Source organism: Monodon monoceros, unplaced genomic scaffold, assembly GCF_005190385.1.
Source record: "Monodon monoceros isolate NGI ecotype Baffin Bay Population unplaced genomic scaffold, NGI_Narwhal_1 Super_Scaffold_4, whole genome shotgun sequence".
In the NCBI taxonomy this organism is placed as follows: Eukaryota; Metazoa; Chordata; class Mammalia; order Artiodactyla; family Monodontidae; genus Monodon; species Monodon monoceros.
The window spans coordinates 74997034-75069122 of record NW_021703781.1 but is presented as its reverse complement, the minus strand read 5'-3'; the positions used below and the strand labels follow the sequence as shown (position 1 = coordinate 75069122).

Genomic DNA, 72089 nt, shown 5'->3' with positions numbered 1-72089 from the left:
TAAAATAAGGTTATTAGCATGGGCCCTAATACAATCTGACTGGTATCCTCATAAGAAGAGATTAGGGCACGCAGATGCATGCACACAGGAAAAACCATGTGAGGACACAGCAAGAAGGTGGCCGTCTGCAAGCCAAGGAGAGAGGCCTCAGAAGAAACCCGCACTGCCAGCATGTTGATCGTGGACTGGTAGCCTCCAGAACTGTGAGCAAACAGATTTCTGCTGTGGAGCCTGCAGTGCGTGGCATTTGGTCTGGGCGGGCCTAGGGGACCAAGACACCGTCAAAGCCTCCTCTCCGGCCCCTCTTGGTGCTGATCACTGAGGGCTCCTCCCCATCTAGCGCCCTCCCCGTCATCCTTCCAATAAATCTCTGCAAGTCTGGCCTGGTCCTGGGTCTGCTTCTGGTGTCTGGCACAACCTGGCTCAGGTGCTACCCACATTTTGGGGAGGTCGGGGAGCGAGGCAGTGCCTGGCACACAGTGGGTCCTCTATGTGGTCTGCCACATAGAGGGGATTCTGGTCCAGCAGGGCAGGGAGGGGGTCCACGATGTTCCTCTGCAGCCGGAGGGGAGCCCAGATCCTTCCTCTCTTGCTGAGGCAATGCCACCCAGGAAGGAGCAGGAAAGCCCTGATTCGGGGGGTTCTCCTTCCCTCAGCCCAGGACTTGCCCCAGCAGTAGGGCAAGGGCAGCAGTTCCAGATCGGGGAAGGGCCTCAGGGGAGTCTCTGAAACGTGGGCAAACCGGGGCCAGGGTGGTGGCTCTGTGATCCAGGTCACACGGGCCCCGACGGGTGCCTCAGCGGGCCCAGCCTTGGCCGACACAGGGACAGAAGCCACACCCCCAGCAGCACCTCCCGCCTGCCTTTGAGGTGGCCCTGCGGGGATGTTCTGCCCCCGCCAGGCTGCCTGAGCGGGGCCTCACCCCATCCGCCGGCTGTGACCCCGAAGCCTCGGGGGGCTGGTGCCCAAGCAGGAAGGCTCTGCCGTGGGTGAGCCACGATCAGCCTCAGCCGACTGCAGTGCTGGCTCAGGGCTTCTCCGAGCTGCCATTGGGAGAGAAAGGTGGAGAAGCAGAGGCCTCTCCCAGCGGGGGTCAGAGGCGCTGCTCTCAAGAGGGCGGGGCGGGCAGGAGGGGCGAGGTCTGAGGGGATTTAATGGAAGCGAGAAGGAAGGAGGACGGGACGAGGAATGAGCGAGGGCGGAAACGCTGGCAAATCGTCTGCTCTTTACAGGTTATAAAACGCTTTCCCACACATTCGCTTTTTGATCTCACAAGCACCCCATGAAGAAGGCAGATAATTATCCCTGTTTAGCAGGTGGGAAGCTGGGGCTCTGCGGCGAAAGGTTTGGCAGCCTGTGCGGATCACACGGCCTCACCTCAGCCTTCAGACCCGGGCCTCCGGCCTGTCCTGGCTCAGACCTGGCCTCTGTCACCCATACCCCGCCCCCCACCCCACGCTGGCTTTTCCCACCGCTGTGGGCTCGCCGGGAGCCCCTGGTCCCCACTGTCCACGTTCACCGGCCTTGCTTCAGAACCCTCGTGTTCTGGGCTGGCCCCAGCTTTACAGAGGAGCCCGGACACCGTGGGCGCTGAGGCAGCTCTGAGCAACAGCGATTTGCTCCCAGCATCCCGCAGCCCCTTCCGGGGGACTGCGGTTTCCAGGGCTGTGGCCCAACGTCTCACCCTGGCTATTCGTTCAGTCGTTCCTCTCGAGTTCTCACTGTGCACCAGGCATTTTGCTTGGCCCTCGGAACCTGTGGTGACCAAGGTCCTGCTGGACAGGATGAGGGAGCTGGGCCCGCCGCCCAGGACCCAGAGGCAGCACCACACAGCTGCCTCCCCCTGGTCAGCCTGCTCCAGACAGACTGTACCGTCGACCCTTGCACAACACGGGTTTGAACTGCAAGCACCCACTAAGAGGCAGATTTTTTCCAAGAGATATATTGGAAATTTTTCTGGAGATTTGTGACAATTTGAAAAGACTGACAAACAGCACCGCCTAGAAATATCCAAAAAAAAAAAAAAGAAAATATGTGGAATCTAGAAAAATGGTATATACTTTAATTGCCAAGCAGAAATAGAGACGCAGACATAGAGAACAAATGTATGGATACCAAGAGGGAAAGGGGTAGGGTGGGAGAAATTGGAAGATGGGGACTGACACATATACACTTTTTTTTATAATTAAAAAAATTTTTTTTTAATTTTTATTTTTTGGCTGGGTCTTCGTTGCTGCGTGCGGGCTTTCTCTAGTTGCGGCGAGCGGGGGCTACTCTTTGTTGCGGTGTGTGGGCTTCTCATCGCGGTGGCCTCTCTTGTTGTGCGGCGTGGGCTCTAGGCGCGTGGGCTTCAGTCGTTGCAGCGTGAGGGCTCAGTAGTTGTGTCTCCCGGGCTCTAGAGCGCAAGCTCGGTAGTTGTGGTGCACGGGCTTAGTTGCTTCACAGAATGTGGGATCTTCCCAGACCAGGACTCGAACTCGTGTCCCCTGCATTGGCAGGCAGATTCTTAACCACTGCGCCACCAGGGAAGTCCTATATACACTATTGATACTATGTATAAAATAGACAACTGATGGGAACATACTGTATAGCACAGGGAACTGGACTTAATGCACTGTAGTGTTCTAAATGGAGGGGATATATGTATATGTGTGGCTGATTCATTTTGCAGTGCAGTAGAAGCTAACACAACATTGTAAAGCAGCTATACTCCAATAAAAATAAATTTAAAAAAATAAAAGAAAAAGTTAGACATGTCATGAATGCATAAAATACATGTAGATACTAGTCTATCCTTACATAGGCATAAGGTAGGTGACATCTGATATAAGATTAATACTGTGTTAGTTTTCTTACTGCATTATAACTTGACTTTCCAAGAATTACCTTATCATGCAATATGCCTCTCTTGTAATTGGAGAAACTGTTTACCAGCCTATTGTCTCAGATAAGTAGTTTTTTAAAAATGTAACAATGTTTCCAGTAGTGTATTAGGAATAACACTGTAATACTGTATGCTGTAAAAATTTTGTAACAATTCATTCGTTAGTGTATAGTCTAGGCTACCGTGAAGCAATCATATTGCTGCATCTTCATTAGCAATGCAGGAATCCTTGTACCTCTAAATAAGTACGAATTTCTTTTTCACAGTATCTTTTCATTTTTGAGGTCTAGTATTAGTAACATGTATATCATCTACCGTGTTTTGTGTCATATAAGATGATATTTTGATGTAGGTACTGACAGATAATCCATCTGATAAACAGATGACATAAATTTACGGTGTCGATAAATACACTACAGTACTGCAAATGTATTTTCTCTTCCTCATGATTTTCTTAATATTCTCCTTTCTCTAGCTTACTTTATTGTAAGAATACAGTATGTAATATATGTAACATACAAAATATGTGTTAATCGGCTGTTTATGCTCTCAGTAAGATTTCAACAGCGTGCTATTAGTTAAGTTTGGGGGAGTTCAAAGTTATATGTGGATTTTCGACTGCAGGGGTGGGGGAAGGATCAGTGCCCCTAACCCCTGCATTTTTCTTTTCTTTTTTTCTTAATTAATTAATTTTATTTTTGTCTGCTTTGGGTCTTGGTTGCTGCGCATGGGCTTTCTTTGGTTGCGGCGAGCAGAGGCTACTCTTCGTTGTGGTTCGCGGGCTTCTCATTGCGGTGGCCTCTCTCGTTGTGGAGCATGGGCTCCAGGCGCGTGGGCTTCAGTAGTTGTGGCACGCCGGCTCGGTAGTTGTGGCTCACAGGCTCCAGAGTGCAGGCTCAGTAGTCGTGGCGCACGGGCTTAGTTGCTCCGCAGCACGTGGGATCTTCCCAGACCAGGGCTCGAACCCGTGTCCCCTGCCTTGGCAGGCGGATTCTTAACCACTGCACCACCAGGGAAGTCCCTAATTGATATAATTTTTTAACCAACTAATCATACCGCATTTGTTTCATTTGCTGGTATTCTTAAGGAAGTGTCCATAAAGTCCTGGGCTTTTATTTAGCAATTTTTAAAAGCTTCATTTATCAAAATGACACATGTTTGTTATAAAAAAATAAAGAAACATTCCAAGAAAACTGTGGAAATTATCCAAACTTCCATGCCCAGTGATAACCTCAATGATCATTTTGGCAAATATCTTTGGTTTGCACAAACCCAGTTATTTTTTAATTGATTTTATTATATCTTTAGTGAATTATTTTTTGAATTGGCTATATAGTCACAAGGTTCAAAATCAAATTTCAAAATATGCAAAAGGATATATGTGTAAAAACTGAAAAGTGCCTCTTCGCTAATAATCGATCTTGCTGCTTTTCTGTAAATATGCTTAGTTCTTTAGAAAGGTGGGACCATATTCCATGGTACAGAGCCTCCATAATTCACTTAATGCATCCCGGCTGAAGGACATTTTGTAGAAGCAGTTACCCTACTCTCACTCTGTGAAAGTACACAGCCCATGAGGAGCTCTCCAAAGCACACGACCGAGACCTTTGCTTTCAAACTTTCCCGAAAGGGAAGCTCTCCCTGTCCACTTTCAGTCCCCCTTTGCCTCATCAAGCCTGGCTTCGTGCATTTTAGTGAAATGCTATCTTTTGTAGGACCTTGATATCTGCTTTCGAACTTAGTACAATGTTTGAGAAATAAGTTGACAAGAAAGAAAAGTTCAGCTCTACACATTTCAAAGGTTTTTTTTTTCTCTCAGCGTCTTGCCTCCCCATGAGGTCAAGGCCCTTACAGTGTAAGTCCCAGTGAGCAGCCTCTCACTGGCCTTACAGACGGTAAGACACACACTTGGATCTTGCAAGCTCATGACAAATTGGATGGGGAAAAATCCAGTTGGGCCTGGGTGTGCCTGAAATTGTTCAGACATCTAGCACCTTAGTAATGATCTTTTCTGGAATGTTGGCTTCCCTGGTTCAAAAGAGCAATCACTGGCATGTTGTGTTGTGGTTTTGCCCTTTCTTTACCACCCCCTTCCCCGAAGCAGCAATCTTGTCTGTTTCCTTGACTAAATATTTCTTCCTGTCTTCCTCAAGGGCACATGTGTCCACACACATTTGTATTTGTGGGCCACTCCTATGCCCAGGCTGGATTGATTGGGGTTTGGAAAGATCCAATAAAAAAAAATAATGTGCACATCAAAGATTCCTTGAACTTTCTGGAGCTGATGGAAGAGCTGAAGGGGCCTTGGATAACAGATATGGCCTCCTGTGTGGCTGGCACAGGAGAGGTGCCCTCAAGCCCACGTGTAGGACCAAGGGCAGGGATAGAGCTGAGCAACAAGTGCCCGGCTGAGAGATAGGCAATGACAGCTACTCATCCATGTCTGCTGACACTGGTGATGTGCCCATGCTCCCATCACTCACGTTTTCCACCCACACAGCGGACGTTTTCCAGAACAATCTCTTCCAGAGTCACGGGAGAAGGACAGCTCATGGGTGATCCACCCATTTCAGAAGGAACCGGGTGTTCAGGGAATTAGTCATTGCACCCCTTCTAGGAAGGTAGTAAAACAGAAGTCAGGGGACACCTGGGCCTCGGGAGGGCCCAGCACGCTGCTTTGGGGAAGGCCGCTTCCCAGCTTGGATCACCTTGTATTCCTCGGGGCGGCCCCATGACTTGGATTGAACGACAGAGCGGTTAAGGCCACAGGCTTGGAGCCAAGCTGCCCGAGTCAGCTGCCTGACTCCACCCTCCACTTGGAAGTCCTATAGCCTAAATTCACGCCAGTTACCTAATCTCCTGGTTTCCTTAGCTGTACAGAGAGCTAATGATAGTAGCTGCCTCCTAGGCTGTCCTGAGGGTTAAATGAGAAAACCACGTGCAGCCGGTGTCCAACTCTCCATAAGGGCTTGACAGATGTTAGCAGTGGTTATCATCCCGAGGGCACCACCGGGGACTGGCCAGACCTGTCATCATCACAGTATGCCAGGCATAAGGGGGCAAGAGACCTCAGGTCAGGTGTGTGCTGTGCAGCCCGGGGCACTGCTGCTGTCCCTCCAGACGCAGAACGTCAGAGCCAGAGGGCCTTGGCGGTCAGCTGGCCAGGAGTTCAGAAGAGACTGAAGAATTTAAAAGGCCAACGGACCCAGAAGCTCTCCAGGTGCCCCTGATGGGTGGCCAGGCTTGTGGACAGCAAAGCTAGTTCAATCCCCTCCCTTCACAGCTGGGGGACTGGAGACTCAGGGTGGGGAAGTAGCCAGTCCAAGGTCCTGCAGCCAATCAGCGGCCAGGCTGGGGCTGTGATCTGGTCCTCAGAGCCCTCAGCTCTCTCCTTTCCCACAGGGGCTCCCTGCAGCCATGAGGCCACATGGGAAAACCAATCAGGAGGGCTTCCCTGGTGGCGCAGTGGTTGAGAGTCCACCTGCCGATGCAGGGGACGCAGGTTCGTGCCCTGGTCCGGGAGGATCCCACATGCCACGGAGCGGCTGGGCCCGTGGGCCGTGGCCGCTGGGCCTGCGCGTCCGGAGCCTGTGCTCTGCAGCGGGGGAGGCCACAACAGTGAGAGGCCCGCGTACTGCAAAAAAAAGAAAAAAAAAAACCAATCAGGTTGCCTCATGTTCTTTGAAGCATTTTTTCTTAACCCAAAAGAAAGATGAGTGCATTCCCTGCCAATATACTTAAACACTTTCCTTTCAAAGAAAGCAGACTCCATGATGTTCAGATGTACCTGAATCTGAGTGGGAGGCTTCATCTCACTAGTGGACAGAGGGTCCGCTGGTGGGTGGGCTGTGGAGAGACCTGTTTAATTTAGAGAACCCTTTCTCTGCAAATCAGGATGTGTACTCAGCTGTCCGTTTAAGAATTCACTCTTTTCAGAAGATAAATTTCAGTCTGTCGTTTTGAAAGGGAGCATCTGGGCATCAAATGACCACCATTATCTTTTAATGGCAGACATGTGTTAATGAATATGTAAACATCCAGAGGTGAGGCTGGGAAAGCTTGGCCGCCACTGGGCAGGATTTTGTAGAAACATTTTTTGTGTGAGGACCAGATGGTGTTTGGGCTTCCAGAGACTAAGGGTCATAGGAGCAGTCTTCACTCCTCTCTCCTCAGCCTCCGGTGGGCAGCCTCAGGGAGGGGGCTCATTATCCAACTTCTGTGCTCGTGGGCCTCCTTGGGAGGGGTGTTAAGGGGACACACGCAGGCCTCCGTGTTGGGATGATTCCCTCCCCCATGGCCTCAGCCAAGTGGACCTCACTTTCATCACCACGGAGCGTCGATGATGCCACCGGTGTGATGTGTAAAGTGTCCAGAGCCTGGCAGACAGTGGGCGTGCCGTGGGTGACAGTGACTATGGTCACCCAGGCCTGGACTCCACCCACCGGCCTGACCTGGTTTGGGCCGAGGTGCTGACTCACTGCCATGCTGTGCTGTAAAAAGGGAACGTAGGGCTTCCCTGGTGGCGCAGTGGTTGAGAGCCCGCCTGCCGATGCAGTGGACGCGGGTTCGTGTCCCGGTCCGGGAAGATCCCACATGCCGCGGAGCGGCTGGGCCCGTGAGCCGTGGCCGCTGAGCCTGTGCGTCCAGAGCCTGCGCTCCGCAACGGGAGAGGCCACAGCAGTGAGAGGCCCGCGTACCGCAAAAAAAAAAAAAAAGGGAATGTAGTCAGGCCACACCGCATTGTGCCCAGGGCAGGAAATGGAGCCTCTTTGCCGCCCTGTCATTACCAGCCCAGGAACTCCTCCCAGGCCTGGACCGAGGTGCCCTGGGGCCCCTCCTGCCTCAGTGGGCTCACAGATGGATGGCTGTGCAGACTGCTTGTTACAATCACCGGGTGAGCTCTTTAACTCTACCAGTGGCCCCAGTCCAGACCAGTTAGATGAGAGCCCCAGCAGTGGGGCCTGGGTGTTGGTACTGCTAACACTCCCCAGGGGATTATGAAGTGCAGCCAGGGTGGAGAACCGGTGATAGCACTGATAGTTTGACTCACAGGTCCAAGGCCAATGGTGCTCAGCTGTGAATTCGGCACAGCTGAGCCAACTAGCCCCATCTCTGCCATGGGGCCAAGTTACAGGCTGTTACACTAAGGCAGGACTTCAAAGCCCAGCCAGCAGGGCCTGCCCTGCGACCCTAGTCTGGACGAGGTGGGACACTTGCCCGGGTGTCTATTGAGGTCAGAGGTCGAGCATAGCCTGGGCTGTGATCCTGGTGGGGCTGCCTTGCACATGCCCACAGGCTGCCCGGAAAGGGTCGCGGTCCAACAGCACACCTACCGATGGTCTAGGAAGGGCAGCCCATTGGGGGATGGGCCCAGCCTCTTTCTGGCATCTGGGCCAGCCAGGCAGCAGCCTTACCCCTTCCAGATCCTTGGTGGTTTGTAAAATGCTAAGGACTGAGGTTCAGTGATTTGAACAATAACAATTTCATTACCATCTGTTTCTTGAGGACTGCTCCAGGTTAGTCCTACTTCACATGCCTTAGCCAAATTCTAATCCCCACAGCATCCCAGTGAGGAAGGGGGTATGGTCCCAGTTTCACAGATAAAGAAGAAAGTTTGGTAACTAGCTCAAGGTCTTACCAAGAGTAAGCTTGCTACCTGGAATTCACTCCCTCATCTGATGGGCCCAATTGCCCCTGATCCTTCCGCCAAACCACCCTGCCCCCCTGCTCCCAGGCGGGCCTGAGACTGCGGGGTAGGCAAGCCCATTGCCCAGGCTTGCATCTTGTCAGTACATGTCAAGCTGGGGTTCAGGCTCCTCACATTTCATTCTTTCAGCCGCCTGTAGCAAAGCTCGGTTTAAGAGACTGTCAGAGAATTGTGCTTCCAGCTATAAGGCATTAGCGTTTTCTCCACTGAGAACAACTAGAAAAACTGGGTAAAATTCTCTCTCTCTCTCTCCAGGTACATACGGCTTCATCAGACAATTCTTTCAAACAATTTAGGAAAAAGTAATTCCAGTCTTACACAAACTTTTCCAGAAAATAGAAATAAATGGAACGCTGCCCAACTCATCTTGTAAACTCAACATAGCCTTGATTTCAAAACCAGATAAGGACTTACAAGAAAGGAAAATTACAAGTGAATCTCCTGCATGAACGCTGATGCAAAAATCCCTTCGCAAACTATTAGCAAATTAAATCCAGGGATATATGAAAAGGATAATACCACACAAGAAAGTTTATTCTACAAATGATTGTTTTAGCATTCAAAAAACTCAATGTATTTTACTATCACATTTAATAAGGGGTAAAATCATATGCTTTTGATCAAATCCAATATTCATTCACAGTAATAAAAAGAAACTCAGAAAACTAGGAAAGAAGATTACAGAAAGGTAACAAAACTTCCTTAATCTGATAGAATATCTGCAAAAAAGCTTCTTACTAAATGTGAAATATTGAAAGCTTTCTCCCTGAGATCAGGAATGAGACAGGATGTGTCGTATCAACACTTCTATTTAACATTTATATGGAGGTACCAGCAAGGACAAAAGGTCAAAAGAGGAGTGGCAGGTATAAAGAATGGAAGGGAAGAAATAAGACTGTCATTATCCATAGGAAACATGATTGTATGCATAGAACATCAAAATAATCTGTAGTTAAACTCTTAGAATTAAATGATTTAGCACGATTGCTGAGTACAAGGTCAATAGCACCAAAAATTAATTGTATTTCAATATACTACTGACAAATCAGTAAAAAATGAAATTTATAACTATTAATATTTATAATATTATATGTGTGCTTGCACACACCTCCCACACACACACTTGCGCACACCCCCCACATTAAATGCCTTGGAATAAAACTAATGAAAGATATGAGAGATCTCTACACAAAACACAAGTCAGTATTGCAAGAAATTAATAAAGCCTTAAATAAATGGACAGATATATCTGGTTTATGGATTAGAAGACTCAATATTGTAAAGATGTCAATCCTTCCCAATTGATCTATGGAGTCAATGCAATTGAAATCCCAGGAAGATTATTTGGGGAATGTGGAAATTGACAAATTGATTCTAAAGTTTGTATGGAAACGCAAAGCGCCAAGAATGGCCAAGAACAAAGCTTGAAGATTTACACTGCCAGATATCAGTAGTTATTATACACTTACATTACAATAAATAGGTCACTGGAACAAAAGAATTCAGAAACAGACCTGCATTTGATTTATGACAAATGTGACAATGGGGTGCTATGGGGGAAAGGATTATCTTTAAGAACTGGTGCTGAGTCAACTGGATATTCATAGAGAAAAGACAAATTTTGACCCTTAGGTCATATAACATACAAAAATGTTGACCCTTATTTCACAACATATGCAAAAATCAAAATATGAAAAGTAAAACAATAAAGCTTCTAGAAAAAAACTCAGCAGAAAATTTTCACGACATTGTAACAGGTTAAGATTTCTTGAGAATTCCCTGGCAGTCCAGTGGTTAGGAATCTGCGCTTTCACTGCTGAGGCCCGGGTTCAATCCCTGGTGGGAGAACTAAGATCCCGCAAGTCATGTGACACAACCAAAAATGAAAAAAAATATTTCTTAAACCAAATGCAAAAAGCCTTAACCATAAAAGAAAACAATTGGTAAGTTATATTAGATGAAAATTTTAAATTTCTGCTCAGCAAAAAACACCTTTAAGAGAATAAAAAAAGATAAGCCATTGAACTGGGAAAAGAATATGTTTTGGGCTACATATATATGAGTATATGCATACATACAACACACACAGATATACACATACACACATATATAATTTTATTACTGTCTAGAATATATATGAACTCTTACAAACCAAAAAGAAAAAGGCAGGGACTTCCCCGGTGGCATAATTGGGTTTTTTTTGTTTTTTTAAATAATATTCTTTTTTCTTTAAACCCCACATTTGTTTATTTATTTATTTTTGGCTGTGTTGGGTCTTCGTTTCTGTGCGAGGGCTTTCTCTAGTTGTGGCAAGCGGGGACCACTCTTCATCGCGGTGCACGGGCCTCTCACTATCGTGGCCTCTCTTGTTGCAGAGCACAGGCTCCAGACGTGCAGGCTCAGTAGTTGTGGCTCACGGGCCTAGTTGCTCTGTGGCATGTGGGATCTTCCCAGACCAGGGCTCGAACCCATGTCCCCTGCATTAGCAGGCAAATTCTCAACCACTGCACCACCAGGGAAGCCCAGGTGGCATAATTGTTAAGAATCCACCTGCCAGTGGATTCTCCACAACAAGAGAAGCCACCGCAATGAGAAGCCCGTGCACCCCAATGAAGGGTAGCCCCTGTTCGCTGCAACTAGAGAAAGCCTATGCTCAGAAACGAAGACCCAACGCAGCCAAAAATAAATTTAAAAATCTATTTTAAAAAAGTGTTTCTGTATCTATTGGATGATCATGTATTTCAAGTATTCTTTTTAAAAAAAGAAAAAGGAAAAAGCAGACAACATAACAGAAAAATGAGCTAAAAAAAAACTTCACAAAAGAAGTTATTCAAATGGCCAATAAACACAGAGAAAGGTGCTCAACATCTCTAGTTTGCAGGCAAGCGGAACTTCAAACCACAGTGATTGCCACTCACACTAACCACAATGGCTAAAACATGTTACACTGACTATACCAGGTGCGGGTAAGGATGGAGCTCCTGAAACTCTTATATCCGGCTATTGGGAGTATGAATTGGGGTGACAACAATGGAAAAGTGTTGGCTGTATCTACCAAAGCTGAACAATTATACACTGTATGACCAGCAATGCACTCAGATATGTACCCAAAAGAAACATGGACGTAGGTTTACCAAAACACATGATGAGAATATTCCGACCTGCGTTATTTGCTGCCCCACTCCCAGAAAAGTCTCAAACACCCATCCACAGTTAGACAATAGCTGCCCTCAACAACATGGATGAATCTCACAAACATAATGTTGAGTGAAAAAAGCAGACACGTTTGTAAACAGACAAAATTCATTTGTGGTGAGTGTCTTAGCTTGGGCTGCTATAAAAGAATGCCATAGACTGGGGGATTTATAAACAACAGAAATGTATTCCTCACAGTTCTGGATCCTGACATCTGAGATCAGGGCTCTGCTGAGGATCCTCTTCCTGGTTTGCAAGATCTCTCCTGTCTGCTCATATAAAGACCCTAATTCCATCATGAGCGTTCCACCCTTATGACCTAATCTAATCCTAATGCCTCTTAAAGAGCCCACCTCCAAATACCATCTCACCGGGGATTAGTGTCTCAACATATGAGTTTTGAGAGGACACAAACATTCAGTCTACAACAATGAGAAGTCAGGGGAGTGGGAGTAATACGGAGAGGGGACATGAAGGGGTGTTCTAAGGCACATTTTCTTAATTGAGATAAAATTGACATATAACATTAGTTTCAGCTGTACATATCATGATTCGATATATGTATATGTATATTGGGAAATGATCACCACAATCTGAGTACTTCTTGACCTTTGTGCTGATTTCATAGGTACGTTTGCTTTGTCAAATATTCAACAATCTATGCATTTATGATTGTGTCCTTTTCTGTATATATGTTACGCTTTGATTAAAAATTTAGTTAAACAGGGCTTCCCCGGTGGCGCAGTGGTTGAGAGTCCGCCTGCCGATGCAGGGAACACGGGTTCGTGCCCCGGTCCGGGAGGATCCCACATGCCGTGGAGCGGCCGGGCCCGTGAGCCATGGCCAATGAGCCTGCACGCGTCTGGAGCCTGTGCTCCGCAACAGGAGAGGCCACAACAGTGAGAGGCCCGCGTACCGCAAAAAAAAAAAAAAAAAAAAATTTAGTCAAACAATAGAGAAGGGAAGGGGAAAGTGCGAGGGGAGTGTAGAATAGAAAAAGAGGGAGGGAGGGAGGGAGGAGAGAAGATGCCACATCCTCCCCAAGGAAATGGGGCTGACAGTTGGTCCCGCCAGGTCTCCAGGAGCCCAGAGCACAATTTCCCAGCATTGGCTGTGGCAAAGCGCGCTCAGGCTGGATTTGGTAGGGAACAGATGGCTAGAGAAAGGTGCCAGCGATCTTGCGCCATCCTCCTTCTCCTGAGGGCTTGGATGTCATGCAGCCTCAGTCATCTCTGTGCCCACTCTCCCTAGGTGGGTGGAGATTTGAGTGCCAAACTCTGGATGAAGAACAGGGATTAATTTGATCCTCCACCTGGGTACCTCTGAGCGGGCAGGCCTAGGGAATGGGGAGGCGGGGTGTGTGCGTGGCCTGTGATCTGGCTGACCTCCACCTTGGTTCCACTCTAACAGTCTGAGCTGGGGCAGGGGGGTGTGTGAGGATCAGGAAAGGGGTCGCTGAGATTGCAGCTGCCCAGGAGAGGTCTCCTGACCCCTGCCTGGCTCTGGCCAGGACACCACAAGGGGCATTGCCGGCTGAGCCAAAGACAGCCAAGCCTCCTGAGCTGGGTGCCAAACTCCACAGAGGCTCCAGAGTGAATGCTCCAGCCTGTTCTTTGTTTTCTTCTATCTGGGACATATGTTGCCCGAGATGATCCCTACTGGGCTGACGTTCTGAGTCTGCGATGGTCTGGAGCAGACCAGCTGAAGGAGAAGGCAGGAGGCCTGGGCTCTGGTTCTTTTACTGGCTTTGTGGCCGGGGGGCACATCACAAGGCTGCCCTTGCCTCGGTTCCCTCCACATAATGGGTGAGCATCCCGTGCCTCCCATTATGGTAGCCACTGATCACATGGCATGTGGCTATTTAAATCTAGATTCAAATTAGTTAAAATTGAATAAAATGAAAAACTCAGTTTTTCCACTGTGTTAGCCCACAACGTGGCTAGTGGCTACTGTATTGGACAATGCAGGTGTAGAACATTTTCATCATTACAGAAAGTTATAGGGGGCAGGGCTGGGCTAGACCAATCTGTGGTTTCATGACCTTTTTATTACCCAAAGACCACTGTAGTCAACAGATACACTGAGGAAGAGGCAACCAGAGCCCCCAAGGCTCTTCACATCTCACAGTGGCTCCCAGGCTCTTGCATGGGGCCCCATCTGTGGGAAAGCTCCCAGCACCAGTGTTTGCTGTTCTATTAGCTATAAAACTGTGTGCCTGGGATGAGGATGTAATTTGAGACAATAGTAGCCACAGGTTCTCAGTTTTGGCTTCTTTCCAGGCTTTGTTTTCAGGACTTCATGTACTCTATTTCACTTAATCCTCACAAAAACCCTATGAAAGGTATTACCATTCATCTCCACCTACAGATGAGGCTCAGAGGCGTTGAGTAACTTGCCCTAGGGCACACCATTAAGGAATTCAAACACCAGGAGATTCTGATTGCAAAGATGACCTCATAGCATTGTTTTAAGCTACTTTCCAGGCCTAGCAGATGTGGCCAGAAAGGCCCTGCGGTCACTGCTCCATGGAGGTGGGGGGGTCTCCATCACCTGCGGACAGGGAGCAAGTTCGTGCAGAAAGCCTCAGTGCTTCCCTGAGACAGCTGGTGCGCTGGGGGAGGGGGCTCAGGAGAGAAGCCTGGACTGAATGGATGGGGAATCCTTCCAGCTGGACCAGAGCTGATGGCCTGGACAGGTGGCGGGGGAGCGGGGAAGGGGCGTGGGTGGTGCAGAGATAGTGCCTCCGCTCTGAAAGGAACGAGAAAGTAGGGGTCACTCCTAAAGAGGAGCACGCGGCAGGTGAGGTGGTCCTGATTATTTGGAGGACCCTGACTGATGTGAGACATCTCATGGAGGCCAGGACTGCTCTATTCACTCTTCTCCCACCCCACCCCCAGTGGACTTCTCACTTTGGCTTTTCTTTAACCTGAGGTCACTCTTCATCCAGGCATGTTCGTTTCTTCTCATTTATACAGCCTACGAGTGAATACATTCAACCTAGAGTTTTACTAGCCCTGACTCGCCCAGGATGCAATCAGGTTTGCCGATTTTGCCCCCAGGAGGATCAGGCTGTTAAAGTAGGCTGGGAAAATCACGAGGGGTTTGTCGGGATGGTGATCCTACAAAATCACCAGCTCTTAAAATGCCATTTGGATCCTTGAGTTCAGTTTAGAGACTAGTGGTAGGGTGACCAGTCATCTTAAGGAGTTTCCACCATGTGAGAATTTCAGTGCTAAAACTGAGAAGTCCCTGGCACGCCAGGATGAGTCAGTCAATTAGTGGCTCCTCTCCAGGAAACTCACCTTCTCTTTCTAAATGCTGCTGGTCCCGTGGGACTTCAGCACCTGACGTCACTCTGAGAATTGTCAGTGATGGGAGCTTTGGCTTGGCATGCAGGCTGTACTGCCAGAAACGTCCATGCCATCAATGTACGTGAAAATGCTCACTTGGGAGCTTGGAACCTTTCAGTCAAAAATGAGCAGTTGTTGAAACAGGAGGGGAAGGGTGGAATCGCCAGCCACGGAGCAAGCCAACCGGCCAAGGCTCACGCCCACCCGGTCAGAACTGGAGGGACGATTCTGGGTCAAAAAGAGCCAAGGGCCAGAGTACTGTTTATTCTAGGGCAGCCGAGAGGCAGACACACTCCTCTTGGCCTCCTGCTGGGTCTCACGTGTTCAAAGCCACCTTCTTCAGGAAGTCACAAGCCTCACCCTTCTGCCTCCCCCAGGTAGCAGGAGACATGCTGTCACCTCCCATCTCACACTGGACAAAGTGGAATGGGGGATTCGACCTGGGCAAAGATCAGGATTTGGGTTGCAGCTTCCATTTATTTGTAATGCAAATAATACCCCAAGATATGTGCAATGGGCACCTGAAAGGATGATCGACATCACGTGTCACTAGGGAAGTGCAAGTCAAAACTGTAGTGGAGGGACTTCCCTTGTGGTGCAGTGCTTAACAATCCGCCTGCCAATGCAGGGGACACGGGTTCGAGCCCTGATCCGGGAAGATCCCACATGCCGCGGAGCAACTAAGCCCTTGCACCACAACTACTGAGCCTGCGGTCTAGAGCCCGTGCTCCACATCAAGAGGATCCACCACAAGGAGAAACTTGTGCACCGCAATGAAGAGTAGCCCTCGCTCACCACAACTAGAGAAACCCCACGTGAAACAACGAAGACCCAATGCAGCCAAAAATAAATAAATTAAAATAAATAAATAAAATTAATTTTTTTAAAAAGAGAAAAAGTTAATAGATTAAAAAAAAAGAAAAGACGTTGGAGGAAACTTAAACATATGTTACTAACTGAAAGAAGCCAGTCTGAAAACGCTACAAAGTGTATGATTCCAACTATGTGACATTCTGAAAAAGGTAAAACTATAGAGACAGTAGGGAGATCAGTGGACACATTACTGATTGCTCAGGCAGAGCACAGAGGGTTTTTAGGGCAGTGAAACTACTCTGTATGATACTGTAATAGTGGGTACATGTTGTTATACATTTATCAAAGCCCATAGGATGTACAACAGCAAGAGTAAACCCTAAGGTAAACTACGGGCTCCGGATGAAAATGATGTGTTAACATAGGTTTATCGATTGTAAGAAATGTACCACTTTGGGGGACTTCCCTGGTGGCACAGTGGTTAAGAATCAGCCTGCCAATGCAGGGGACACAGGTTCAAGCCCTGGTCCGGGAAGATCCCACATGCCACGGAGCAACTAAGCCGTGTGCCACAACTACTGAGCCTGCGCTCTGGAGCCCATGAGCCACAACTACTGAGCCCACGAGCCACAACTACTGAAGCGCACACACCTAGAGCTCGTGCTCCCCAACAAGAGAAGTCACCGCAATTAGAAGCCCGCACAACGCAACGAAGAGTAGCCCCCGCTCGCTGCAACTAGAGAAAGCCCATGTGCAGCAACGAAGACCCAACGCAGCCATAAATAAATAAATAAATGAAATTTAAAAAAAAAAGAAAGGTACCTCTTTGGTGTGAGATATTGATAGCGGGGGAGGTTATGCATGTATAGGAGCAGGGGTCCTGTGGAAACTGTATTTTCCACTCAGTTTTATTGTGAACCTAAAACTGCTCTCAAAAATAAAGTTTGTTAATTAAAAAATAAAATAAAATAAAACAACTACTGGACACCCACTGAGCAAACAAGCCATTTTCCTGTCTCCTAGGCTTTGTACATGCCACCCCTCCCCTCTTGTTGGCCTGGAAATCTCCTCTCCCATCTTTCAAACCTTGCCTGGATGTACTTCCTCCCAAAAGCCTTTCCTGACCCACCTTTGTGCTATTCCCATACTTTAAAGATGTGTTTATTATTTCACATATTGCCTTGTATTCTGATAATTGATTTCACAGCCATTGTCTCGTGTGCTCACCCTCAGGGCCTAGACTAATGCCCAATGCACTGGAGTCCCTCAGGGTTTGTCTGCGGGTGTCCTAAACCATGCTGCCTCTCCCTAGACACTTGGAAGATCTTCTGAAACCTCCCTCTGCACCCCCTCCCCATCCCAATTATTCACGGATTTATCCTTTACATTCCTACCAATAATTAACCAAGTGACTAACGTTTATTTACCACGCGGGTTTTGGGGGGCCTGTGATAGGTGCTTTTTGGAATTCTAGACCGGAAGCTCCTTGAAAGTTGTGTATCAGCAAGGGTTCTATAGTCGCAAGGAATAAAAACTAACCTTCTCTAACTTCGGCAAGACGTCAGGATTTCCTGGGAGGCTTCAGGGCCAGGCTGGGCAGGAACTAGGACATCTCCGGGGATCTCAGGAGAAGCAACACCTTGAGGCCTCTCTCCAGCTACAGCCACCAGGTGACTTAGCTCCAGCCACCTTCCAACTCTGCATGTCTCCTCCCAAGATTCAAATTTCTAGACTGGCCTAGCTTCGGTCACATGCCCATCACCATGACCGGGGTGACTGGGGGCTCAGGGTCCTCTGAGAGCCCTTCTAGAACCACATGGAAGGGGAGTTAGGGGCTCCCACTAACACAGAGAGCATGAATTGTGCACTTAACACATCCTGACAGCAGGTGCTCAAGTGTTCGTAATGAATGAATGTGTGAATGCAGGAACTTGCCTCCAAGGAGACACACCATCTTCCCAACCCATGCCAGGCTGGCCTAGGACTTTCTCCTTCCGAAGATAGCGCATGACCTCTCTCAGGACCTGCCCTGATGAGGAGAGCCCGGTGTGTTGGATCCACTGGGTTAGCGGGTCCACAGGGCCTGGAGGGGCAGCTCAGACCCAGACGCTTGCAGGCATGGCCAGGATAGGAAAGCCCAGACTTAGACACAAGATCAAGCCAGAGGAGGAGCCAGATTCTGTAATCCACCAGATTCTGTGCTCTATGAGAGTCCACTCTGTAGTGGAATACTGAGAACAAGTAGATTTAAGAACATTGACTTCACCTGAAATCTTCTAGGAAGATGGATTCATCAAAGCTTGGTGGTAATGGGACCTCAGAAGTTATCTACTGCCACCCCTTACTTTTACAGGTCAGGAAACTGAGATCCAGGGAGGTGTAGTGTTTTGTTCAAGGTCATAGCATATTCGTGCAGGTCTCTTCCATCACAGTTCAAGGCTCTTTATACTGTGCAGCCATGGCCCTCTGGGGGGATGATGGGATCTGGGGACACTTTTCCTTGGTCATCTAGATGTCAACTGGCTTGTTCCATTTGGGGTCCACTTTATTCCACCCTTCCTGCCTTTTTGGTCCATAGAACCTGGATGGTGGCAGTGCTTCAGGGCTGATGGGGTGAACTGCACCATACATCATGAGATTTCCTCACCTTTATCAAATGTTCAACATTAACACCCAGGCCCGTTCCCACCTGCATCAGCTAGCTATTGCTGCTTAAGAAATCATTCCAAAAAGGTAGTAGCTTATAACAACAACATTTTATTTAGCTCACAGTCTGCAGGTTGGCAATTTAGGCTGGGCTCAGCTGATCCATTCTTCTGGTCCTGGCTCAGCTCCCTCATTTATCAGCAGTCAGCTGTGGGACGGATAGGCAGGCCTGCTATCTCGGCTGGGCTCTCTCACATGTTTTGGGGTCAACTGATTGTAGATCTCGTCTAGGATGGTTTTGACCTGGACTACTGGACTGTCCTCCATAACGTCTCTCATGACCCAGCAGACCTTTCTGGGCCTGTTCACATGATGGAGGAAAGGATGAAGAGGGCCAGCAGAAGCCCTCAGGCCTCTGTTACATTCTATTGGCCAAAGAAAATCATAAAACCAGCTCTGGGGAGTTCCCTGGCTGTCCAATGGTTAGGGTTTGGCGCTTTCACTGCTGTGGGCCCAGGGTTTGATCCCTGGTCGGGGAACTAAGATCTCACAAGCCACATGGTGGGGCCAATAGATAAATAAATAAATAAATAAACAAATAAAAGTCAGCTCAGATTCAAGAAGTAGGGAAATAGACTCCACCTATTAATGGGAGGAGTTACGTATTACTGCAAAACTCATTGCAAAACATTATTTATAATTGCCAAAAAGTGGAAGCAACCCAAATGTCTACCAACTGATGAATGGATAAACAAAATGTGGTATATCCATATAATATAATATAATATTATTGGTCATAGACAGTAAAGAAGAATGAATATATGCTACAACATGTATGAACCTTGAAATATGATTAGTGAAAGAAGCCAGACACAAAAGACCACATTTTGTATAATTCCATTTATATGATATGTCCAGTGTAGGCAGATCTATAGGGACAGAAACTAGATTAGTGGTTTCCTGGGGCTGGGATAAGGCGGGGAATGGAGTTTCTTTTTAGGGGTGATGAAAATGGTACAAAACTAGATAGTGATGCAGGTGCATAACTGTGAATACACTAGTAACCACTGAATTGTACAATTTTAAAGGGCGAATTTTAAGATATGTGAATTATATCTCAATAAAGCTATTAGTTAAAAAGTAAACAAGTGAAAAAAAAACTTGTTGCAAAACAAATCTACCAAAATAAGAAAATATCGTTTTGGAACATTTATAAATGAAGGAAATAAAATTGTAATCCTTATTGATGAACCTTCATCTTTTATGTATAGAAATATCTTGATAGTTTAACTAAAAGTGAAATTTAAGACTTCGGTGATATTTAATGGTTTTCCTTGTCCTCCTGTAACAATATTTGAAGTAGCATTTTAAGCTTTATTGTTGGTACTCAAGAAAAATTATTCCACTGAGAAGACTTTACAAGTAAACATGATTGATTTTGTGTGGATAGTGTCCATGTAATGCTAGTAAGAAGGTCTAAGGTTCTGGCCAAAGATTAGAAGATTTTCTGGATGTTTTGATACTTAGTGGATATATTCAATTATCTTGTGAATGATGCATTAAAAGATGTAAATCAATTAAATAACTTTAAATCTCTTCTTTAAAAAGCATTATATTTACTACTACATCAAATAAATATCAGATAAAATTAAATAATATATCTTACAAGCTGAGAACCTTAAAATGGAAAATCAGAAGAATAGTTGTATCTCAGTGAGGTGCTAGAGCTACAAAAGTAGTTTGGAAATTGAACTGAGCCTTCAATATTATCTTTAATAGAAATTATAAAATAGTAGTAGCTAATATTTAGAAAATGAAAACACTTAAAGAGACTTTAGTAAATGGTATTCTAACAGAGATGTCAGTACTTTCTTTAGTTCTACAAGAAAGACATGTTTTGGTTCTTGAAGCTGATAAAATAATAAAAGTGATTGAGCATATAAAACTGATAATGGACACCATGAAAAGGAGCAGAAAGTATTAGAAAAACAAAGAAATATGATATACCTTATGAAAAAACAAAGTGGCAATTCCTAGGAAAAAAACCTATTTATCTAATAAATTACATGAGAACATGTTTGCTGTTTTATGATAAAAGTAAATAAACATAGTAAACTTTGATGTCTTTTCATTTATTTGATCCTGAAATTAGGCCAGCTGACATTTGCAAAGCTCTGTAGATTTTGAGTAAACAAAAATTAATAAAATTTAGCCACCTTATATGACATTCTAACAAAATATTTTCAAGATAGTTGATAATAGAGAAATTGGCTATATAAAAACCTTTCTACGATAAAAGCTAGAAAAATTCCATATGTAAATGCTTTGGGTTTAGCTGAGAGAAATTCCAGTGTCCAGAGCGAGCTGTTGACAATAAAAGTGATTCTCTACCTAGACTGTGTCACTCGATGCTGTTGGTTTAATGAGAAAGCGGTTGGAAAAGTTTGGTGTAATTCCTAAGTCAGATCATGGCCCAGACAGGGGGCGCCATTTAGCTAGTGACAGCTGTGCTAAACAAAAGATCACACTGTCTAAATATCAAAAAATAATTTGGAAATTCTTAGAATAATGGGGTGAATTAGTCATATGACAATATGTACCCTTTCATTTTATATATATGAAATATATATATATTTTAGGTTATCTCAAGAATAAAAGAAATATATTAATTTTTAATTTCTATATTAATTTATATTCCATATCAGTCATTGAATATTTTTAATATCATCCTGCCTGTGAAACAGTGAAGTAGAAATCAGCCCTGTTTTATTTTTATTTTCCCCCAGCTTATTACGTAAATTTTCAAACACACAGAAGAGTAGAAAGAATAGTACAATAAACACCTAGATTCAGAAGTTGTTAACATTTGCCATATTGTCTTTCTCTGTATATGTGGTTTCTGAGCCATTTGAATGCGAGCTGTAGACGTCATGACTTTTCACCCCAAACATACAGCCTGTATTTCCTAAAATCCAGGCGATTCTCTCACATAACAATAATATAATTATTGTGCCTAAGAAAACTCACTAGAATTATCTTTCTCTTTAAGAGTTGGCCATCTCTCTTTTTAAAAATATTTATTTATTTATTATTTATTTGGTTGCTCTGGGTCTTAGTTGTGGCAGGCAGGCTCCTTAGTTGTGGCATGCGAACTCTTAGTTGCGGCATGCATGCGGGATCTAGTTCCCTGACCAGGGGTCGAGCCCAGGCCCCCTGCATTGGAAGCATGGAGTCTTAACCACTGTGCCACCAGGGAATTCCCAATAATTTTCTAATATCATCTAACCTAGTCTTTATTCAAATTTCCCCTAATGTATAGTTTTTTAATTTAATTTTTATTTTATATTGGAGTGTAGTTGATTTACAATGTTGTCTTAAGTTTCAGGTGTACAGCAAAGGGATTCAGTTATACATATACATATATCCATTCTTCTCAGATTCTTTTCCCATATAGGTTATTACAGAGTATTGAGTAGAGTTCCCCGTGCTATACAGTAGGTCCTTGTTGATTATCTATTTTAAATATAGCTGTGTGTATATGTTCATCCCAAGCTCCTAATTTATCCCTCCTGCCTCCCCACGTTTCCCCTTTGGTAAACATAAGTTTGTTTTCGAAGTCTGTGAGCCGGTCCTAATGCATAGTTTTTTTCAAAGTCAAAGCCAATCAAGCTTGTTGCATTTCTATAAACTCTTTTAGTCAGAACGGTCCCTGTACTTTTTTTTCCCCCCATGACAATGACTTTTTGAAGACATTAGGCCAGTTATCTCATAGAATGTCCCATGTTCTGGATTTGTCTGATTGTTTGGTCATGATATTGTTTACCTTGTCCTTGTCTATTTCTTGTAAACTGGAAGTTAGGCTTAAAGACTTGATTAGATTCAGGTTAGAAAATGGGTAAAAATACTTCACAGTGCACTCATAATGGCATCACATCAGAAGGCCCATGATGTCATTCTGTGTCCCTGTTAGTGATGCTAAGACTGATCACTTGATTAAGGGGTGACAGTGAGATCTTGCCACTGTAAACAGAGATTTTGGAGACATCCAAGGGCATTGGAACATGGACAAAGCAATAGATAATACAAAGGAATTATTAATTTCATTAGGGGTGATAATGGGGTTGTGGTTGTATAAGAAAATGTCCTTAGTTTTCAGATATACACACAGAAGTATTTAAAAATAGGCAAAAGGCTGGGATGTTGGGACTTCCCTGGTGGTCCAGTGGGTAAGACTCCACACTCCCAATGCAGGGGGCCCTGGTCGGGGAACTATATCCTGCGCGCATGCCACAGCTAAGGGTTCACATGCCGTAACTAAGAAGTCCGCATGCCGCAACCAAGATCCCACGTGCCGCAACAAAGACCCGGGGCAGCCAAATAAATAAATAAATAATTTTTTTTTTTTAAAAAGAAAGAAAATCATCATTAAAAAAAAATGGCTGGGGCTTCCCTGGTGGCACAGTGGTTGAGAGTCCGCCTGCCGATGCAGGGGACACGGGTTCGTGCCCCAGTCCGGGAAGGTCCCACATGCCGCGGAGTGGCTGGGCCCTTGAGCCATGGCCGCTGAGCCTGTGTGTCCGGAGCCTGTGCTCTGCAGTGGGAGAGGCCACAACAGTGAGAGGCCCGCGTACCGCAAAAAAAAAAAAGAAAAAAAAAATGGCTGGGATGTTGGAGGTATATTTTAAAAGAACATAGCAATAATTTTTTAAAGGAAAAGGGGTAGATTAAGCAAAGGTGTCAAACTGATAATCCTTGAAGATGGGGGAGGAAAAAGGATGGTTCTTCGTATTAATTTCTTTTGTGTATCTTTAAAAACTTTCATATTAGAAAAATAGAGAGGAAAGAAAGAATGAGTGAATGATTTGGAGATGGTGAAGTCAAACACAGCTAGACCCTGAATACGCATTGGCAACTAGCCCAAACCCAAATCCCATGGATCACTGATTGTGACCTTGGTCACTGTCAAGTTTTTTTCTTGCTCTCACAGAATACCAATCACATGCCAAGGCAGCCAACTTTATAAAACAGATCAGAGTATTTTCATCCCTTTTTTAAAGGGTAAAATATCTTTCACCAATCTTAACTTTCTAGGGTTCACTCATACTTGTTTGCCCAAGTGAAAGGTCACAGAGGATGAAGTTGAAGACAACAGCTGTTTCTAAGTGGCAGATCTTGCTCTTTGAACAGTTTTCTGTCCTATGTCTTGGCACAGAGTGGGTGTCAATAAATATTTGTTGCCTGAATGTTGAATGAAAAGAGGTTACAGTTCTGGGAGCCGCACAAGGCTTTCCCTCACATGTGGTTGGAGAACCCCATCCTGGCCTTGGAAGAAAACCCAATCAGTGGAAGAAACTGTACTCATGGGACTACTTTCCGGGCCCTTCTGGGTTTCTCCAGGGGACTGCATGTAATGTTCTTCGAGATGGCCTTGGCTTCCCAGGGCACTTTACCTAGGAAGACGTCCAAATGGGCTCTGGCCAGCTGTCAGGTAATTGCTTCTTTGATGCTTTACAGTTTACAAAGGCATTTTTACGTTTCTGAGCAATTCCCTCCACCACCCCGCAGGGCAAGCAGCATCACCCGCAAGCCCATTTTACAAATGAGATCACGGAGGTCCTGAGTGGAAATCTGATTCTCCATCTTGCTCAACACTCTACTGAATTTGTGCACACCCTTGTGCCCTGGATAATGGCCCCAACAGGCCTGGGGAGGAAACTGCCTATCAGTAAGTTCTTCATAACAAGAGCAGTTTAAGGAAGTCAAAAATTTTACTAGTAACCTCTCTGGATGATAATCCCTGTCTTCTCGCCTAATTCTTCAGGAAATAGTGTATCTATGGGCAGCTTTATTTGGGTCCCTCTCTTTTCATTCAACATTCAGGCAACAAATATTTATTGACACCCACTCTATACCAAGCCTGTGCTGGTGCTAGGAATTCTGAGATGCCTCAGTCCTTTTCCTGCCCTTGGGGGCCTCACGTCCTGCTGGGGCGTCAGACACATGACCGAAAACTCCATACAACGTGCTGAGTGCTATTCCAAGACATGTGCAAGGTGGCAGACAGAGGTTTGAACAAGGTACTCAGATTGCACAGTCTTTCCAGGTGAGTCAGAAAGGTTTCCTAAAGGTGGCGACATCTGAGCTGGGCCTTAAACAATGAGTAGGATTGTGACAGATTGAGAAGATGCAGAACTTTTTAAGGATTCACATTGCATAAAATTGGTCTCAACTTTCCATCTCACATGTGCCAGGGATCTACCTTGGACTTACTACAGCCATCCCTCGGTATCCACAGGGGGATGGCTTGGTATCCCCCCAACCCCGCTCCACAGATACCAAAACCCGAAGATGCTCAAGTCTCTTATATAAAATGGAGGGGGGGGGTATTTGTATATAACCTACACATATCCTCCTCTGTACTTTAAATCATCTCTAGATTACTTATAACACCTAATACAATGTAAAGGCTAAGTAAATAGTTGCCAGTGCATGGCAAATTCAAGTGTTGTCTTTATTATTTTTTTGTGGTACGCAGGCCTCTCACTGTTGTGGCCTCTCCCGTTGCGGAGCACAGGCTCCGGACGCGCAGGCTCAGTGGCCGTGGCTCACGGGGCCAGCTGCTCCGCGGCATGTGGGACCTTCCCGGACCGGGTCACGAACCCGTGTCCCCTGCGTCGGCAGGCAGACTCTCAACCACTGCACCACCAGGGAAGCCCCAAGTGTTGCCTTTTAGAACTTTCTAGAATTTTTTTTCTGAATATTTTAAATCCGAGGTTGGTTGAATCCACAGATGCAGAACCCACAGATATGGAGGGCTGACTGTATTTCTAGAGAGGGGTAATTGCCCCCAAATTTCTCCAACAAACCCACCACCTGAAACTGTCTGAAAGGTGTTTTGGATGACCCACATCTTAGTACAGCTAAACCACAGCTGTTTCTAATCAGTCAAGATAAGTGACTAATGGCCCTGAGCTCTATGAAGCAATGCCCACAATTGGTTGGCCACAGCAAATGTCCCAAGCAAGCATATATTTGCTTTGGAATCAAACACGTCGCAGGCTCGTTTGTATGTGGATTGGACTATCAGGGGCCTACACCTCCTAACACATAACACAATCTAAGGCTCCTGGAGCAGGAAAGGCACCGTACTAAAGAATAAACATGGGACTTCCCTGGCAGTCCAGTGGTCAGGACTCTGCGCTTTCACTGCTGAGGGTCCGGGTTCAGTCCCTGGTTGGTGAAGTAAGATCTCGTAAGCCGAGTGGAACGGCCAAAAACAAAGGAAAAAGGGAATAACCACAAGCAGAACACACGAATCCTGCAGAGAGTTACCTGCAAGATCAAGGAAATCATTCGTACATATTAAGACTCCAAAACTCCATTTTGTAGTGAGCACTTATGCCTTAGAGAAATATCATTAGTAATTGCTCCAGTTTTGAATCGCTTTCAGTCTCAGAAAGCACTTCTTAAATGCTTCTTGGAAATTTAGGAAATGGATTCTGAACTAAGACAAGTGGAACTGGCTCTAGATTTATTAGAAAAAAGAATCAGTGTCAATGCAAAAACATGGTATCATCTGGAAATAAAAGTTGAATGCAGGGAAGTTAGCAGCAGCAACAAGGCTGATCTTGCATTGGCCACAAATCTAAAACACTGAAGTGTGGTGGTGAAGAGACGCACAGTCAAGAATGTTTCCAGAATCACCTCTACAGGGCGGTGTGCATGAAATAATTCATGTAGCCAATGACCCAACATTTCTGAAGTCTTTTATTATACACTTACTGCAGAAATATTAGAAAATGCAATAAGCGAAGGATGGAAGAACTGCCATGATCTAGGGTCAACACTGTTACCACTTTGGTGAATATCCTTCTAGATTGTTTTCTTTCAACAGGAATATTACATAAAAACTTTTCCCCCACAAAAATCAGATCATACCTTCCATACTATTTGGAAACCTGGCTTTCTTCATTGCATATCTAGAAACAATCTTTCCATGTCAAGAAATCTTTTTGATTTCTACCTCAATACACTTAGTGGCTGCAGCCTGTATCTTCTGTGGGTGCGCCAAAACTTAACCATTCCACTATCATTACCATTAATTTCTAGTTTTTTTGCTATTGAAAAATGCTGAGATGAACTACCTTTTGCTAAATCTGCACAAACAGAAGGCCACTTCCAAGTTCTACATTCTAGACCATGTGTAGCATACGGCATTCAAGGGCACATCTCCCTGTCGATGTTCCAAAACCTCACTGCTAGAGGGTGCCCCTCCCCCAATCTCCAGGGATCAGAACGAACCCAGAGTAACCCAATTTGGATGGACTCTATGTCCTGACTCCCCTGCCTTATCTAGGACATCACAAAAACCACTGTAAAAAAGAAGGCAGTTAAGCTAAATCCCAGAACTTTCCCCAAATCTGTTTGTCATAAAGTTGAAAAGTAAACATTTTCCATTATTTATTAGCACCACATTTGCAGAACAAGTTGCCTTCAGGCTCCCTGTCCAGCAGAATTAAGGCTTGCCGTGGGAAAGGATGAAGCAGAACCTTGTAACAGAGTGAAGATCTTTTAGTAACTGAGATGAAACCTACAGTCAAGGCAAATCAGACCCAGAGCACAATTAATAACCATTACTTCTATTGTATTTAAATTTTATATTCCCCAACTCTTTTCTTACCTCCTTAAAATATGAATTCACAAGGTGGTCAATTTAAATCTTTTTATTAAAGCAGTTATGGTCATTGCCCCACAGTGTCTAGAATTTTAAATTAGGATTTGAATGTTTGGAGATGAGATTTCTGTTTCTACGTTTTGATCCTTCTCCAGAAAAGCCAATTACAGCATGTTAATAAGCATTTCCAGACTTTCCAGTAAGTTAAAAGAATCCAGTCTTCTTTTCTCTAAATTAGTTGGAGGAGACATAGAGTAGAATCCTAAAAGGCTACAATCCCCATTTTAAAATCCTGATGAAAGAAGCCTATCACCTTGGACTCTGGAAGAGATACAGCACTAACCTGGCATGGCCCCCAGAGAACCCAGAAGATACTTGTCAGCCAGCAGACACTCATTCTAAGGCGATTCCGTAATTCCAAAGACACTCTAGGAGCACCAAATTCTATAACATCTCAATCAGTAGGTGATTCGGCTGAGCAGCCTCTTCGAACAAGATCGGTTCTTATATGAAAGGTGCCTTTTGGGAACTAAGGTTCAATTTTCTACTCAACTGATCCTCAGTCCTCTGGATAACTTGATATGCAACACATTCTTGAAATCCATAGGAACCTTTTAGTAAATTTTATTCTTGGATTTCCCCTGAAACCAGTCAGATTTAAAAAAAAAAATCTGTATGGAGGTGAGTTTTCATGCCTTTTAAAATACTGTATGATGTCAACTAAGAATAGCTAGAATGAGTAAACTAAGCAAGACCTTGCCGGGTGTTGAGACAGACATTAAAACAATAGTACCACGATTAAATAAGTTTTTATTGTCACATTTAACTGCTTTGTCAGATATACATTGTAGGTTTCGGAATGGCATAAAAATAAAAATATTTTCCTGAATGTCAAAATCTGAACAGAGATGGTGATGGCACTTAAAAAAAAAAATTAAATTCACACTGGTGCTGAAGCCGCTAGAAGGGAGCTGATAAACACTGGAACACATTTGCAGATACAGCGGTCTGCAACATTTCAAATCAAATGGCAGTGGTATAAGGCCAACAAAACTGGAGAGTAGGAAGATACAGACCCCATACAGTAGATATCTGAAGAATGGCAGTTTTAGCATTTCATTTCCAGTCAGACTAGAGTAAACTTCTCTCCTACAAAATGAAACTGCTTTTCCAGAACCCGGAGCTTAAGCCTCTTTAACAACTTCCTTATTCTGACAGGTTTTAACTAGTCCAAAGGAAAGGCAGCTATAATCCATGGCATTAGCTTCACGGGCTAACCCCGCCATAAATGGGGGGAGGGGGTCTTGTCATTTCCAAACCAGGAGCCTATCATTCTCATGAATGTCTTTAGTGGTTTCACACATTCTGGGCCTAAGACTAGAAAACAAGCAGTAATTAAATAAAAATGTAAGTGCATCCCAACGGAAAGTCTCTACACATTCCACAGCTATCTTCCAAATGTCAACTCAAAAAAGTATGGTTATTCAGACTGAAAATGAATCTTTATTCAATAATCGAGATTCCCAAACAGTTTATTAAATGTCTTTCTTCCACAAATAAAACTAACACTAGGATTTGTCAGAAGATCTAAACGAGTTATTTCCTTACGTATGAACTTGGCTAAATCCACTGTGTCTGGAATCTGTTCATCATAAAACTCAGGTCTGGAACATAACTCCTTTCTGTTATACTGCTGTGTGTCCTTCATTTAAGACTCTAGAACAGAGACCATAAGTGTGGCTAGTGCAACATAGCAGTCACTGTAATTCCCCGAAAGAAAAATAAGTAATTTATTTCATGTCATACTTATTTGGATGATTACTTACTGGTAATTAGTATTTCTACATTTTTTTTTAAAGGCAACCATTTTAAGTGACAATACATATCAGGCTAGTAGAAAAAAGTTGAAACAAAGCCCTCTCTTTTGATCTCACAAAGTCATGCAGACAAAAGAAGGTACACGTCTGATTTGTTCCAATCAGGCTTCTTGGAATTATCAAAATTTCTTTTCTGGCAGAGATGAATTTGGCTCATCATAGAAAGAAGGTTCTTTGAAGGCTGCTGCTAAACTAGTTTCCCTTTGAAAAGGTAAATTTCAAGGCATGATAGTGCAAGAGGTAAGGTTTTGATTTATAGAACATTTATAGACTAATTGTGCTTAGTCTCTAATTTCCAATTTATTTTAAAGAACAGAAACTACGTTGATAAGTTTCTCTTTGCCTATATTTACCAGTACATCCATGAATCGCACCAGAATTAGGACAATTTGATTATCTTAATGGTTCTGTCGTGAAACCTGCACACTGAGTCCGCAGGCGAGGACCCGTGGACGTGAGGCTCCTACAAGTTCTGTGCCCAAAAGCGCTTGTCCTGGGGAGTCCAGGGGTCTGAGAAAGTTCTCTCCCAAGATTAAGTCCTCAGAAAAACTCTCTCAATGAGCAATTAACACTGCTAAGTGGAGAGTTTCTTTCGTTTAGTTAAATTGGGGAGGTCTGAGTGTTCCTGGAGCCCCCGTCGGGATGCGTCATGGGTCGAGAATCCCTCGAATATGAGTATTCGCTATTAGAGGGCTCTGTAGGGTCAATCAAATTTTCATAATCACTGTCGTCTGATCCCTCAGCACTGTCTCCGGCTGCTCCTTGAGGAGGAGGAGGGTCTGCCCCACTTCCAGGATATTTCAGTCCAGCACTGGTGGAGGCATAATTGGAGGAGCCCACGGCTTGAGGTCGAGGCATAAAGACGCTAGTTTCCATGCGAGAATGGCTCAGAGTACTTTCCTGATTATTTGGGTGAATATCAGAATAAGGGGGAGGAGGATCCGAGGCCTCTGCGTCTCCAAGTGCACTTCTGCCTTCAGCTGCAAACCCAGGATAGGGCATCCGAGGGCTGAACGCGGGGTCCAAACTTTCAGATGACATCTGTCTGCTTATCATTGCCTGTTGCAATCCTGGATGAAAAGAGGAAGAAAACTGTAACGCTCTGTATTTTCACAGCTTTGCATTTCAATACGTTAAATGTTCAACCTGATTGTTCTGGAAAATAGCAACAAAGAAGTGAAATTTATTATTACTATGAATTATTTTACATTTGCATAGTATTTCACAATTTACAAAAGATTTTTCTATACATTAAGTCATTTAAGCCTCCAAACAGCTCTCTGAAGTACTACTGTCATCACTAATGTTATTGTTTCCATGACACAGGCAAAGAACCGGAGCTCTGAAAGGTTAAGTGACTTCACTAAGAGAACAGCTAGAAGTGGGGCCCTGATACTCATAGCACAGGTCTCTTAACTCCAGATCTGGTGCTGTTTCCCTCACCTGTTGCTTACTGTACTCAGAGACTGGGGGGACAGAGGATAAAATCAACAGTCCTCACCATCCTTGGCAGTCATCTGAACGTTAATTTTTCCTTAACAGGCCTCACGTCAAAAAAAATACTTCTTGACAACAACTTGTCACAATACTCTTAAACATCTCTTTCTCCTTAAAAGTTCAAAGTCCTGGGTTAGGTGCCCAGTTTTCTACATAATAGGCCATAATTTTACTGCATTTTTATGGTGGTAAAACAGAAACAGCCCTACATCTATGAGCCTATGGCCTTTAAATTGTTTTCAAGTACATTTAAAAAAATTATAAAAATGATCTGTACAAAATTTAGAAAAGAAAAACAAAAAATCACCCACAATTCTATCACCCAGATAACACTGTTAAAATTTTGGTGAAAATAGCACAAGATTTGGGGTTAAAAGACAGAAACTTTAGGTGTCAGGCACCCCAACTTTTCTGAATTCTAGTTTTATTATCGAGCTTTGTGTGTGTATGTCTGTTTGTTTATTTATTTGTTTGTTTGCCACAGCATGTGGGATCTTAGTTCCCTCACCGGGGATCGAACCTGCACTCCCTGCAGTGGAAGCGCAAAGTCTTAACCACTGGACTGCCAGGAAAGTCCCTGTATACATGTATTTAAAATAGAGCTGAGAGGGCTTCCCTGGTGGCGCGGTGGTTGAGAGTCCGCCTGCCGATGCAGGGGACACGGGTTCGCTCCCCAGTCCGGGAAGATCCCACATGCCGCGGAGCGGCTGGGCCTGTGAGCCATGGCCGCTGAGCCTGCGCGTCCGGAGCCTGTGCTCCGCGACAGGAGAGGACACAACAGTGAGAGGCCCGCGTACCACAAAAAAAAAAAAAAGAGCTGAGATAATATGTTTATACTGTTTTATATCCTAGCATTTTCATATAAGATTATATATTATCTTATGTCATTAAAAATCCGCTTCAATGGCTGTACAATATTCCATTATATAGATATACCGAAATGTATTCAACTATTCTACTCTTGTTTATTCAATTACTGTAACAGGTTGTTTCCAAGATTTTGTAATTATAAAGTTGTGATTAATGCTCTTGTGCAGAAATCCCTGTCTGTATTTCTGATTATTTCTAGAATAATGTAACAGTAGAAATGAATCAGACATCATTTACCTGGAAATATAAATTATATTTTAATTTGTTTACAAATATTCTTATTAAATTAGAAAAGGCTAGTTATACCCTTATCTCTTTTACACTTGATATTATTTGCCATACATTTTATAGATTTTACTTACAAATGTTAAATTTGGTGGCATTCATAGAAAAGAATGAAATAGTGCCATTTGCAGCAACATGGATTGGTCTAGAGATTATCATGCTAAGTGAAGTCAGTCAGAGAAAGACAAATATCATGTTATCACTTATACGTGGAATATAAAAAAGTGATACAAATGAACTTATTTACAAAACAGAAATAGACTCACAGTCATAGAAGGCAAACTTGTGGTTACCAAAGGGGAAAAGGGTGGGTGGGGGGATAAATTAGGAGTTTAGGATTAACAGATACACGTTACTATATACAAGATAGATAATCAACAAGGTCCTACTGTATAGCACAGTGAACTATGTTCAATGTCTTGTAATAAAACCTATAACGGAAAAGAATCTGAAAAAGAATATATACATATATATATAATATATATATATTATATTATATATATATGTATAACTGAATCATTTTGCTGTATACCTGAAACTAACACTACATTATAAATCAACTATACTTCAATAAAAAAATAAATTAAAAAAAAATCTGGTGGCATTGTAGCAAATATGTTTGTTAGCATGCTGGAATTAATATAATAGATTCTTGGGCCTAATTCTCATTCAACCAGCTGGTTCCTTAGCTTAATGGTATCCAGTCATCCACTGCTATCAAAAACCAGACATTTAAAGTCTTTGTTGAGATCCTGCCCATGAATCAAATGTAAAGTTAAGAGAATTTTAGGTAGCTCTTTTACGAGGTTCCAATGAACACAGGACACAGTCCCTATGTGCAAGGCATGTCAGGGTTAACTTAGTAAGAAACATCACATCCACTGTACATAGATCATATCACTTCTCAGGATTTATTGTAACTTGCTTCAGCCTTTCTACCTTTGGTCTTCTTTTTCTTCCAGTTTCAGAGACTTGAGAGGGACACCATGAAAAACCGTACTTCCCTTCTGGAAAAGTCTAAAGACAAGTGAATGCCCTCTTCCAAGCAGCCTAACTTGGAGCTTGATGAGTGTAGAAGAATGCATGTAATTTATTATGTAATCTGATGTTTAAAACCAGACACTTCCCTGATTCTGAATGGTAAAATTAATAGGAGGCTCACTTCTTTCTTGTTCCTTTTCATTCTTCCTCTGAGTGATTTGTCTTCTTAATTTGTTCACTTCTGCCTGACAAGATTCAACAATTCGCTCACTTTTTTCTACGTCTGCACACACTGCCTGAGGGAAAAATGACAACAAGAACAATTAGTTTCAAATCCAAGCACAAGGCATTTCATAAAGACAGCATCGATTATAACCCTGGGAAGAGTCCAGACACTTCATCGAGTTAAAAAGCAGACACCTAAGGTAGAACAAAACCATGAAGGTCCAGAGACCAAAACTGTCGTTACTCAGTGAACTGCCTTCTTAATTACGTTAAGATAATTATGCTATTTAGCTTATACATTCTTAAAGAAGAAGGGTAAGACGGGAAAGAGCGCATCTTTTCCCTTTCTTACTCATCTTTATTGATATGGAAAGGGAATTTCTGATACCAGTCTGGCACACAAGGATGAACAAAAGACAGGAATGAGATACTTTCAACTCTTATTTATAATCAACAATCAAACATCAGATGAAACATAGATTTATTTAACAGAAACTACTTATAATTAGGGAAAGTTGAAAAAGAAAATAAGTTTCAAAGTCAAGATTTAATAAAAGGTAACTATTTGAGACCATATCAATGTAATGTAACCACTCCTATCAGGGCACTGCACGTGATACTGGTGTTTGCAGGGCAGGCCTTAACCAACAGTCAATGAAATGTATGACAGCCATTTTGAAGTCCATTAGACAGTGCTGAGAGTCTGAAAAGAGCATGGTCATGAATTCAGGACACAAAGCTGTTTTTCACCACATGTTCCTTCCATAGCAGAAATACCAGAAACTGCCTGAAAGTGGGCTGGTCACCAGTGAGTGAGGCTGTATTAAGTTCCCTATGCTGCTATGGGTAACCGTGACCCAAATTTGGAGAACTGACACTGGAAACTGCCCGTTGCATGCGTTCTTCTTTGCCCCAGGCTGAACTCAGTCTGCCTTCCTCTTTTCCAGCAGCTGCCTTCATTCCTCTCTCTATGCCACGGGGCCTTCCTCCTCAAAGCTAGGCTTTCTCCAGACCCGGAACAGCTTCTTCAGCCCTACCACTCTCCTTGTCCTCAAAGGCTCTTTTGTTCTTAGGGTTTTAGAACAAATTACTCCTAAGAACACTTTGGGGATGATGAAAAGAACGTGGGAAAGTATTCTTAGCACCTAGCTCAGGATCTGGCTTGTAGGAGATGTTTCCATAAATATTTGCTGCATGATTGCCGAGGAATGAACAGGCTCCACTGCATCTTCCCACACAGTGGAGGCAGCTGCGGACAGAGTGAGCGAACTAGAATTAGGAAGCAGAGCTGTCCTGAGTTACGGGTGCCTTTGGGCGAGTCTCAACTTACAAGTGATGGGACAGCTGTGTTCTTAGCAATACTTCTTTAAATTCGGAATACATTTCCCCAGGAAAAAAGCTGTCATTAAAGAGGTCATGAGTATTTAGAAGAGTGATATTAATTCTGTACTTCAGAGTTTCCACTGAAGGCACATAATGAGTGAGACCAGCTTTCATAGACTGACATGAGCGACTACTCCCTACATCTTATATCACTTTGGGAGAGCACATTCTGATTTTTGGACCACAATTCACTTGTCAGTTGGGAGATTATTAAAAATTAAAGTAGAATTAAAAGATTTGGGCAATATAAATAAGATGAATATAGTAAATAAACCAGTTACCTGCACCTTCTCCTGAAGTGCATTATAAACCTGATAAATTGCCCTGATGTCTTTCATTACTCCATCCTTGTCAAAAAAGTCAGTACTAGAAGACAAACAGAAAAAAGATTCACCAAGTGATTAGAACTGCTGTGAACTAGAAGGCACTTTCCCATCATTTCTACCTTTATCTATAACGTAAATGCTACAAATTCACAGTGACAATGTTTAAGCAATAATGCCCATACCCCTAGAATTACAGGAGAAAGAAAAGAGAATCCATGTTACCGAGACAACTGAAAGATAATAGTGTTATTTTTTCCTAGATCACTCTATATATTTTTCAGTGACCACAGTTAGCTCTCAGAACCTCAGAAATACACATACTCTATCCAAACTTTTGTATCAGTTGCAAAAAAAAAAATCGTGGTAAATGATTAAAAAAATAAATATTGATAAAAGTAAACTATCTTTTCAATAAGCATAAGATTTTGATATACAGTAGTGGTGGTCTAGAGAATTACCTTACTGGATTTTTCAATGTTATATCAAACGATGTCACACTTCTCCATAAACATATTGTTTTTTTTTTTTGTTTTTAAATATTTATTTATTTATTTGGCTGCATCGGGTCTTTGTTGCGGCACCAGGGATCTTCGTTGCGGTACCAGGGATCTTCGTTGTGGCATGTGAGATCTTTCGTTGCGGACTCTTCATTGTAACGTGCGGGCTCCTTGTTGTGGTGCGCGGGCTTCTCTCTAGTTGTGGCGCGCGGGCTCCAGAGCGTGTGGGCTCTGTAGTTTGCGGCACGCGGGCTCTCCAGTTGAGGCGTGTGAGCTCAGCAGTTGTGGCGCGCGGGCTTAGTTGCCCTGCGGCATGTGGAATCTTAGTTCCCCAACCAGGGATCAAACCCACGTTCCCTGCATTGGAAGGCGGATTCTTTACCACTGGACCTCCAGGGAAGTCCCCATAAACATATTGTTAACAAAAGAAAGGAAAAAACATTCATTTTACCTTTCGACTTACCCATGTTCTTTAATAACTTTGGCATAACTCTGAGAAGTATTTGGCACTGAAGACACTTTATACTCTTGCTGGCTAGTGTTGCCTAGATTGGGAATAGCAAGGGATAGCCTTTGATTATACCTGCAGGGAAGATTGAGAGAGATCATGTTGAAAGCACTGCTCTACTTGAAGAATGGGTCCTGCCAATAGGAGCCTGAGTCTCTGCACTGGGAACTAACTGAAGGTCTCACAGAGAACCTACTTCCACAGACAACCTAGGGTTAGTTGAATTAGCAATTTTTTCCCTTCCCTTAAAGTAGAAACTCACTTGTAAACTCCTCAAGGGCAGGGGTGACGTCTTATACACCCTTTGCCTCTCCGCAGCCACTGACAGAGCGCTGAGGAGGTTTTAAGTGCTCAAGAACCTGATTAATTAATGAAATCTTGCAGATGGCTATTTAACAATTAATAATTATTTTCACTGCTATTGATCTAATTTATTCTACTACAAGTGAAATTCTGGAGGGAACCCTTTCTGTTGTTTACAGACAGACACCATGATCATATGATTTTTTTTTTTTTTTTTTTGCTTTAGCAAGTTCACAATGCAGAACCCTCATTAACCAGTAGGTGGATCAATTTTACAATTTTGTCTTTGAAATCTATGTTTTGAAATTACAGTCAGGCTTACAGTGCAATAAAACTGTACTTCTACAAAATGGATTATGGAGAAGCAAATGATGACTTCTAGCTGCTTATTCCTATAAGAATTGATGCATAATTAATGTCTTGCTAATGCTTCTTGATTCAAAAACAATTTTAATTTATATAACTAACTGAAAGGAAAATACTTTCTCTAACCACAAAGAAAACTAGCTAAAGGAGAGTTATAAACACTTTTCTTTAAAGATGCTATAAAATGTATATTTTCAAAGTCATAAATCTCAATTACTTGTATCAACATCGTTCCTATTTATGCGAGGCTGGTGGGAACGCTTTATTTACCTCCGATTTGGTCTAAAGAGAACGTATTCTAAAGCATGAGTGGAATTGTTGGCGGTGGAGATGAAGCTGAAGAGAAGGAAGACGAGGTCAGGCACCCCAAGGATGCGGGTGAGCTGCTTATGAATAACCTGCTCTCTGTACGACATCTGCTGCTGTGTGTTTCGCCGGAATCTGTACCACCCAATAACTTTCTGCAACAAAAACAGAAGAAAAAAAGTATTAAAAGTTGCATGAAATCTTACAAATTTAATTCTGAATGCATCCACACAAATGCTTGTACACAAATGTTCACAGCAGATTTATGTGCAATAGCTCAAAACTGAAAACAACCTAATTGTCCATCAGCAGGTCAATGGCTAAACAAACTGTGGTGTATCCACACACTGGAATCCTACTCAGTAAGAAAAAGGAACAAACTACCAACAAATACAACACAGATGAATTCCAAAATAATTATGCTGAGTGAAAGAAGCCAGACCCAAAATAATAATAATAATAGCATATGCTATAGGATTCCATTTCATATAAAATTCTAGAAAATAAAAAGTAATCTATAGTGACATAAAGCAGATCAGTGGGTGACCTGGGAAGGGTGAGAAGGAGGGATCAGAAAAGGGCATGAGGAGACTTTTGCAGTGATAGGTACGTTCATCATCTTATTTTGATAATGGTTTCATACATGTATACATATATCAAAACTTATCAAAGTATATGCTCTAAATATACAGTTTATTACATGTCAATTATACCTCAATACAACAATTTAAAAAGTTTAGCTTTGTCAGTTCTGACTACACTGTAACTTAAACTGGTAAGTGAATTAAACTTATAGGCTCTTTGGAAGAATATTCTTCATAATGTGATCTGCTGGACATCTGGGAGACACATGGCCTAAGAGACATCTGGCAGCTCCCTAAAATGCTCCTGGGCCCCACCCAAACCTGGAGAATCACAACCTCTAAGGGTTGACCCAGGAACCTGAATTTAAGATAAGTTCTTAAGTTTTCTCTTATGCATACTACAGTTTGAAAATCTCTGTCGTAGAGACAATTAAGTTAATTCTTTATAAGAAGAATAATCTTCATAAGCTCCTTTTTAAAAAACAAACTATTGGGCTTCCCTGGTGGCGCAGTGGTTGAGAGTCCGCCTGCCGATGCAGAGGACACGGGTTCGTGCCCCAGTCCGGGAAGGTCCCACATGCCGCGGAGCGGCTGGGCCCGTGAGCCATGGCCGCTGAGCCTGCGCGTCCGGAGCCCGTGCTCTGCAGCGGGAGAGGCCGCAACGGTGAGAGGCCCGCGTACCGCAAAAAAAAAAAACCAAACTCTTTGAGTGAAAATCCTGTTTTGAGAAATCAAAGCAATTTAAAATTGTTAGTGTCATATTAAAACTAACAGTAAATTTAGATTATGTTTTGGCACTTTCACAAACGAAGGAAGTCAACCAACCTTTACTGAGCCCCTGTTCCAGACCTTCAGCTAGCTATGTTACAAATATTTTCACTAAGTATCACAACAACCCTGGGAGGTGAGTAAAGTTTTCTGCACTGAGTTCGTATCACATGCAAGGAACTACAGGCAGCAAAGAAACAGTTCCTGCCCTTAAGGAGTACTGCTGAAAATAAAGCATAATTCCAATTATATTAAAGCAATTAATTCTGATATTCTTTAAATATAAAGAAAACCCAAACACTTCTGACAGTGCAAATCTTATAAAAGAGATGTTTTGTCCAAAGTCACAGAGCTAATGAGTGACAGCCAAGATCTGGAACCTCTTTGCCTGTCTTTTTCCACTGTACTACACTAACTTTAAAATTCCACATTATTCACACAATGTTGCTCATAAAAGAGTGAAAAGTAGTTTTCCTTAAAAAAAAAAAAAAGTGGGTAACAAAAATTATCAACTGGCTAGAGCTACTAAGGCCAAAGAGCGTGGCACATTTCACTGTGAGTCTCGGCACTCTGTATTTAATGTAGGATTAGCTCCTCTGCAGGACTCGGGTACATCTCACACACCCCTGCATTCCTGCAGAGGCCTAAGCAGTGCTCAGCACATGGATTCTTCTTATGAAATACTCGCTGACTAAAGAATCTTGCAAGTGGCTACTGGATGGGTACTAATGCTTTTCACTTATGCTGACTGTAATTGTTTTATTCCATTTGTATTTTCAGAGAAGCGGGAAGCCTTATAAATTTATTTTGGATATCAACTTATTCATTTGATATTTGCTAAAAAGATAACCCCCTTCATCCTGATCAATGAAAGGTGACATGCCAAAATAATTCACATTGGCGACGTCTACAGTTCTACCTTTCAGAGCTAACAAGCTGGTTGCAATGCCGTCGAGAAATGAGGTCACTGATGTGGAAGAGAACACTATGTTTGGGCCATGATAAAAAATAATGAATATCTTTCACTAAAACCTTATCTCTGCTAAAGTTTCAGACAATATTTCACAAAGACTCTCCTCTCTACTCTCTGTGCTAGACATTCACTTACATCTTCTGGATCCAAAGCAATTATCTCCAATACTGGGCACACTTGTCATCTTTAAGTTCTGTTCTTTTTGGCCTTACGATGATATTAAGGCAACAGTTATGTTTATCATTATCTATTTCGGAGCAGGTGCTTTCAAGAAGGCAGAAGTCCTCCTCTCACTTGCTTTTTTGGTCTGAGCCCAAAACCTGAGGCTGGTCGAAACTTTGCAAACACAATATGGATTCTGCCAGAGCAGTAATTGGGCACACCAATGCAACCTTGCTGCACCTATTGGGGGATTTTTCGTACCAAAAACATTAGTCTCTATCTTAAACCCAACCTTTTTTTTTTTTTTTTTTTTTAATGTTTTAGCAATGTTGTGGAGTTTCTATATTTAGAGGCACACTTTTTTTAGTAAACATATTTCTATGTATTTTATACATTAATTGCTATTGTGACAAAAATCTTTATTAGCTTGTGTTTTCTAATGGGTAATTTTAGGACCCATTAGGGAACTTTTAAAATTATTACGTACTTATTTTATATGAGTTCAACTTACTGAACTTGCATCCAATTCTTAGTATTTTTCTTTCTCTCTTTTTTTATTTGGCCTCCCTGCACAACTTGTGGGATTTTAGTTCCCCAACCAGGGATTGAACCCAGCCGGGCCTTCAGGGTCCTCGGCAGTGAGAGCACAGAGTCCCAACCACTGGATCACCAGGGAACTCCCAGGGTTTTTCAATTATACATTAGGTTTGAAGCCTGCCTAGCAAAGAGTCAGTTTTTGAAACAGTTCCATCAGCACTTTCTTGAAGAGCTGATATTAATTAAAAATATTTTTTGTATGTCAGATACTGTTTAAAGTACATATGTATTTTTAAGCCTAACTTTTAAATGTACCTTTGTAACTACTACGTAACCCTTTTGAGATGAAGATATAACTTTGTACCATTTCTGGAGGAAAAAAAAAAATCAAACTAGAGTCAACTCTAAAGATTTTCAGTCTAAACATTATGTATCATCTTTGTTTGGGGGCTAGAAATTTGGATTTTTGAAAAAAAATCCTTAAAGAGTTTATATTATGTATAAGGTGCCATAGGAAATACAATGAACATAAAATATGGTCCCTGCCTTTAACAAATTCCATGGAAAATAAAACATAATTTCCAAGTAAATTGAAGCAACAAATTCCTGTCTTTAATTGCAAAAGAAAATATAAACATTAGTTTTAGCACAAAGTTCTACAAAATCAAAACTGAAGATCAGCTTTTTTCAGAATCTTGGCCCCAGGAAAAGCGAAGTTAACTCTGGTTAAAAACCTATGATTGGTCTTCTGTGTCTCAAAACAGCAAATCCAATTTTACTTATTTATTTATTTGTTTGTTTGTTTTTATTTTTAAAAATACAACATGATTATATTTTAATACACAACCAAAATACAAAACAGCATAGTAAATTAGCAAATCCAATTTTAAATTCCCCAAATTAATTTGGAAATGTGTCCCTATTTGCTACTGAAAAAACTACATGGTAGAGCTCCTTTCTTTTTTTCAATTTATTTTCAATGTAAAATACAATTAAAAAAACCTTATCACATAAAGTCTCCCTTCCTCAGAGCATCTCTGCTCCCTTTCTCAAAGTAACCACTTTTAGGTTTGGTTGGCTTCCTTCCAGATCTTTTTCTGTACGTTTAAACATTCAAACTTTTGTTTTTATAAAAAACAGGCTCAAATTATTTCATTTAACTTCGAGATCTTTCTATGTCATTCATGAGAACATCCCACATTCTTTTTAATGGCTGCTTCATATCCCATAGCATGGAGGTACCAACATAATTTACTTAACCATTCCTCCTGGTGGACACTTAGATTGCTTTCAAAATTCTCACTATTAAGCAAAGATACAACAAACATCTTCGCATGCTGGATTAAAAGGCCAAACTGCTGCGTTTAAACCTTGGCGCCAACATTTCCTGCTCGCAACCTTAAGCAAGTTATTTATCTTTAGTTGTCTCAACTATAAAATGGGGGTGATGATAACAGCCTCACAGCGCTGTTACAAGGATTAAATGTGTCAGTACCTGGAAAGTGCTTAGAATACTGCCTGGCACAGAGTTAAAGTGTTCAATAATGCCAGCTTTTCATACCTTTGTGCCTAGATGCTTTTGTTTACTTGGGCCAGATTCCTAGAGGTGGAACTCCATATTTAAAATTCTGTTATTGCGAAACTCTCCCCCTAAATGTCTCTATCAACTTACATTCCCACCAACTACAGCTTCCCCATTTCCCACCATCTTGCCAACACTGGATATTAGCAATCCTTTTATACTTCTGCCAATTGGATGGACAAAAACCCAGCATTACGTGCTTCAATTTGCATTTCCTAATTGAGAATGAACATCTTTCCATTTACTTCTTGGACATTTCTGGATTTCTTTTTTCTTTTGTGAATTTCCTGTTTATATTCTTTATCCATTGTTTTCAGTTTAAATTTTTTTCATCTATTAAAAAAATTTCCTGGTAATTTAATATAAAGCGAGTGCTCTAGGCAACTGTGCTTCAATAGGAATTTTCAGGGAATAAATTTTAGTTTTAGAAAGTATAATAAAGCTTCATTATCTAAAATACAAAAATAAATGGAATGAGGAAGTAAGGTGGTGGCTGGGGGATGAATATGGACTGCTAAGAGATCCCAGAATGTATGCTTCAGGCAAGTCACTGAAAATGGGGGAGCTGGACCGTGATGCCTGTGGCTGCTCTAACCCACTTTCCCACTTGGGCAGGGGACTGTGTTAGACTCTCTGCTAATACCGAGCACTTCCTGAGTTTGTTATCACTCTCAAAACCACTGCCCTTTTTTCAGACCTATCCCTCACACTTCCCATTTTTCCTGTGATCTTACCTGCTTTCCTTTTTGCCTGTACATCCGACAGTGGTACTGAGAGAGTCCATACATTGGAAAGGCTGTTGATCTACTCTTACTGTTATTTCTTTTCTTTTTTAATTTATTTTTTATTTTAGGCTGCGTTGGGTCTTCGCTGCTGGGCGCGGGCTCTCTCTAGTTGCAGCGAGCAGGGGCCACTCCTCATTGCAGTGCGCGGGCCTCTCACTGCCGTGGCCTCTCTTGCTGCGGAGCACGGGCTCCAGGCACGTGGGCCTCAGCAGTTGTGGATAGCGGGCCCCAGAGTGCAGGCTCAGTAGTTGTGGCGCACGGGCTTAGTTGCTCCGCGGCATATGGGATCCTCCCAGACCAGGGCTCGAACCCATGTCCCCTGCATTGGCAGGCGGACTCTTAACCACTGCGCCACCACGGAAGCCCTGCACTGTTATTTCTGACGCCCTTCTTCAGACACCTTAGGAATCCCACACTGATTATTTTTATGCACAGGTAATCTTTTTAAAGCTTTTTTTTTTTTTTTTTAAATAATACATGCTTCTAAACAAAGGCATTTTGTTTTCTGTTTGATAAGCTGAAAACTTTCATTGGTACTTTTTTCCCTCAAGTGATGGTTTAGTGACCAATCTATTTTCTGGAATTAATATACCAAGGTAAAAAAGTAAACCCCATACCTGGTACAGTAAATTATAAATGAGGCCATCAGACAGAGCTGCAGCAATAAAGCTTTGATTCATTTTCAATTCTGTTCAGACTCGCTTACCATGTATACACATTCAGAACATCACATGCATATGCTGACAGAAATGATAAACACATGACCTTTTAGAAAAACATCTGTGTTCACTGTTGATTGAACTTGAAGGAGTAACATATCTAAAGATGTTTGACTGCAATTTGTATTGTTAAAAAATATTTTCCCTCATTATAAAATGAATGTATGTGTATTAAATGTTGGCAAAATTATTTTTTAAATTACGTAATGGGAAGATAGAACCACCCAGAATCAACTCAACTATTGTCAACTTTCTAGATTATAGTTCATGTTCTTTTTTTTCTTCTGACTTTTGCATAATGGAATCACTCTAAATATCCAAATTTTGTTCTATTGATACACTGCAAACATCGTGTCACATTTGCAATTTACCTTTAAAATCTACTTAACAGAATTCTTATATATTAACATCAAATCTCATTGTTTCATTTTACATTCATTTCTGGTTTTAAGTTTGGGTGATAAGGATTGATTTCCAAATCAGACTGGGTGACAAATAGAACATACCTTTCTCCGATCTTTAAGAATCCTGTCCAAGCTCTCTTCATTAACTTTGCTTGCATAGTCATAAAAACTGTTTTTTTTTTTAAGAGAAAAAATATTTTATTAAAATCACATAGTATTTTGACATGAATATGCTTAGTAACATGTGTCTATGGGTCATCTAACCCTAAAAGTTGGTAATAAAGATACAATTGCTTGTCTGCAATAGGTATATAAAGAGAAAACAATCTAAATGCTTTACTGATATGAGGTATCTTTTGCATCAAAGACTACTCAAGAGACTGCTACATTCAAAGGGTATTACTTCCATAAGTGGGAGGAGCTGATAGCAAGTAATTATAAAGTGTGTGGTTTCAAATGGCTGTGACATCTTTTCCTTGTTTCTAAGTATCAATTACCTATGGGAAAAAAAAGAACACAGCAGCTCATTTTCTGAGAAATGAAGAAAGGAAATGAGTATTTGCTGAATCCTTAATAAGACATTCAGCTGCATGCTTCCTTGTGTTAATTCATTTCATCCTTGCCTCAATGCTGGGAGATAAGTACTAGTTCAGCCCAACAAGTCAACATGTTTCTTGTTTTTTTTAAAAAATTAATTAATTAATTTATTTATTATTTTTGGCTGCGTTGGGTCTTCGTTGCTGTGCGTGGGCTTTCTCTAGTTGTGGCGAACGGGGGCTACTCTTTGTTGTGGTGTGTGGGCTTCTCATTGCGGTGGCTTCTCTTGTTGCGGAGCACAGGCTTTAGGCACACGGGCTTCAGTAGTTGTGGCACGCGGGCTCAGTAGTTGTGGCTCGCGGGCTCTAGAGCACAGGCTCAGTAGTTGTGGAGCACGGGCTTAGTTGCTCCGCGGCATGTGGGATCTTCAAGGACCAGGGATCGAACCCGTGTCCCCTGCATTGGCAAGCGGATTCTTAACCACTGCGCCACTAGGGAAGTCCCAGTCAACATGTTTTATTCCCATTTTTCTAGATAAAGATACTGAGGTTAAATGACTTGTCCCAAATCACAGAACTGGTAGATGGAAGCGTTGGGATTTGAAGCAAGGTCTGACCAGCTTCAAACTGAATGCACTCACCCTTAAATGAGACCAATCTGACCTGAATCCCATGATGAGCAGTCCAGGCATAATGATGTGTGGGCTTTTCTACCCCTGGTCATGGTTTTAGGCATGCCACCCTCCTCCCCTCCTCCTACCACCATAAGCCCAGGCCTATAAGGCAGGAAGGAGTTCAAGTTATAGTAAAAACACTGAACTGTGAGTCAGGAGACACCAGCTCCAGCTCCGTTCTGCTTCTCACTGTATGATCTTGGGCAAGTCACTTTAACCTACCTGGCCACCATTTCCTTTTTGCAAAATAAATATTTTGGAGTAGACAGATGATTTCTAAGATTTCTATCAGTTCTAAGAATGATGAGTCTATGATTTAAATTATGAGTCCACGTTCTGGTACTACTTTGCTGACAGTGGTTTAAGGAAATCCTCAGAAGGGCAGGGCAGGGCACACCTAGCAAAGCTTTAGATGGTCAGGGCCAAACAGGACCCATTCTGACCCAGACAGAGGCTGTGTGTGGACCAGGGCCTGAATCATTTCATTTGCTCTGAGATTCTTTTCAAATGAACTGCTGGTTCCTTGTCTTGCCTCCTGCTCCTCTTTCAGTTATGTGTAAATCTAAGAGATGAGGTTCTCAGCTACTTTGAGGCTTAGTTCACAGGTAACAATCCTCTGAAATAATGGGCAAGTGTGCGCGGGAGGGGTGGGGGTAAGGTGGGTGGTGAACATGGTGCAAGTCCCCATGGGTTCTTGGGTGCAAGGGGGCTGGGTGTTTGGGTCAGCTGAGAATGGGAGCGGGGTCAGGGTGAAAGCTGCAGGGAACACACAGCAGGAACAGCCAGGCACAAGGGGTGGGCAGGTGTTAAAGAAGGAAGTGCTGACCAAGAACGCCGAATCTGGCTAGTATGAGCAGCAATGCAAGGAAAGTATTGGCCTGGCTCTTGGGAGAGTAGAAGAATAGGGCCTCAGGGAGTTTTACGAAACACAGAGTGGAGCTCATCATACCTGCCATCAGGCGGAAGGGTTTGGGGCTGAGAAAGCAGACAGAGGCCTGGACTGCGGTTTGGGGAACAGAAGTCCGGTGTGTGGGAGATGCTGGCCCCTTTCTCCCTCACCTTGGCCTCCGTCAGTCTCTCTGTCCTTTGCTTTCTCCCTCTGAACATCTCTCCTCCTGTCTTTTTCTCTTTCTGTCCTTTAGTTGGTAATAATATTCAACTGGTGTATATTAAACACAAAAAAGTAGGTTTTATGTTCCCTTTCCTTACATTTTAAAGTTGAACACTGAACACTTTTTATCCCTCTTAACAACACCAATTATTTTATCTATATGCGATCCTTGGTTAACTTCCTTCTCTATGGATGAAGAGCCCTTGCTAGAGGGGCTGGCATAAAGGCTTCCATTCTAAACCACTGAGGCCAAGATTTATACTGTCTCCCTTCCCCTCTTCCTAACTTAACACAGTGCCACACACACATCTGGCACTCAAAAAATAAGTGAATTTGGATGCCCTCAGTTATAACTTTACAGCCATAATCACATACAGGTCTAAATTCACTAGTTTTCAATCAGTTAATCTTTTAATAAGGACAAAAAGCTACAAAGAAGGATGTGGCTTACCTAAAAAGTTTTGAACAAGGCTGATGGTTGTGGATTTCTGTAATTAGAAAGAGGAAATACATCTCAGTTAATCATGTAAGATACAGACAACTATAAAACAGTTCAGGATTTAAAAAAAATTTTTAACCAAAATCTCAGACAATAAAAAGACAGTTTTCCTCTCCCCAACAGTGTGTACACTAGTGAGGGCAGTATGTCTTTTTAACACTGAAACCCAGGCACACATTCTCAGGACAAAGCAGACTGGTGAATGAAAGTTCTGGGTCCATTTGTCCAGGTGTGATGAGCACACATCTGAAAGCTTTTATTCAGGAACAGGGAGCTATTGTGTGCCCTCATTCAATCTTACCTATTTAAACAAAGCCTAAGAGGAAAAAGGAATCAATGCCTGGAAGCATTTGATCAAGGTGGGTAAGAGCTGTGAGGACAGCTTGGGGAAAGGAAGGCCTTACCACCCTACTATCAGTAACCTACTAACAACGCAGGACAACTGGGCCAGGTGTTTTGAAGGGGAAGGGCGGAAACTCTGAAAGTATGTGAACCCTTTCAAAGATTTTCAGTACCAAGGGAAACAGTCATTTATAAGGCAGATCCAAACGGCTTCCTAAAAGATTGTGGCGATTAATCACAGAGAACAATTTCTTCAAGCTCATCAGGGGGCTTAGGGTCTGGGTTGCTTCATAAGACCATGGGACTAATTAACCACTTAATTCTATTAACAACATGCTCCTGGACAGGGAATCATCACGTGCTGCTTATAAAGCCACAGCCACAGAGTTCCAGTCTGCAATTTTAACTCAATTAAAATGAAACCACAACCTTGAAGGACACCAGGCTGTGCCCATTAGCTTCCGTACTGATGTGAGTGCTGCCAAAACACAGACAGAGATGCCAGTACTTCCACAGGAATGAAAAGCTCATTTGCCTAGTATAACTGTCGACATAGTGATGCAAATAAGAAAACCTCACCTAGAAATATTTCCTTCTTTTATCACCAAAAATGACACGGTATACCACCAGAAGTTATTTCAGAGATACTGTTAGTAATTAGAACATGGAATGTCTGTAGTAAAAATGTCAACTAGAGTTCAGGGAAAAGAAAAAAAAAAAACTCTTCTACCTTAAAGGAAAGAATATTTTGTTCAAGAAAATCCCTGGAGTAAATTCTGAACTCTGAATATACATTCCTGTCATCAATCCACCCCAGCAGACTTCTCTCATGATTTGCAACGTGGATTAGAAGCATGTTGAAGATATGCTCTAGACATCATGTGGTATTTTCTAAAGGAAGTTAAGGCTTTCTCTTACAAGATTTTGCAATACCTAACTAAGCACTGCGCGGAGAAAACAAGGGGATGCTCTCAAACACAATAAGGTGCAGATTGGAATGAAGGTGGCGGGCACGATAGCTGACAGATAGACTTCTGGAAGCAGGGGGAGGCAGGGCAGGCTTGCCTCGGATTCTAGAGTCTCTGAAGCCTCCAGGGCTCATCCGTGCGGTGGACCCCTCTTCACGTACGCGTGGCATCTCTGCCCGCATTTCTGTAAAAATCCCCACTGGGACGTACTGCTGTGCTTGCCTAGCTTCCTGTCTCTGCTTCTCCTGCTGGTGGGTGAGCTGAACAGCTCCTGTCCTTCCCCCTTCCGTTCTTTCCGGTAACTGCTGCATCACCGTATTAACTCAGGGAGCTCCCTGTTGCTGTCTCCTGACCGCTCCCAGCACTGAAAGCGCACGACTCCGCTTCAAGTGAGCGAGCACAGCTTTAAAAATGAATATGTATTCAAAACAAGTGTTCAAAATGTGATATTCCATATAAAGTCCTCCTTATTGTGTAGAGTCAAGGAAAGGTGTCTGTGTGTGGATTCAGACATTTTCAACAAATAAGAAATTTGGTCAATTTATTTTATTTAAAATATCTTATTCTGGTGGTTAAATTGTGCCAGAAAATTTCTTCACACTAGTGGTATGGAATACTTCTCATGGCACATTACCTAATGTTTTGCCTTTCAATCCAGGTTTTCCAGAGTCCTTGGTTTACATTTTCTAATATGTATTTATTTTTAAAAGAAAAGTATTACAATGATAATAATACATTTAAGATAATACTAGCAAATACTCTGTTCATGAGATCCGTGACTATTTCAAACAACAAATTGAATGTAGCTAATAAATTAAACATTATACAGTAAAAGAAGGTTGTCATGGTACTGTATTAACTGGGACTCTCTGTTGGTTCTTCTCCATATCTACAGTACCATGGAAACTGGTATTTACTGCAAGAACCGGAAGGTGTATGAATCGAAGATACAGTACACTACGCTGGAGAATTTTAGTTACTTTCCCATTCTATTTCTTTAAAGATAAATAAACAGCCAGAACGTTCATCAGAAATGCTGCTTTTGTGGTCACGCCAGGCAAGAGAGCTCTTTCTTGCACGGTTTTCTGTCAGGTCTACCTGGCAAACCTGCATATACCACATTAGTTTTGAAAACCCAAGCACAAACAATGAATAATTGCACAGATGGCCAATGAAACCAAGTTCTCTATTTTAGGATTTTAAAGAGTTAAGCAAAACAAAACACAAAAATAAACCGTCAGTGAAAGAACAGCCATGCAGCAGTATATCAGGTATTTTTTCAGCAAGTCAGTATATTGTGGGGAGGGGGCTTGTCTGGCTCTTGAGGAAACAGCTGTCTCGTTTCCCTCCAATCCCAACCACCTCAGTCCTCACCCGGCCTCCCAGCCCAGGTACTAGAAGGCTAGGAGAACAGGCTGAAGTTGATGATTTGGTCTCAACATAACCTAACCTCCCAGCAGTACTTCAAACCACAAACCACTCACCTTCACACAGGCTGTAGTTTAGTCACACAGAAACAGGCCAGGGTCCCTGTAAGTTTCATGCACTCCCTGCACTGGGATCCCCTGAATGTACCCTAAGTTTACCTCCCGTATGGTGTCTTTACTGATTTAACCCACTAGCAGTGGGTTTTTTTTCCCCCCAACTCATGAGATTTTCTTTGTTCCTTCCTGACAGCACTCGTCCTGCACTCTCTGGTATTTCTGTATGCTCGTCTTATCCTCCCCACAGCCCTGGAAGGCAGGGATGCATTGGACATTCCTCTCATTGCCCAGCACAATGCCTCTCGCAGGGACGTTCTTCAATAATTGTTGGCTGCATAAATGAATAAAACGACCCCCGCTCTGCTTTGAGTATCAAGATATGCTTTTCGGTGAAGTGCTCGAGGTGCAGCTGAAAGGACTACGATCCTTCTTTATCAAAAGGAGACTGCTCCAGAGAGGGCGGGTGAACGTACAAATGCTCCTTCGTTTGCCCCAGCAATCGCCCCCAAATCGACTGTTTGGCTTACTCCTCAGAGGCTGTGTAGGTTTAACAAATATCTCCTGTAAACAAGTGTAAACATCTTTGCCGGGTCCCTCCAGGAAGGACCAGCACGACACGAGCTTTCATTATAGTGTGAGGTGATGCTGACAATGCGCACAGCCCGAGGTGCAAACTCGAGGATCACTGTGGTTGTGAAGAGACTATCACGTGTAATTCCACACAGCCATTCATAGGTCAGACCAGTCAGTGGGTCAGGGATGGCTTCACAGGATACCTGAACTTATAGCTACACACTGTGAGTTTACACTGACTTATAAAAACATTTCACATCACTTACTAGTGCAAATAATTGGCATTGTGACTTCAGTGCTTCTCTATGTACTCTTTTAATCTACCATTAGGTTCAAATCAGTTAAGGGCCAAAGAACAAAACAAGCAGCATATATACAAGAAGAGTATTTCTAAGGTCCGTGATAAACTCACTCACCAATGACTTGCAGAAGTTCTGTGCTGCTGATTTGGGAGTCGCTGATGCTAAAGGTTTCCTCTTGTCTTACCTCTCCCAGCAAAAATCCTTCCTGAAAGCAATGGAAGAAAATAGCTGCAGCTAAAAATCAAAGGGATTTTTACTGGAATTAAGAGGAATCGAGCACATTGTTATGTTTTATAATAACTTTAACAATAATCCAAATAAGTCTGCCATGTAAACTATTAATCCACAAACCAACAAGTAAGACTAAAGCAATTTGAGATTTGGCTATTAACTGGATTGTTTGAAAAAAGGATTTCCTGACAAGATGAAATATTATTTTAATCCCTTCCCCTAAAACCCTGTTTTTTTTTGAAGTGAAAATAAGGAGAGTGAATTCATCACCTAAATCCTACTAAGTGTAACAACCAATGTTAAAAAAGCTCAGGAAGCAGAAATATTCCAAGGTTGTTTTCTTGAAACAGCATGTAATTTATTCCACTGTTTTAAAAACATTGCTAATGGGGGCTTCCCTGGTGGCGCAGTGGTTAAGAATCCGCCTGCCCATGCAGGGGACACGGGTTCGAGCCCTGGTCCAGGAGGATCCCACATGCCGCGGAGCAACTAAGCCCGTGCGCCACAACTACTGAAGCCTGTGCACCTAGAGCCCGTGCTCCGCGACAAGAGAAGCCACCGCAATGAGAAGCCCGCGCACCACAATGAAGAGTAGCCCCCGCTCACCGCAACTAGAGAAAGCCCACGTGCAGCAACGAAGAACCAACGCAGCCAAAAATAAATTTAAAAAAAAACACACAAAAAAACATTGCTAATGATAAAAGTACAAAGAAGTTGACACAATGCACAACCTAACCGCTCCTGTATGGGCTGGCGTGGGAAATGAGCATTCCAGCAAATAAATTTAACATTCCATTAAAGTTTTTCTTTAATAAATGCTGAGGTAAATTTACTTATACCTTTGGAGAACATATACCACCATCATCAATTCTGGGTTACTCAGCACATAGCCTACTGTGTTTGAGCACTCGCTGTAGTGTTCAGCACAAGCACAGCTGGAGAACATACACTCTAAACGTCAAAATAACTTCCCTGTCGGTGGTGAACTAATTGGCTGTCCCAGACTCCCCCTCCCCAGTCATCCACATGGCTTATTCCTTCCCTCCATTCCACTCTTCACTCAAATAGCGCCTCATCCAAGAGGCCTTCCCCGGCTACTGGAACAGAATCAGCGTCTGCCGGACACTGTTCCCTTTACCCTGCGTCCTTTTTCTTCTTAGTCTCCTCTCTGTCTGCCATATCTCATATTTATATGTATTAACAACTGCCTGCTCCTACTAAAACATAAGCTCCACGAGAGCAGGGACTCTGTGCTTGTTCACTATGTATCTCAGCACCTCGTACAGTGCCCAGCACACAGGAGGTGCTCAATAAATGCTGCTTGAATACATTTGAGGAAACAATGTCCTTTCCATTCTAGGTTGACCCTTCTAATCAATTAAAGAAGCTTCCTAGTTTAAAAACATTCCCAGGGGACTTCCCTCGTGGTCCAGTGGTTGAGAATACACCTTCCAATGCAGGGGACACGGGTTTGATCCTGGGTCAGGGAACTAAGATCCCACATGCGGCGGGGCAACAAAGCCCATGTGCTGCAACTACTGAGCCCGTGCACCACAACTAGAGAGCCCACGCTGCAACTAGAGAGCCCACGCTGCAACTACAGAGCCCACAAGGTCTGGAGACCATGTGCCACAACTAGAGAGAGAAAACCCGCATGCCACAACTAGAGAGACGCCTGCGCGCCGCAACAAAAAGTCCCGAGTGCTGCAACTAAGACCCAACGCAGCCAAAAATAAATAAATAAATATTAAAAAAAAAAATCCCAGTTGGAATCTGTGGGGGTGAGGAGGGAGAAACAGATGTTTTTCAGCATAGCTTTTATATTGGATAAGGTGAGTGGAGTGTCCTAAAATCTCAAATCATCATGTACAAGGCATCTCTCAAACTTTAGTAATATACACACCCCTCTTTCAAAAAAAAACCTCTCTCAGAGCTAGAGTCCCTGACTACTAATCTGGAAAACACAGACTAAAGAAGCTTGTTTTATCCTATGAAAGTCTTTCAGTTATGAGTTATTACAAAAAACAAGCTTTGTCTTTGTAACAAGTTAAAAACTTTTTTCTTTAATCAAAGTGGAAAATACAATTTAAAATTCCGACAGAACTTTAGACTTCAAGAACGTATCTACAGATTCCTAGCAAATAAAAATGCAGGACATGCAGTTAAGTTTGAATTTCAGATAAACAATGGATAATTTTTATGTAATAAATGCGATATACTTATACTAAAATATTATTTACTATTTATCTGAAATTCAGATTTAACTGGGTGCCCTATATTTTATCTGGCAATCCTACCACAGGCCTCAGTTTGAAAAAGTCAACAGTGACATCAAGACATTCTAAAGCCGAGCATAACATGAATGCCTATTTATCTACTGGTCTGGATTATCTGAGCCACTGTTACCTTATAACAGTAGGCAAATTATACTGTGTGGGCTAAACCCAGCCTAACGCCTGCTACTCTATGGCTTACAAGCTTAGAATAAGTTTCTACACTTTTAAATTGTTGAAAAAAAATAGAAAATAGGAATATTTCATGACATGTGAAAATTATACGAAATTCAGATCTCAGTGTCCATAAGTAAAGTTTTATTGGAAACAGTCATCCTAATTTACTTATTGTCTATGGCTCCTTTCTCCCTACAACAGCAGAGCTGAGTAGTTGCTACAGAGACCACATGGCTCATGAAGCCTAAAATATTTACTGTCTGGCCCTTTACAGAAAAAGTCTGTTAACTCCAACTCTACTGAAATGAGTGGTTTTAAACTAATTTCTTGCCAGGGCAAAACAAGCATATACTACAAAAACAAATTCTTGGTTCTTCAACTTTAAAATATATGAAATTGAAATTACTTTAAAGTATTCCACTTATATAATTGTGGCAAGGTTAATATAAGCAGGTATCCTCGTATAAGACACAAGTTGCAAGCTATTGTCACTGGTGACAATTTCTGTGAAGTCTAGCACCATGCCTGGCATAGCACAGATATTAAAGAGATATCTCTTGAAATAAATTAATAACAATCTAAGTAACACGGCCGTCTCATTGCAGTCTGTAAAGAAACTATCCACTTTTCAACAGGTTGCTTATTCTTACAGTAATTTTGCCTTATACATAAACTGTGATATTACTAGGCACTCCAAGGTCTAGAGAGGTTAAGAAGCATTATTGTGAACCATATTTAATACTTCCACAGGACACCAGAAGTGCCACAAACTACCTTTACATGGAACTGCATTACATTATTAAACATCTGTCTGCAATATCAAAGGTGTTAGTGTCCAGAGACAGGAGCTGCCTCTGGAGAAACCCGTGCTGTGTACACTCCTATCCTTAATCTCTACTATCAAACTGAAGCGAGGAACAGCACAATAATTTAGTGCCATTCAATTTATTAATGGAACCACCTCTACATGAAATCAGTTTTTATTAATGGAAGCAAGGAGTGCAGAAGTGAAACCAAATCCAGTTCCTTCTTCTGCAGTGTATCATTTTGCTTTGTGATGACTACACAACCACAACAGCCCCCCCACTACGTTTATTTAATGAACTTGAATAATTCACTACTAAAACCACTTAAAACAATCCCTCAGTTTGGTGGGCAAGTACTTAAAGATAAAAATTATCGAGTTTCATAAAGAATTTCCATCCAGAGGCCACTGACATTAAAAATGCATTTCCGATCATTCATACGTAGGCCTGTCACTTCCCTATTTCACTGCGACTAGTTCCGTGGTCTTAGAACCTTCGCCAAGGAACTGAACATGCAACTTCAAGGCAAAGAGACCCTACACCTAACACTCCTGGTTACATCTCCATTTTCCATCGAGGAGAAGAAAACACACGATCGTATCTAACAAGTACGAATAGTGACAGCCACGGTTTCCCTCGTCGCAGCCCACAACAACCTGTCAGACCAGCGGGCGCGGCTGGGTGTCTGCGCTCCTAGACTAAAGCCGGGTCTCTCGGCTCCTTCCCGACCCCAGACTCCCCTCGCAAGTCTAGAAGCCTGACTCTCAGGGAGGGGCAGGCGCTCGGTTTCCACTAAGCGACTCCTGACACTGTCGGTGGCCGGCCGGGAAAGCTCTGCCAAACGGGAGACTGCCGTCCCGGGACGGCCAGGCGGCGGAAGGCACCGAGCGAGGGGGCCCATCTCGGGGGCGAAGGGCCCCGGGCAGCAGGAGTTCGCTGGCGGCGGGAGCCTCCCGGGTCATCAGTTAATCGGGCCGGCCCGGGGTGCGAGCCGCAAGTGATCGCAGCTTGGCCACAGGCGTCGGCCTGAGACCGAGGCTGGAGGCCCCAGCAGCCGCGGCGGGGGGCCCAGCACCTACGTGGTCGGCGTTGCTGTTGGCGCTGTAGAAACACACAGCGCTGAAGGTGTAGCCCGAAATGGAAGCCGCCATGATGGAAATCTCCAACTCCCCCATCATGCCCCGCGGAGGGCACAGAGCCTTCCGGTCGGCCCCGCCCCTTGGCATCCTGGGAAATGGAGTCTTCAGCGGGTGAGGCCAAGGGCTCTGTGCGCCGGGGAGCGAGGGCTGAGAAGTGCAGGTTTACGCGATCAGAACCGACCCAAGCACTGTATCCTCCCCGTGGGTCTCGCGCTCTGCGCATCCCAGACACTGCCTCTTCAGTATAGCTCTTGGTAGTTCCCCAAACCGTTTTTTCTCTTTACAAACGAAACTTTTAGCATTAAAAGCCAGCATTTGCCACGCTCAAGGATAAAAGAGGCAGTTGATTCGGGCAACTGTACGGTTTTGTGTTTGACCTAGAAGTAACATGATGTGATTTCAATTTTCACATGACCACTCTGGCTGCAATGTCCAAAGTATATTGCCGGGGAAGGGAGGCTATCACAATAATCCAGACGCTGGATGACAATGGTTTGAAGTGAGATGGTGGTAGCGCTGGAGGTTAAGAAGCAACTGGATTCTGGGTACAAGGGAAGACAAATTTAATGAAAAATCATGGAAAGAAGATAAAAAAATCAACATAAATAATAGTGAAAATGAACTACAACTAACCTCAGGGAAGGAACTAACCTTTCTAATCATTATTCTTCAATTTGTTCAATCTTCCAGGTTCAAAACTGGGATTTTAATCTGTCAGAAAGCTCCTTCTACCACACTTTTTCCAAACTCAGCAAACAGAACTGTTTCCTGACAGTTGCACAGGCCAACAACATTGGAATATTCTTGATGCTCCCTTTGATCGGTCAGCACAGTTTTCAAAATATATCCAGAATGCTACAACTCACCATCAGCATACCCATCACAGTGGTCCAAGCTATCATCATCTCTCTCCCAGATCACTGTAACAGCCCCTAACTCAAGGGGTCTGAACTGGAGGCAATTCTGCCCCACGGGTCATTTGGCAAAAATGAGACATTTTTGGATGTCACAACTAGGGGTGGGGGTAGGGTGCCACTGGTATTTAATGGTCAGAGGCCAACGAAGCTGCTAAACATCCTACAATGCATAGGACAGCCCTTCACAGCAAAGAATTATCCCCCCCGCAAATGTCAATGGAATGAGGTTGAGAAACCCTGTGTTCCCACTTCTGCTTTTAACCCTTTCCCTGCCAAATCTATTCACAACATACCAGCCAAAACTGTCACGCCAAAACTTAATTTTTTTTTTTTTTTTTTTTTTGCGGTACGCGGGCCTCTCACTGCTGTGGCCTCCCCCGTTGCGGAGCACAGGTTCCGGATGCGCAGGCTCAGCGGCCATGGCTCACGGGCCCAGCCGCTCCACGGCATGTGGGATCTTCCCGGACCGGGGCACGAACCCGTGTCCCTTGCATTGGCAGGCGGAGTCTCAACCACTGCACCACCAGGGAAGCCCCCCAAAACTTAAATTTAAATCATGTTGCTTCTTGGTCAAATCCCAAACCTTACAATGATCTGACTCCTTCATTTCCTGCTGCTGTCCCGTTTGTTCACTCTGCTACAGCTACACTAGTCTTTTTTCTGCTTCCTGGATACCCCTATCTCATTCTACCTCAGGGGCTTTGCACTCACTCTTCCCTTTGCCTGAAATGCTCTTCTCCCAGAAAGCTGCAAGGTTTACTCTATTATCTCTGCTCTAGATGTGGTGATGTGTGACCCAGATCTCCCCTTGCACGACTGATTGCATTATTATCCCAGCCGCTGGGGAGGTTGACAGCCCTCTCCTGGAATTATCCTTCATGGAAGAGTCTCATCACCCAAGGTCAATCCTCCTTTTCTGGGCAAACAAGCATTCAATGCCTGGTCAATGTAGATGAATAAAGGCTCACATCCTTCAGTCCAACCTGAAAATTCCAAAGGATCATCCCAGCTTCACAGTGCCCTGTCAGGGGAGAGGGTGTTAACTGAGGCTCGGTCGTAGTGGTACCCCAGCCTGACTACTTCCTCTGTCCAACCCTGCTTCTCTCTCTTCCCCGATAGGGGGTGATCTTGAGAACACTCCCTAATAAACTTCCGCCATGTTCATCTCAGTCTTACACTCTGCTTCCCTAGGGATACCACCTGTGACGAACTCTTTTAAGTTTTCACTCAGTGCCACCCTCTCAGAGAATCCTTCCCTTCTAACCCTAACTAGAATTGCCTGGAACTTGACCATTGTTTTGCCAATTGGGGAGCATTTGAGAACTCCTGAAAGCAGTTTCAGAGAAGTTATAGGCGAGCAGGGTTCCAGGCTGCAGGGATTGGCAGAGTGAGAGGGAGACAGGCAACCCAGAATACCCTCAGAGCCTCCCTCCTGCCTTGTGGAACGGGCACCTGGTGGAAGGCACTGTGTTCCTTGGCACATTCCACCTTCTCCCTGGTGATGGGCAGCTCTGCTCGGATCGAGCTTCTCCATCCCCCCCACCAAGAATCTGTTGCCCTGGGAGATCAGAGGTGGTGCCCCATTCAGCCTTCAGGACTAAACACCCAGAGTAATCCTGGAGCCAGAGAAGGAACTCTGTATAAACCATGGGTTTTTTCCAGGGCTCCATACCAACAACTGTTTATAGCATTCAGCAAACACAGCAAAAACATCTTAAGTGTTGGCAAGACATCAGATTGAAGACGGCCTTGTCTTTCATGGTGCTTCTGAATTAGAACCTAAAACTTTTTAAGACCCACTCAGTCACATTCAAGCTTAATCTCTTGAGCATCGAGTCTAGAAAAAATCAAAACAACCTTCGCTCAGGGCAGCACTAATTGGCCGTGGCATCTGGTGGTTTTATTGCTCTGTAATAAGGTTACTTACGCACTTTCTTCAGTTCTTTAATCACTATACACATAGATTCCCATCTGCCTTTTACCATATTCTGTCACCAGTGGTTGCCGGAAGATCTTGGAACGTCTTGCATCAGAGGAGATGCACATGCGGTCTTAATCGGGATTTCTGTGAGCTGGAAAGGCAAATGTTGACGCCACTTACCTCCAGGGACTTGTTATTGGGCTTCTGTCTGCCATGTCAACAGAAAAGTGGCCTAGGAAACATGTGTTTTGGTTGGAAGGCAGCCTTGCTAAGAGCCTTTGAGATTCTTGCCTAGGGCATTGGACTACCAGTATTTCATTGCTGCTACAGAAGTCCCCCCAGACATTTGGCCCCTAAGATCTCTGGCATTGTGCTGCAGAACTTCCAGCATCAGTCCCACCAAGAGGTGGATGAATCTCAGATTCACTGGTTGGGAGCATTCTATTACCAGCGAGCTGCAGGTGAGGAAATTGAAGCACACAGAGGTTAGGAGTCTTGGATAGGGCCAGGCGCCTGGTTAGGGGCAGAGCTGAGACAGGCATCTTGACTTTCACTTAGACCTTTCTTCTCACTTAGCACTCTGATACCCGTGATTGGCTTACTTGGGAGGGCGGGGGGGGCGGGTGTCGTAAGGCGTTCATTTCACTGGGCATAAATTCCCTCGTCCACCAGTGACGTCAAGTCAGAAGAGGCCAGAGTGCTATTTTCAAGGCGTAATGCCAGCCGCAAATGAAATTAGCCTTGGGCAGGAAAGCCAAATAATGCGATGGACTGTCCCACGCATTTCTCAGATCTGCCCACGACGTGGAGAGATGAGGTGATTTGTACATTTGGGTTGAGCAGTGTCGGCTTAGGTATTTAGTGTGGCTCCCCCACCGCCAGCCTTTTTCCAAAATGCAATACCTTGAACAGTCCCTTAGGAACAGCAGTCCCCAAATATAGTGGTGCTTAGGCGGGCACCTCGAAGAAGGGGGTGCATCTGACGCTGGTTGGAGGGAGAGTGGGGACCGAGGCGAGGCCCCGCCCCGCCCACTCTGGGCTTTGGGATCCGGGACTCTGGACCAGGGTGGCTGCAGGAAAAGCGCCGGACTGCGGACCCCCGCCGGGGCCGGGAGCAGTAGAGAGGGCCGACTCCCGCCTCCTAGAGGCGCCAGCCCGCCCGTCCGCTCTGCCCGCGCCACGTCTCTATGGCGGCCCCAAAGGCCCTCCGGGGCAAGGAGCGCGATGAGCGAGGGCGCGGACGACGACGGCGGCGCTGGGGCCGCGGCGCGGTCTCGAGGGGGCAGTCCCCGAGGGGATGGCTTCTCCCCGTCTGCGCTGGGCACCCGAGAGCAGTGAGTGTGGCGCAGGGCAGGGGAGGGTGAGCGGCGCTGCCCGGACTGGGCCGCAGGAGGGGAAGGAGAGATGGGGCCTAGGCGGCCCCGGAAGATGGGGAGAGCTTAGGGGGCGTGACGGGAGGAAGCCTAAAGGGCCGCCTTGGACGAGGGTCCGGGGGGGGGGGGGCTCGTAGGGATGGAATCCCGAGGGACTACACTGGCGGCTGTAAATAGGCTTTTCAAGGGGTTGACGTCTAAGGGGCCCGTGGGGTGAAAGTGGGCGGGGCTGACAAATAACGGCTGGTGGGCGAGGGTAGGATGCCGGAGGAGAGCTGCTCGGCTGGGAAGCTGAAAAGGTTAAGGGGACGAGGGCAGGGACGTGGAAGATGGAAGGGGTGGGAGTGGGGGGGGATGGTCTAAGGAGGGAGCGAGGAGATAGTGGGCATCTTGGAGTAGGAGAAAGTGGTCTGACCTAAGCAGACGTTAAGCAATTATTTAATGGATTAATAGATGGATGAATGAATGACTGTGGGGAAAGGTAAGAATGAGAGGTAACTTGGAGGGGGAGAAGGGCTTCTATAGACATGAAATAGGAAGAGACGGCAATTGATGGAGGAGGAGTCCTTAAAAGGAGTGAGAGTAAGTCTTAAAACAACCTTTAAGCGGAGCTTATTTTTGGCGAATTCCATTGTGAGTAACCACCTAATTGGTAGAAAATTCTTGTGTCTTTACATTTTAGACTGAAAAGTGCTGTAATGACACTATGCCTTTACAGTCAAGTTTTGGATTTGTGTTTGGGACTTAGGGATCCTTGGACAGATACGTCTTTGTATTTTTTAAGCTAAAACATACACCGTTTTAAATGTCAGGCATTGTTGTAAGTGCTTTACATGTATCAACTTATTCTTTCTTTCATTCTTTTAACACAAGGATGTTAAAAGATTGAGCGGTGTGCACTTGTCAACACTAATAATGTTTTAAATTTCTGTCATAACTATCCCAGTAATGTATTAGAAATATACCTTTAATTCATAATACAGTTTAATTGAATAATTTGCTTTGCATTTGATTATTCATATAGCTGGGATGCTGTCTATGAGAGAGAACTGCAAACTTTCCAAGAATATGGAGATACAGGAGAAATCTGGTAAGTTAGAAAAAGTAGTGGGATTATGATCCAGAAGATTGTGTAGGTGTGTGTGTGTCTTTTAAGTGCTTATCCCAGAGAAACCCTAGAAATCTTGGGAACCTTGGACTGATTCTGGCTTTGGTGGATAGATTGAAAGAATCTGTCTCTTTTCTCTTTTAATGGCCCAGATTTAAATTTGATGACAGTATTAGGAAATAACCCTTATTTTATAACTGTCCTTTTTCAATAAGCAATGCACTTTTGAGCCACCAACATGTACAAGTGTTAATGCTGATGTAGAGAAACATTAATAAGTAACATACCAACCTTATCTATTCTGTTCTATTCTTGGGGGTGTTTTCTTCTAAATAATAGTATAGATGAAGATTAAGCAGTTACAGATGTTATTTCTTACTTTTAAAAAAGACTTAATTGAGCAAACTGAATAAGCTGCTTGAGTGTAATGTAGTTGTAACCTTTGTTCTCTATCCCTCTGTTATTTGATTAACTGATTCTCTGTTTCTAATAGGTTTGGAGAAGAGAGTATGACTCGACTAATAAGGTGGATGCAGAAACACAAGATTCCATTGGATGCTTCAGTGCTTGATATTGGAACTGGAAATGGTGTTTTCCTGGTTGAACTTGTTGGTACTATTAGTATTCATGTGTTAGAACCAAATTTAAAAATGAAATTAAGAAAAAAATCTTGCAGTTGAGGATACTAGCTATCTAAATCCAAAGTAGTAAAGCAGTCGTACCAGTTACCTTGAGAAGTCACATGGTACAAAAGGGAGGCTGCATGGGCTGTGAGAAAGCACTAAGTGAGAAGCCAGGGGATCTGAGTCCTAGTCTTGGCCCTTCTTGCTATTGTCTCAACCTTGAGCAAGCCACTTTTTTTTTCTGGACTTCAGTTCTTTCCTAAAGATTTTGACTAGTTGATTTCTGTTGGTTTCTCCTCTCAGAACTCTGGAAATCTGTATGTATAAAAGGATGATGTTTTTTTTTACATTTCCAGTAGGACATACATCCCTTTTCTTAGGTGAGCATATGGTTTTTGAAGAGTGTTTTGCATATGGTTTGAAAAGAGCATTTTGTCCATGGAACTGAGTTTTGGTACAGGTTCTACTACTAGCTAAACCATCACCGTTAATGCCTATAGTGTATCATTGCTCTGCCGAGTGCTGTGGAGGAGGTGTAAGACTTAGGCTTCATCCTAGATGGTTTTACTGTTTCAGCTTGTAAGGTTATATACGTAACAGTGAAACTTGCTAAGTGACTACCACCTGTCAAGCCTTGTGGTAGGCACTGGCAGTATGAAAATTTAGACCTTGTGCTTGAGTTGTTCACAGTACAATAGAGGATAGACTGACAGACATAAATAGCTAATGCTGTAGCTTGATGTATGCAATAATAGATATACTGAGTATAGGAAAGGGAGTGATTTGGGGAAGAGGGATAAGAAGGGTTTTGGAGGAGCTAATATCCAAGTTGGGTGGAAATTGTGTTGAGTGTGGGTAGAGTGTAAAGAGGGAGAGAATTTCAAGAAGTGGAAACGTTATCTAAAGGCATGAAGGTTCTGGCCCTATAAATAATTTGGTAAATTAGAATATAAAGTGTATGTGTGAGATAGACAGAGATGAGGTTTAGATTAAAGGTAGGAGCCATACCATATGCCGTGCCTAAGAGCTTAGATTTTACTCTTAGTCTATGGGGAGCCGTTAAAATGTTTGAAGCAGTGAAATGTGATTAGAAAAAATTGTAATAAATTTTTTTGAAACGAGGTGCAGCATGACTACATTAAAGTGCGCAAACCAAAAGAGTATGGCTCAATGAATTATTACAAAGTGAACACACCTATCACCCTAATCAAGAAACAGAATATTACAGACTCTAGAAGTCCCCCTTAAACTCCCTGCTAATCGTCTAAATTGCTCCTCCTTCCTCTCTAAAGGCAACTACAAGGAGTTTTAACATCATTGATTAATTTGTCTGTTTTGGATATAAATGGAAGCCTTCAGTGTGTTCTTTCTGGTGTCTTTCAGTCAACATTCTGTGAGATTCACTCAACTTGTACATAGCAGTTCATTCATTTTTGTTGCTGTATATGAATCCTTTGTACAATTATACCACAATTTTATTTATTCACTCTGTTGTTTACCTGTAGATACTTTCGGATTCTAATAGCTCACTTGTAGAGGTTAATGATTTATCCTTTGAGACTAATAGTTTAACTATAGATTCTTTTATATTTTCTACGTATATAATTAGGCAAACTATAAATAATGATAGTTTTATTTCTTCCTTTCCAATCCTTTGTAACTTTTCCCCCCTTATTACACTGTTTGGGACCTTTGGGAGAATGTTGAAAAGAAGTGGTGACAGAAGGCATCCTTGTCTTTTTCGCTCTTTTCAGAGAATACGTTCAGTGTTTCACTGTTAGGTATGATGTTATCTTGTAAGTTAGTTTTGTAGATAACTCTGTTATCAGACTTCAGATTTGCTAACAGTGTGTGTTGTTGTTGATTAAATGTTTTTCTCCTTTGCTAACGGTGTGTGTTGTTGTTGATTAAGTGTTTTTCCTGTATCTGTTGAGGTAACCATATGAATTTTTTCCTTTATTCATGTAGGTGAATTACATTGATCATTTTCAAATGTTAAGTGCATTTCTGGAATAAACCCAACTTATATATATATATTACTGGATTCAGTTTGTTAACATTTTGTTTAGATTTTTTTGCAACTTTGTCCATGAGGGAGATTGTCCTGTAATTTTCCTTTCTTGTAGTGTCCTTGTCAGGGTTTGGTATCAAGTTATGCTGACATCATTAAACAAGAATCTATTTTTTGAAAGAGTTTGTTGACAATTGTTTTTTCTTCCTTAAATGTTTGGTAGAATTCACTGGTGAAGCTACCTAGATGTGGAGTCGCTTTGGGAAGTTTTTTTCTTTTTTAATGTGAACTTACTGAATAAAGTATAACATCTGTGTAGAAAAGTGAATAGGTCATAAGTGTACAGCTTTTACAAAATGAATAATTGTGTGTAACTCACCAACCTGATCAACAAATAAAACATTATTAACACCATAGAAGGAGCCCCCTTGTGTCCCCTCCCACTCATTCCCTCCTGAAGGTAATGATTATTTTGACTTTGTCATCATAAGTTAGGCTATTTTTCATGTCAGCTATACTGGTTTCTCATTGTGGTTTTAATTAGCATTTTCCTAATGACTAATGATTTTGATTACCTTTTCATGTGCTCATTTGCCATCTGTATATCTTTGGTGAAATGTGTGTTCACATCTTTGGCCTATTTTTAAATGGGGTTGCCTGTTTACTTATTAAGATTTGAGGATTCTTTATGTATTGTGGGTATAAGTTCCTTGTCAGGTATGTGATATGCAAATGTTTTCTCTCATTTGTTCACTTGTTGTTTTTCATTCTCTTTAACAATATCTTCTGAAGAGCAGAAGTTCATTTTTATGAAGTCAAATTTATTAATTTTTTCGTATGTGGATCGTGCTTTTGTTTTCATATTAAAGAACTCTTTGCCTAACTTAAGGTCACATAGGTCTTCTAGGTTTTCTTCTAAAAGTTTAAAATTTTTACATTTAGATCTATTATTTGTTTTGAATTAATTTTTGTAGAAGGTTTGAGATACTGGTTGGGGTTAATTTTTTTTGGTATGTGAATGTTGAATTGTTCAATCCGTCATTTGTTGAAAAGGTTATCCTTTTTCCATTTCATTGAGTTTTGCCTCTTGTTGACTTGATATGAGTAGTATCTTTGGGTATGCACTTTTTTGATATGGTTTCTTTTGCTGAGCATGGCTTTGTTAGGTTTACCCATGGTCTTTCGTATTGTGTGTAGCACTAGAGTGCTTCATCTCGTTGTGGTTAGTACTGTACTATATGAAAATACCACAATTTATTTATTGATTTATTCACTCATTCTCCTGTTGATGGTCATTTGACTCATTTCCAGCACTGTGTTATTATGAATACTGCCAAACAGTTTTCCAAATTGGTTGCACTAGTTTGCACTCCTACTGGCAGTGTGTGAGAATTCTAGTAGCTCCACATCCTTGCCAACACCTGCTCTTGTCAGCTTATCCAATTTCAGTGATTCTGGTAGGTGTGTAGTGGTATCTTGTGGTTTTATTCTCACTTCCCTGATGACTAAGGATATTGAGCATATTTTCATATGCTGTCTATTTGGCTGTTCTTTTTTGTGAAATGCCTATTCAAGCTTTCGCTTATTTAAACATTGGGTTGCCTTTCTTTTATTGATTTGCAGGAGTTTTTTATATATTCTGTGTATATAACCTTTGTATCTGGTGTGTTGCTTGTCTCTTCACTTTTGTAATACTATCTTTTTTTTTTTTTTTTTTTTTTTTTTGCGGTACGCGGGCCTCTCACTGCTGTGGCCTCTCCTGTTGAGGAGCACAGGCTCCGGATGCGCAGGCTCAGCGGCCATGCCTCACGGGCCCAGCCGCTCCGTGGCATGTGGGATGTTCCCGGACCGGGGCATGAACCCGCGTCCCCTGCAAAGGCAGGCAGACTCTCAACCACTGCGCCACCAGGGAAGCCCTGTAATAGTATCTTTTAAAAAAATTTTTATTTATTTGTTTGGCTGCGCCAGGTCTTAGTTGCAGGACGCAGGATATTTCTTGTCGCGTTTCCTTGTGTCACGCGGGATCTTTTTAGTTGCGGCATGCGGGATCTAGTTCCCTGACCAGGAATCGAACCCAGGCCCCCTGCATTGGGAGCTTGGAATCTTAACTGCTGGACCACCAGGGAAGTCTCTGTAATAGTGTCTTTTGATGAACAGAAGTTCTTTAATTTTACTAAAGTTTAATATATCATTTAAAAATGGTTAGTGCTTTTGAATATTGTGTAGTAAATCTGCCTACCCAGAGTCAAAACGATATTTTCCTATATGTTTTTCTAGAAACTTTGTTCTTTTCCTTTTCACATTTAGGTCCCAATTAATTGCTGTGTATGTTGTGAGGTAGAGTCAAGGTTAATTTTTTTTACCTATGAATATTCAGATAACCCAGCACCACTTATTGAAATGTCTGCTCTTTCCCCCACTGCACTGTAGGGGTGCCTCTGTCATAAGTCCAGTAATAGTATGTGTTTGGGTCTGTTTCTGGATCCTCTGTTCTATTCCTTTGGGTCTGTTTGTTTATCCTTATGCCAATGCCAAGTTGTCCTGATTACTGGACAAGTCTCCCCATTTGGTTAATGTAAGTTCTCCGACTTTGATAGCTTTTCCATTGTTGTCTTGTATGTTGTTAGTTAGCTCTTTGCATATTTATTTAAATTTTAGAATCATCACTTTTCAGGAAAAAAACAAAACCCACCCTGGGATTTTGATTAGGATTGTATTGAATTTATGGATCAGTTTGAGGAGGATTTACATGTTTATAGTATCAAGTGAATCCATGAACATGATGTATTCCTCCATTTATTTAGTTCTTAATTTTCTCTCAGTAGTATTTTGTCTGTATAGAGATTTTCTTTACAGAGATCTTATATATTGGGTTGGCCAAAAAGTTTGCTCGGTTAATGAATACATTGTTCAATAAAGTTCTTGGTGAAAATGAAAAATGTGTCTTATTTTTACTTAAAACCAAACAGGGACTTCCCTGGTGGCACAGTGGTTAAAAATCCGCCTGCCAGTGCAGGGGACATGGGTTCGAGCCCTGGTCTGGGAAGATCCCACATGCCATGGAGCAACTAAGCCTGTGTGTCACAACTGCTGAGCCTGCGCGCCACAACTACTGAAGCCCGCGCGCCTAGAGCCCTTGCTCCGCAACAAGAGAAGCCACCTCAATGAGAAGCCCGTGCACCACAATGAAGAGTAGCACCTGCCCACCGCAACTAGAGAAAGCCCGCACACAGCAACGAAGACCCAACGCAGCCAAAAATAAATTTAAAAAACCCCCAAATAACCAGAACAACTTTTTGGCCAACCAGTATTTTTCCTTGGTTGATTCCTAGATTTTTTTGTTGTTGTGACTATTATTGTTATGCTTTTAAATTTTATTTTCTAATAGTTTATTGCTGCTATGTATAAGTACAACAGATTTTTATATTGATCTTGTATCCAGTAACACATTAATTCTAATTATTTATTTATAGATTCTTTTGGATTTTCTATAAAGACTGTAATGTCATGTGTAAATAGTAGTTGTATTTCTTCTATTCCATTCTTAATATTTTGTTTATTAAAATGCTGTGCAGTCTCTAGGTCAACATTGAATAGAAATTGTGAAGGCAGATAGCCTTCTAACACTGCCTATTAGAAGAGGAAAGCTTCTAATATTTCACTGTTAAATATGATGTTAGCTCTAGGTTTTTACAGGTAGTCATCCAGATTGAGGCTGTTCCTTTATATTCTAGTTTGTTAAGAGTTTTTAATCATAGTGGTTGGGTTGTTGAAGTTGATCAGTTGCTTTCTTTAATATTCATTGATATGATCAGATGATTTTTCTTCTTGATTCTGTTAGAGTTGAATTGATTGATTTTGGTGGGGGGTCCTCAATTTAAAAAATTTATTTATTTATTTATTTTTGGCTGTGTTGGGTCTTCGTTGTTGTGTGCGGGCTTTCTCTAGTTGCGGTGAGCGGGGGCTACTCTTTGTTATGGTGTGCGGGCTTCTCATTGAGGTGGCTTGTTGCGGAGCACGGGCTCTAGGTGCGTGGGCTTCAGTAGTTGTGGCACGCAGGCTCAGTAGTTGCGACTCACGGGCTCTAGAGCACAGGCTCAGTAGTTGTGGCTCACGGGCTTAGTTGCTCTGTGGCATGTAGGATCTTCCTGGACCAGGGCTTGAACCCGTGTCCCCTGCATTGGCAGGCGGACTCTCAACCACTGTGCCACCAGGGAAGCCCAGTTTTTTTTTTTAATTGACATTTTTATTGAGATAATTGCAGTGATTGTTCAATGTTATAACAAATTTCCATTCCTGAAGTAAACCAAGTTTGATTGTGATGTATTATCCTTTTCATATATTGTTGGATTTGATTTGGTAGTATTCTACTTAGGAATTATATAGCTTCATGAGAGAGATTAGCCAGTAATTTTCCTTACTTGCAATTTTATTTTTAAAAATATTTATTTATTTACTTTATTTTTGGCTGCATAGGGTCTTAGTTGCGGCATGCGGAATCTTTCGTTGAGGCATGCGGGCTGTCCAGTTGTGCTTACTTGCAATTTTAATGTAAAGTTTTTGTATCAGGGTTATGCTGGTCTAATAAAATGAGATGAGACTTGTCTCTGTTTTTATTTTTTTCAGAGGATTTTTGTAAGATTAGTTTTGTTTCTTTCTTAAATGTTTGGAAGAATTCATGGTGACATCCTCTGGATGCTATCTTGATTAGTGTAGCTTTTTAGTAAATCTTAAAAGTTGGGTAGTGTGAGTCTCTCAACTTTATTCTTTTTCAAATGTTGTATTGGCCATTCTAGTTCCTTTACCTTTCCAAATAAATTTAAGAATTAGTTTGTAAATGTCTACAAAAGAATCCATGCTGAAAATTTCATTGAAATTGAGCTAAATCTGTGATTTGAGGAGAATCGACATCTTTACTGTCTTGAGTCTTCCAGTTTATGAACATGGTGTCTCTCTTCATTTATTTAGGTCTTCCTGGATTTCTTTCCTTAGCATTTTTTGGTTTTCATTCAGCATGCAGACAGATCCTGTGCATATTTTTTAGACTTATACCTATATATTTGTTTTTGGAGTATTTAAAATGGTATTGCTTTTTGAAATTCAGTTTCCAATTGTTTATTGCTAGAAATATGGTTGATTTTTGTGTTGCCTTTGTATCCTGTAATCTTGCATATTATTAGTTCTAGGAGGTTTAAGTGGATTTTTCTGGGATGTTCTATGTAGACAGTCATGCCATTTGTGAATAGGGACAGTTTTATTTCATTCTTTCCAAAATGCATGCCTTTTTTTTTCTTGCCTGATTATACTACCTAGGTCTTCCAATACAGTATTGACTAGGACTGGTGATGGCACATTCCTGCCTTGTTCCCATCTTAGGGGGAAAGTCTTCAGTTTTTCACCATTAAGGATGATGTTAGCTGCAGGATTTTATTAGATGCCCTTTATCAGGTTGAAGAAGTTCCCTTGTATTTCTAGGATGTATTTCTTGAATTTCGTTAAAAAAATAATAAAATAAAATTTTTTTGCATCAGTGAATATAATCATGAGGTGTTTTTTCTTTAGACTGTTAATATGGTGGATTATATTAATTGATTTTCAGATATTGAACCAGTATTGCACTTGTGGAATAAGCCCCATTTGGTCATAATGTATAATTCTGTTTCTGTATTGCTAGATTCAACTTGTTACTATTTTGTTGAGAACTTTTAAATCTGTATTTTTTTTAAGCTTTTTTTTGGGGACTTCCCTGGTGGTGCAGTGGATAAGACTCTGCGCTCCCAGTGCAAGGGGACCTGGGTTGGATCCCTGGTCAGGGAACTAGATCCCACATGCATGCCACAACTAAGAGTTCGCATGCCACAACTAAGGAGCCTGCCTGCCACAACTAAGACCTGGCACAACCAAATAAATAAATTAATTAATTTTAAAAAGAGATTTTTTTGATGTGGACCATTTTTAAAGTCTTTATTGAATTTGTTACAGTGTTGTTTCTGTTTTATGTTTTGGTGCTTTGGCCACTAGGCATGTGGGATCTTAGCTCGACCAGGAATTGAACCCATACCCCCTTCATTGGAAGGTGAAGTCTTAACCACTGGACTGCCAGGGAATTCCCTACATCTGTATTCTTGAGGGATATTGGTCTGCAGTTTCCCTGCAGTCCTATATTATCTTTATTTGGTTTTGGTCTCAGGGCATTGATGGCCTTATAAAATGAGTGGGGAAGAATTCCCTCCTTTTTAAATTTTTTAAGATATTGTGTAGCACTAGTGTTATTTCTTCTTGAGTGTTTGGTAGAATTTGCAATTAAACCATTTAACCCAGAGATTTCTTTTCTGAAGGTTTAAAATATGAATAAAATTTCTTTAATAGTCACAGTCCTATTTAGGTTATTTATTTCATTTGAGTGAGTTTGCGTGGTTTGTGGTTTTTGAGGAATTAGTCCATTGTGAATTTGTGTGTATAGAGTTCTGCACAGTATTCTCTTATTATCCTTTTAAAGTCTGTTGGGTCTGTATTGAAATCCCCTTGTTCATTCCTAATGTTGGTAACTTGTGTCTTCTCTCTCTTTTTCTTTGATAGTGATGCTAGAGATTCATTTTTACTGTCTTTTATAAAAATTTGCTTTTGTTTTCATTGACTTTCTCTATTGCTTTTATGTTTCAGTTTCAATGGGTTCTGCTCTTAATTTTATTATTTTTTCATTCTTTTTGCTTTTAATTTATTCTTGCTCTTTTTTTCTAGCTTCTTAAGGTAGAAGCTTAGATTATTGATTTGGGACTTTCCTCCTTTTCTCATGTAAACATTTAATGATATAAGTGCTATAAATTTTCCTGTAGGTGCTCCTGCACCGTACAAATTTTGATATGCTGTATTTTTATTTTCTTCTTTTTTTTGGCTGTGCCGTGAGTCTTGCGGGATCTTAGTTCCCCAACCAGGGATTGAAGCCGGGCCCCTGGCTGTGAAAAGTGTGGAGTCCTAACCACTGGACCACCAGGGAATTCTCTAATTTTCTTCTTTGATCCAGATTATTTAGAATTCTGTTGTTTAATTTCCACATGTTGTGGATTTTTCTCTTTCTGCTTTTGACTTCTAGTCTAATTCGATTATGTCAGAGAACATACTTTGTATGATTTAAATTCTTTTAAATGTGTTACTTTGTTTTATGATCCAGGATATATCCATCTTGGTGAATGTTTCATGTGCATTTGAAAAAAATGTGTATTCTGCTGTTACTGGATAGAGTATTCTGTATATGTTAACTAGACTTATGGTGTTTGATGGTGTTGTTCATTTCTATACCTTTACTGATTTTCTATCTATTAGTGCTATTAATTATGGAAATAGTAATGTTGAAGTGTCTGACCGTATTGGTAGATTTGTCTATTTTAACTTTTATTTCTGTCAGTTTTTGCTACATGTATTTTCAAACTCTGTTGTTCAGAGGTTACACATTTAGGATTTTATGTGTTTGTGTATTGATGAATTGACCCATTTATTGTATAATGTTCCTCTTTAACATTGGTAGTTTTCTTTACTTTGATTTTACTTTGATGCTAATAATAAAGCCACTCCAGCTTTTTTAAAAAATTGAGATATAATCCACATACCATAACATCTACCCTTTGAAAGTGGTTTTTAGTATATTCACAAATTTGTACAACCATCGCCACTATTTTAATTCCTGAAGATTTTCATCACCCCAAGAAGAAACCCTATATTCATTATCGTTCACTCCTTATTCCCCATTCCCTTCAACCCCTGGCAACCACTAATCTACATTCTGTGTCTGTGGATTTTTCTATTCTGGGCATTTCATATAAATGGAATCATCAATATGTAGTCTTTTGTGTCTGGCTTCTTTCATTTAACATAATGTTCTCAAAGTTCATCCATACTGTAGCATGTATCAATACTTTTTCCTCTTGTCCAATTAATATTCTGTTGGATGGGTTTACCACATTTTGTTTATCTACTCGCCAGCTGATGGACATTTAAGTTGTTTCTGCTTTTCGGCTATTATGAAAAATGCTGCTGTGAAAATTCATGTATAAGTTTTTGTATGGACATATATTTTATTTCTCTTGGGTATATACCCAGGTTCATATGGTTACTGTATATTTAACCTTTTGAGAAATTGCTAGACTGTTTTCACAGTGGCTACACCATTATACACTTCCATGCGCACTGTATGTGAGTTCCAGTTTTTCCATATTCTCACCAACGCTTTTTATTATCTTTTTGATTGTAACCATCCTTGTGGGTGTGAAGTTCAACTTTTTAAAATGAGTTTTTGCTTTTTTTTTTTGTGGTACGCAGGCCAGAATGAGTTTTTGCATGGTATATCCTTTTCTATTCTTTCTCTTTAAACCAACCTATATCATTATATTTGAAGTGAGTTTCTTGTAGCCAGCATATAGTTGGGTCATGTTTTTTTATCCTTTCTAATAATCTCTATCCTTTAATTGGTATATTTAGAACATTTGGATTTAGGTCTACCATTTTATTATTTCTTTTCTCTTTGTTACCTCTGTTTTTTCATTCTTCCCTTTCTCCTTTCCTGCTTATTTTGCTTTATTTGGACATTTCTTAGTATTCCATTTTAATTAGATATATCTAGTTGTATAAATGTCTTTGTATAGTTTCTTTAGTGGTTGCTGTAATGACTATATCTTTTTGGCTTCTTTAGTGGTTGCTGTACGATTATAATATACATACTTTATTTACACAATCTACTTAGAATCAATGTTTTACCGTTCCATGTGGTATGTGAAAACCTTAACCACCTGTGATTTTTTAATCTTCCCTTCTTTATATTGCAGTTGTCTTAAATATTACCTTTACATTGAAAATCCTGTAGGATAATGCTATAATGTTTCCTTTCAAAGGAGAATAGTAGTTAATTATGTTAACACAGATATTTACTTTTGCAGCTTTTTTCTTCATTCCTGATCTTCCAAGTTTGTTTGTTTGTTTGTTTTGGTATTATTTACCTTCTGTCTAAAGAACTTCCTTCAGGAATGATTTTAGAGCAGCTTTCCTGGCAAGAAATTTTCTTAGTGTTTCTTCACCTGAGAATGTCTTTATCTCACCTTCATTCCTGAGGGATGTTTTTGCTGAATATAGAATTCTGAATTAACTGTTCTTTCAGTACTTTAAAAATGTTGTGTGACCTCCATAGTTTTTGATGAGAAATCTGCAGTCATCTGAATTGTTGTGTTCCTGTAAGTAATGCATCAGTTTTCTAGATGCTTTCAAGATTTTTTCCATTGTCTTTTAGCTTTTACCAGGTTAATTATGATGTACTGCTGCTTGGATTTCTTTCTCCTTATCCTGTTTGGGGTTCACTGAGCTTTTTGAATCTGAGAACTTAAGTCTTTTGCCAAATTTGGGATGTTTTCAATTTTTTTTTTTTCCCCTGAAGCACATTCTCCTTTCCTTTTGAGAGTCTGTAAATATCAACGTTAAGCCTCTTTGTATTGTCCCACAGGTCCCTGAAGCTTTAGGACCTGTTCTTTTTTTTCCGATTGTTTTTCTCTGTTGATTAGATTTGGTAACTGGTGTTGATGTGTCTTCAAGTTCACTGACTTTTCTTCTGTCATTTCCATTCTGTTATTGAGTCCACGTATTGCAGTTGGCTGATAGTCTCCTAAGGCTCTTTTAAGTTCTCCCTACACTTTTTCTTTATGTAACTTGGTGATTTATTTGTTGTAGAAGGTAGTTTATTAGTCCCAAATGATTTACCACAGTGTGGACTTTCTAATTGCATCTCTGTAGTATTATTTAACATGTTTTCTGTCCCCTGTGTTTTCTGTAG

The 72089-nt window shown here is 42.2% G+C and overlaps 2 protein-coding genes across 4 annotated transcripts in view; one reads left to right on the top strand and one right to left on the bottom strand.

Annotated features, from left to right (window-relative positions):
• Positions 1–28059: 28059 nt before the first annotated feature.
• ABRAXAS2 (abraxas 2, BRISC complex subunit) lies at positions 28060–54371 on the bottom strand. Its single transcript, XM_029201020.1, has 9 exons — positions 54263–54371; positions 49811–49901; positions 45980–46016; positions 43310–43376; positions 36658–36848; positions 35674–35793; positions 34669–34753; positions 32961–33075; positions 28060–30216 (listed from the first exon to the last, which is right to left on the bottom strand). The coding sequence occupies exons 1-9, from the start codon at positions 54359–54361 to the stop codon at positions 29747–29749; spliced, it is 1275 nt and encodes a 424-aa protein (XP_029056853.1). The 5' UTR covers positions 54362–54371; the 3' UTR covers positions 28060–29746.
• Positions 54372–58349: 3978 nt separating this feature from the next.
• EEF1AKMT2 (EEF1A lysine methyltransferase 2) overlaps positions 58350–72089 on the top strand; it is a 24771-nt gene continuing 11031 nt past the window's right edge. Inside the window, exons 1-3 of one of the 3 annotated variants that reach the window (XR_003790543.1) lie at positions 58350–58494; positions 59558–59623; positions 60135–60253. Coding sequence is in view for 2 of the 3 variants with exons in the window: in XM_029201059.1 (XP_029056892.1) it covers positions 58385–58494; positions 59558–59623; positions 60135–60249 (291 nt within the window). In the remaining variant the exon portion in view is untranslated. Of the gene's footprint in view, positions 58495–59557; positions 59624–60134; positions 60254–72089 lie in introns of those variants that run through there. The other 2 variants (XM_029201059.1, XM_029201060.1) reach the window with 2 other exon arrangements.

What these genes read in the sequence shown, in the direction of transcription:
- ABRAXAS2 (XM_029201020.1), bottom strand. Translation starts at nt 54,361, where the DNA reads ATGATGGGGGAGTTGGAGATTTCCATCATGGCGGCTTCCATTTCGGGC. An exon ending in TTCTTAAAGATCGGAGAAAG is followed by an intron (nt 36,849 to 43,309) that starts GTATGTTCTATT and finishes TTTTTGTTGCAG; the next exon opens with AAAGTTATTGGGTGGTACAG. An exon ending in TGAAAAGGAACAAGAAAGAA is followed by an intron (nt 30,217 to 32,960) that starts GTGAGCCTCCTA and finishes CTTTTCATCCAG; the next exon opens with GATTGCAACAGGCAATGATA.